Source organism: Xenopus laevis, chromosome 2S (assembly GCF_017654675.1).
Source record: "Xenopus laevis strain J_2021 chromosome 2S, Xenopus_laevis_v10.1, whole genome shotgun sequence".
Classification (NCBI taxonomy): domain Eukaryota; kingdom Metazoa; phylum Chordata; class Amphibia; order Anura; family Pipidae; genus Xenopus; species Xenopus laevis.
The window spans coordinates 97,493,149-97,565,237 of record NC_054374.1 but is presented as its reverse complement, the minus strand read 5'-3'; the positions used below and the strand labels follow the sequence as shown (position 1 = coordinate 97,565,237).

Genomic DNA, 72,089 nt, shown 5'->3' with positions numbered 1-72,089 from the left:
TACAAGGAAAATTTGTGGCCCTTGTAATCCAGGGTCGGAGCTGCGCGGGAAGCAGACATTATGGCCTCCTTCGTTTTATAATAGTGAAGTCGAGCGATGACGTCCTTGGGCGGACCGCCTTGTTGTTTGGGCCCAAGCGCTCGGTGCACCCTGTCAAGTAGTAGTTGGTCTTGGGGTAAGTCGGGAACCAGCGTCGCCAGGAGAGCAGGGATCTCCGTATGAAGGTCGGAAACGGAGTCAGGTAGGCCTCTAATCCGTATATTATTACGGCGCGATCTATTTTCTCCATCTTCAACACGGTCATGCAGGTCTGAGAGTTGGGCTTGCAGCTTTGTGATGGTCGACTCCTGTTTATTGAGCTTGCAGACTATCTCGTCCACTTTATCCTCAACAGCCGCAGTGCGATTACCCAACTCTTTAAGCTCCTGCGTCACATGTTCTGTAATTTTGTCCGCAACCAAAGCCAATTCCGCCTGTAAAAGCTGCTTGAATCGACCGATAAGGGCGGCATCCCCGGAGTATACTTGCGGGGCTCCTTGATCAGAGTCGGGTTGATCGGACTCCCACGCGGAGAGAGGAGAAGTATGTGGAGAAGAGGCCGCCGTGTCCGCCATTTTGCGCAAGGCCCGTTGCGGTGGAGAAGGCGAGACTGGTAGAGGTTTCCGCTTTGTAGTCGATTTTTTAGCCTTGAGATTCTTTGGCATGATATAGGAGAACACCCACCAGGAGATCCTCGTGAATTGCTCTTATGGGTGCTAAAGTTGTAGCTAGAGGAGTCCTACAGGAGCGGAGCGATGTAAAACACGTCTGTCTAGGTCCGCATCTCGGCCACGCCCCAATCATTGCTTCTTTTACTGGCTGGCACATTATTTCACTTCTAAATATATCTATCAGCACCATTACTTGGAAAAATGGATGATATACTTTAAAATAAACCATTTAATCTTAGAAGTTAATAAAAATATATTAGAAGTAAAAAAGTGTGCTATTTGTAGCACAGGAAGAGGGAGTCAGGTTATACGTAGCCAATCTACACAAATTCCACTCACTTCAGGACACCTGGAAAGTCCCTTCATCTAATTTTCTAACCAATAATTTATTGTGAATGATATGATGATATGATGATGAATTTGTATATATATATATATATATATATATATATATATATATATATATATATATATATATATAGATATATATAGATATATATATCTAGATAGATGTATATAGATAGATAGATAGATAGATAGATAGATAGATAGATAGATGATAGATAGATATATATATAGATAGATATACAATGTATATAGATAGATAGATAGATAGATAGATAGATAGATAGATATTGCAAAGAATAAACCCCAAGGGGGGGTAACAAAAAAGCAGACCAACCAGCTAGGGCAGGTAAGGGATCCGTTATCCGGAAACCCTTATCCAGAAAGCTCCCATAGACTCCATTTTATCCAAATAATCCAATTTTTAATAATATGATTTCCCCTTTCTCTGTAATATTAAAACAGTATCTTGTTCTTGATACGAACCTATTTGGTTTATTTAAAGTTTTCATGATTTTCTAGTAGACTGTGTGAAGATCCAAATAATGGTAAGATCCATTATCCGGCAAACCATAGGTCCCAAGTATTCTGGATTACAGGTCCCATAGTCACCAGTGTGACTCTCGCAGGCCTTTCTTAGATTCATTTGCCCACAGGGTTTTTCCCCTAAGAAAAGTCACAATGAGAAAACGTTGTGATGGTTTTTTTTTTCTCTTTCTAGGAGCTGTGGTGTAAATCACTTTGATTTCAGAAATATCTGTGTGCAGTGGATTAGAAACTAATACCAGAATTCATATTTAGACAAATGGAGGGTAAGAGTTGAAGTCAAAACAGGCCCTTACTGTACTGTGAGGTCTAACAATGTGGCTTCCATTTGCAAGACAATATGTTTTTTGGCTGTACAAGTCCAAATACATCTTTACAAAGGAGCACACTTGCTAGTAATGTACTCAGTGATGAGAGATCTCTTCACCGTTTGTTATCAACCACATTGTATGTTCTATAATTACACTTTTGGATCTATGTTTCGGTCTGGCACACATTCAAAATGCTTTTGTGAGCTCACTTCTAAAAGTCTCCTCATAGGTTTGCCCACAACTGCCAATCAGTTTTTACATTCAACTCATGCCTGACCAATTTTCAAAATGAATACATATATATATATATATATATATATATATATATATATATATATATATAGACTCACCCACCATACACCCACCACCAAACCACGCCCCTGTTGCAGGTGTGTGTGTTAATCATTAAGTGAACCTTCATTCAAATGACATGTGATTTTCAAAAAGCTTTTTGGTCTGTAAAAGAATACAAAACACACAATATTATATAAATAGTATAAAGTGCAACCTATAAAACCATTAAAATGTTAAAAAACATATAAAATATGTCATATAAATGTTAAGAACAATCGCGGTGGCAATAAATATCTGAAAATAGGCTAGAACGTAAAACCTAACTTACATAATAACTTCTATGTCTATTGTTACTATCTGTTATCAAGAAAAGGAGAAAAAGAGCAATATTCATTTAATCCCCGTGGGGCCACAGTATCCAATGTTTTCATCCAATAAACTTCTTTTTGTAGTAACATACGATCCCAATCACCACCCCTCCTCGGTTCAGGTACTAAATCAATGCCCATAAATCTCAAAGTGGGCAATCTATGACCTTTCAACAAAAAATGTTTAGATAGGGGAAGATCTGAATAACCCAACTCAAATGCTCTTTTAATAGAGGACCTATGATTACCCATTCTCTCTCTCAGAGTATTTTGAGTTTTACCCACATATGTTAAACCACAGGGGCAAGTTATAATATAAATGACATGTGTGGTTGTACAAGTGATACAATGTTTTATGTGAAATTATTTTCACTTGTCTGCTGATGTATCTTGATAAAGGTCCAAGGTGAGGACCGAAACGTCGATCAAATAAAGGATTAACTTTTCACAATAAATCCTGGTGTGCAGCAGCATTTTTCGTGAGTGAATATTGTAATCTCTGTATTGCACCCAGGTATGTAATTTCTTATGTGTGTGCCCTAACCTTCCATTGCATATATATATATATATATATATATATATATATATATATATATATATATATATATATATATATATAAAAGGGTTACATTTCTGACTCCATCAAAGAACAAACTGATTTTAAAGTAAATTACAAATGAAGTTGTTAAGCTAACATAAGACATCCTATTTTCAGTTGTTTTACTCCATAGGAATGTCATCTGAAAATATTACAGACACCATTTTATGATGGTATTATTTTTCTCAGTGGATAACAGCTGTTCTATAGCGTCTATCAACCAGCTGCTCTGAGTTTCAAGACAAAAAAGGCATTGGTGTTCTCTTCTAGTTTCAAGGTTGTAAGGTGAACTTCTCATAATAATTGTTTTTGCTGTAACATAAGAACAGACAAACACAAGGACACAATAACAAAAACCAAAAAAAGATCTAACTAGTAATTTGTAAAATTAAACATTTACTTTAGTAAAATGTGTTGTATGTGTTTTGTAAGAATTTCCAAAATGCCCAAACTCTATGGGGGGAATTGACAAAAGTGGAGATAAAATATAAGTGGAGATAAAATTGTTAGATTTCCCACCATATTCACAGACCTCTACATCTGAGAATTTGTATTTTAAACAGAACAGTTTCCAGATTTTGTCTTTCACACAACATTTTAAATGTCATTTTTCTGAATTTGTCTTCCAAAACCTGTCAGTCTAACTCTCTGCTGTACATTTTCCTCATACTAATAATTGTGCCCTTCAGAGAAGAGATTATCTGCCACTTTAAAAGCCAATATGGCACCTAGGCACATGTGTAATAGTGCAAGTTACCGGATTGGCTTCCAGTGAGAATGCGCATGCTCACTGATCAGCAAGATGGATGCTAGAAAGTGACACATCTTAATATTTGGCCAACACTGCTGGGCAGTTCTGTATTCTATGGATGATTGGGTGGGGGTGGGTGGGCTGTGTACTACCAGGATGGCAAATAAAGATCTATAATATATATATTTACTAAAAATGCTAACATACTGTAGGTGCCTATAATTAAGGGAATGCTTTCCCGAAACGCGTAAGGCAAGATTGTTACCCTAATGTTGCAATAAACCTCCTCAAATCCATCTGGAGTTATTGGTTAATTGGACTTAATAAATCAGCCCCCTAACTGTTCAGTCTAAATAGCATACTATCCACCCACCATTATACAATATATGAGATCTTGACATATAAATGCTGACATTTATGACAAAATACAGCCAAAGTTGCAGATGTGCAAAGATAGCCAGTCATTGCAAAGCTCTAAAGTGCCCCCCATTCAGTCTTTTCAAATGAACTGTGTGGAGGGACGGTAGGTCCAGGGTTTCCACAGCAACCTGTGTCAAGAGACACAGCATAATTGCACCTAAATTTTATATATTATTATTGAAACACCCATTATTTCCAATTCAGCGTTTCTATATAAACTGCACAGTTTATTTAATTTTTGGCACGGGGAATCCAACCCAAACGTGGAATCTTTAAATACCCTTGTCGCTGCTCACCGTTCAAGGCTAGTGGCCCAGGTGCTTTATGCCCCGGACCCTGCACTGGAATTCCATAATTAATCACGTCCATGTCTCTGAGGAAGTGCCTAGCCACGAAACTCGTCAGACCTCAGACGCTAGATGGTTACTCAGATGTTAAAATAAAAATATACCTTTTCTCCATATCCTGAGAGTGTGTGATTCTTCAAAGATACCGGTGTGCGCTGCTGCAAATCTTGGTGTAATTGCACCTAAAGAATCATCCACAGATGTCATTTTGATGCAGTGTTGGAAATAATGACATCCTGACACCAAGATCTGCTTATCGCAGATGTATATTGCACCAACACCGCTCCCTCTGGATGATGGCTTAATTAACAGGGCAACTCTCATCCAAAACTATTTAAAATCTTCTGTTGGTCCATACGAATTTACACAAGCAATTTGCGAAAACAACATATAAGACTCTTCCAGTAATGTTGACATTCCCATGTTAAGCTCCCCATAGACACGACGATTCTTCTTACCGAGCGACCGATTTTAGCAAAGTCCAACCGATCCTTCGAAATTATCGTGCGGTTAGTGGGATTCGAACGATCGTACATCTTGCGATTTTTCCTGACATCTGTCAGGAAATTGATCGGCCAAGTTAAAAAATCTTTGTCGGTCCCAGTGCAATCTATCTATGTTTGCAGGGCCAAGCAGGCAGCTCCCCTTTGTTTTCCTGGCAAATTGGTCTTTTTTAGTTGATGGTCAATTCGTATGATCGTACGATCGTTCCGAGAAAATCATGGTCTCACGATGAAGATCGGATCTTTTAAAAATCTCAACATCTATGGCCATCTTAAGTCTTTAGATCTATAATTGGATTAACGAAAGGAAAGCTGATGATGAACATGATTTCACACTGTAGTAAACATTTTTCTGTTTTTCTAAATAGCTCATTTACTCATAAAAAGAGATAACAGACAATGCTTACACCAGGGGATTAAGCAAGACAGTCTACGTTCAGTTTATTTAATGTTAACTAGGCAGTATGTGTATGAGCAGATAGAAAACAGTGCCATGTAGTTATGATTTTCCTTCACTGCATAAATACATTTATATATAGAAGGTGAGCTTCCAGATAAGCTATTATCTAGTAGAATTAAGTCAAAGGCAACTGGACATGGGTGGGCACATTTACTATGGGTCGAATATCGAGGGTTAATTAGCCCTCGATATTCGACCATCAAAGTAAAATCCTTCGACTTCAAATATCGAAGTCGAAGGATTTTAATCCATCAATCGAACGATTTTCCTTCGATCAGAAATTACTTAGAAAGCCTATGGGTACGGTCCCCATAGGCTAACATTGGTGCTCGGTAGGTTTTAGGTGGTGAAGTAGGCAGTCAAAGTTTTTTTAAAGAGACAGTACTTCGACTATCGAATGGTCGAATAGTCGAATGATTTTTAGTTCGAATAGTTCGATTCGAAGTTGAAGTAGCCAATTCGATGGTCGAAGTAGCCAAAAAAACTTCAAAATTCGAAGTTTTTTTTCATTCTAATCCTTCACTCGAGCTAAGTAAATGTGCCCCTAAGAGTTTTCTTGAAAATGCTTCACCACACATCCAAGTGACTTCTTCAGTTCAACTGAAGTGGTAGGGAATTCCCCAGCATTTAAACCCCTGAGGATAGTAAAGTTACAGATATCCAATCACAACGGCTCCACTGAACTTCAGTAAGATGTCGGCTGAAACTCACCTCACAAATGTGGAAGTGAGATCCAGTCACAATGGTACCATGATTTTCATTGAGGCAGGTGTTAATCTTTCAATGTAAGTGACTGGAAATGTGAATTGTTTTGAAGCTGCCGGGGTAAGAATGTCAAAGCAGCATGGATGTTTCTACACTGCTCAGATAGATTTTCCTTCAACAGCTACCATCTGAGAGTTACACCAGTGGACCAATAGAGCTGCTGAGAGATTATACTGTCACCTCATACGATCGACCACATCAAAGAACAGATGCGGTCCTCAATGCAACGGGATTTTTAAACCTGCGCGATTAACTTTTGCTCAGATATCGATCAGGGAAGACTGAGAAAGGGTCCCATGCACTGCCCAATAAACTGCCAACTTAATCTGGCTGCAACTTCTCATTTATGGGGACCTTTAGTTGTGCACAGCAGGGTTATGCTGGGGGCTATTATTATTGAGAAGTTAATATCATGACACTATTAGGTAGAGGTGCTAAGCATTAATTTTCATGTTATTAACCTAACCAATCCTTTCTTACAGCTTTGTTGTTGAATACAGTCAGGTTGTGCCTGTTGCAATGTCATTCTTGTGTGCCTGATTACTGGATCTTAGGGGTGTCACCAGGGTGCAATGCAGGAGTACTGTATATCCAATAGCACAATTCTAAGGGTTGACACATATAATTTTGGAAAGTACACATTCTGGCAAAGCCAAAAGGATCTTTATGAAGAGCTTTGGCCTAAAAATTACATTTTAAGCTTGGGAGGATGCAATTACAAAGGCTTTTATTCTACAGCAATACCAGATATTCTGGTCAACATGAATGCTTACTTAGGTTTCCATAAATAGCAATATCATAATTCCAATCATAGCAAAGCAGAGCAAAAGTAGTTGAACACAGCTACTGTATATGTAAAATAGGAATGGTTTGTGCTTTAGGTTTATGAAACCTATTAATCTCTTGTACATTTACAAGCAATTCCATAAATATTTTGGAACTTGATGTATTACAGTATAATCTGTTAACTAAAAAAAAGTTGAAGAAGAAAAACCATTACAAGTGTCTGTGACACTCATATGCTCAGTGGGCTCTGAGCAGCTGTTGAGAAGATAAATTTAGAGATTGTTTCAAATTATCAGCAGGAATTGAGGTTTGTCTGCAATATAAGATGATGCTACAAGGGTGATTATTAAATTCTGATTGTAGTTGCACTTGTTTCTGTGCTGCTATGTAGTAATTATCTGTATTAATTTCTAACCAGCCTTATAATGTAACATTTATATTCTATGGGGCAGATTTATCAAAGGTTGAAGTGAAAATTCGAATTAAAAAAATAATTTGCGCTAATCTTTGTGTACTTTGACTAGGGAATAGTCCAAATTCGATGTGAATTCGAAAAAACACCGAAAATTCTAATGTCTCTTTAAAAAATTCGACTTCGACCATTCACCATTTAAAACCTGCCAAATTGCTGTTGGGGGGACTTCCTAGAACCCATGTGGAGTCAATTGATGGAGTTTGAAAAATTGAACTTTTTTTTTTTTGGAAAAACTTTGAATCGAATGCGCTATTACTTCGATTCGTCGACTCGGTCAAAAGCGGACCTATTTGATCGAAAACTGACCTATTCGGCCAAAAAAAAACTTTGATTTGGTTTCGGTTGGTCTTCTTGAATTCGAATTTCGAAGTTTTTCAGATTCTCTTGATAAATCTGCCCATATGTGTACTGTATACTTTGAGTCAGTCCCTAAGCTCAGTAAGTGACAGCAGCACAGTGCATGTGCAGTGAATCAGCAGAAAAGAAGAGCTACTGGGGCATCTTTGGAGGAACAGATCTTAATTGCTAAATGGTTGTGGTTGCCTCGTGCTGGTATAAAAGCCCAAAACATAATATACAACATTTTTGCCTTACTTCTTTAGGTAAGCTTTAGTTGTCCTTTAAAATCAGTATACAAACATTTTAGCTTCAGGATATTGCTTATATAATGAGAAACTGTAGGAGAGTTTGTTTCAAAAAGTTTATATTACAGTATGCAAGGGTGTGGGTCATATAGACATATTTCCTTGACTAAAGTTGAATAAAGGTAGCAGATCAACTTTAACTGCCAAAAAAAACATGGCGGCTTTGCTAGACTGGACCTCCCTACCCCAGATTCCACCATCTTGAAACATTATCCAGGTGACCCAGCAGTGCGAGAGCCTATGCAGAAGAGTGCATGCTTTGGGTTAAATTTGTATTAAGTGCTAATTTGGTGGCCTGGGTAACTCTGGAAATATAGTGGAGTGACACACACATTTTTATACCACTATCTGTATTATGATCAAAACTAGTCAAGCCTAGGGGACAGTAATGAATAAAATTAGGGCTTCAAAAAAGGGCCCGCGCCTCAACAATTATTCTTTAAAAAATACAAGTGTATTCAGAATTTTTTGTAAGGCAAAATACCTGTATTTTTTAAGTATATAATATAAGCCTTGTGGCAACTGGACACTGTTGTCTGCATTTTTACAATGCTACTTATACTTGTAGCTAAAATTGCATACTAAAAGACATTTTATTTGCTGCATTGCTTTACTCTTTATTATTATTATCTGACTGGCGTGGGACAGTGCATGATAGTTGTGGCTTATAAAAAGAGATTGGCCTAAAATTTTGAGTGCCTGGTGGCCTGCACATTTGTACAGGGGCCCTGGCCACTAAATGGGCAGTATACCCTCTTGTTCAATGAATAGAGCTTGTGTTGAATATACTTTTCCTTATTGTTTTATAACATCTAAAAAAACATTGTTTTAATCATATATATATATATATATATATATATATATATATATATATATATATATATATATATATATATATATATATACATATATCTATAATTATTAGGGATGCACCGAATCCATTATTTTGGATTAGGCCGAACCCCCGAATCCTTCGTGAAAGATTCGGCCGAATACCTTAAAAACCTATGGTTTTTATTATTACTTGAACTAAATAAGGAAACTGAAGCTATTCCGTGTTGGGCCCTTCAGATAATTAAAATTATTAGTGCACTATATAATGGACTACTGCTTGTCTGTGCCATGGGCCATGCAAAGTGTTATATATATTGCTTATTTTATGCCTATGCTATGAGAATATAAAATGTTCCACTGCTTTTGTATGCAGATTAAGTAAATTATGAAAGTGTTTTTTTCCTGTGTTTGTGTTGGTACTTCAGTAAAAAAAAAATCTATGCTACTTTAAGTAACTCTGGTATATTTTCAGAATGCTATGGTGAAAATAAAATGGGCCACTTAAAGTTTCCTCATGTCAATCATTTTGATTTGGGTTACTATAATTCATCTTTGATTGCCTTTGAAGGGTCGTATTTTATTTCTTGTTTTCTGAATAACGTTTGGAATCTTCATAATGCATCAGGCATCCTCTTTCAGAAACGACGCATCTAAAAATATTCTCAGTATTCTCTGTAAACTGTAATCAATTGATTTTTCTTTGAATAAATATTGTTCCCTTTACTTCCATATACAGATCTGGCTCAAACAACACATTGTTCATCCAAATCCTCATTCCAATCTAAAGTGAATCAATGCCTTCTATATTTTATATATACTCTAAAAAAAGATCTTGCGGAGACAAATACTTTCCCCAATTCTACTTGTATTTTTCGCAAGTTGATTTGTAAACTGTAGCACAAGCTTGGAACACAATTTAAATTCTCATTCATGGCAGCTGCTGTTTTAATGAATACTGTATAAATCAAAAAATGCCCAGGTTCTCCAGTAATATTGCATTATGTGACCAGTATTACAATACATTAGTAGCATCCTTAAAGTGGGTTACTTGAGCATAGTTAGCAACTTTTCTCTTGAGATAATGTGACCAGGGTTTTAATACAAAAGAATCCTGAGCACCAGGAAAATATTCAGCCGATGTTACTGTTGTCAACAAGCAAATCATCGCTGAAAGAAATGTTAATTCTTGGGGTTTACATCCTTTTCTAGACTGCTACCATTCATCCTACCATCAAACAGTCCTGAAGGATATAAGGAGTTTAACAGTGTTTCCTTTGGGTCTGCCTACACAGGACCTTTGAAAATGTCTGATATCTCTTCAGCCTCTGTCATTGACAAATGTTCACATTACAGAACTTCAAACGATTTCAAATCCACATTTAGGCAACCAAAAAGAGCACTCTGTCAACACACTGGCTATGCAGTATGTCCCCTATCTTGCTCAGCACTGATTTATGTTGTGGATTGTGGTAATCTTGTTCTTCAACTGCCACCACAAAAAGCAAGAACTTAACTTTGGGGTTTTTAGAAGGATCATAAAAGGACATTTTTCTATTATACAGATGGTACTCCTTTAAAAAAGCAATTCTCTTTACTCACAAGGCTTTTTTATTCATTTTTAAGGGCCCTCTATTGAACCTCACTTCAAAACTTTGTACCCATCAGGAACACATCATATAGTACAGTAAAGGTGGCCATAGATGTTAAGATTTGTAAAAGTTATTTTCGTTATTGTAAGACCAAGCATTTCTTGAAACAATTGTTTAAATGTAGGATTTGTCCATTAACTGAAAAGACCATTTCAAGCTCATCATCTAGTTGAAGCAAGGAAAATTGTGGGTAGCTGCCTGCTTGGCCCTGCAAAAAGTTGGACAACGGATACATTTCACTGTGACCAATGAAAATTTCTAACCTGCCCGATCAATTTTCTGACCAATATCGGACAGAAAATCTTTAGATGCACGATTGTTTGGTGCCCACTAACCTCACTATAATTTCATGGATTTGTCAGTTCGCCCTATAATCGGTCATTAAGGAGAGAAAAATCTTAACGTCTCTGATGAGCGTAAGTACATAAGCTAATTTTGCCCTCAAAACACTACACTGTATGGGAAAAAAATACATGGAGGACTGCACTATTTTTTACACTTTGTCCACAATAGTAAATTGAGCCCCTGGTGTCATAAGCAAAGAGACATTTCTGTATTAGTTGTATTTTCCATATCTTCATGCATGGTGACAAGCAATGCTGGGTTGAAGGATTAATAAAATGACACCCTTCCACCCCAAACTTCTTTAATCTGAACTTGATTTAATAAAAATATTGGTAAGCCATTTCTGAGAAGAGCATAAAAACTTTAGATATCAACTAATTATTCTGTTACTTAACCTGTGTTATCAAGTAAAATGAAAACTATACCCCCAAAATGAACACTTAAAGGAGAAGGAAAGCTCAAAGACAGTTTATTGCCAATAGATTAGCCACAAATGTGCAAGATAACTCTATATTTATTCTGCAGAATGCTTTACCATACTTAAGAGTAAACCTAAGAGTAAACAGCTCTAGACACTGTCTCTGTTTGTTTAGGATAGAAGATGCCATATAAGCTTGGTGTGACACAGGGTCGGACTGGACATGGGGGGGCCCACCGGGTAACTATACTCCGGGCCCCCCTGTGCGAACGTCTGGCCGAACGCCAGCACATGTGTGAACATCTGGGTGCACGCCGGCGTGTGTGCAACGATTAATTTTTATTTGGGGCCCCGGACATCGGGGAAGGGGGCCAGGACATCAGGGGAGGGGGGCTTGGCCGGTGGGGGCCCACAAGAGTTTTTTCCCGGCTTCCCACTGGCCCAGTCCGACGCTGGTGTGACATCACTTCCTCCCTGAGTCTCTCCCTGTTCACTTACAGCTCTGACCTCAGATTACAGCAGGGATGGGAGGAGGGAGGAGCAAACTGAGCATGCTCAAGCCCTGCCCTGGAGGTTATGCTGAAAACAGGAATTCTGATACAGAAGCCCATGTGTACACAATAGAAGGAAAGAAATGCTGTGTTTCTTTTGACAGAGGACTCAGAGCAGCATTACTTTGAGGGTTTACTGGTTTATTTATATAGACCTTTCTGATAAAGCTTACTTAATTTTAGCCTTTCCTTCTCCTTTCAGCAACAGATAGTTTACATCATATTAAGTGGCATATTAAAGAATCTTACCAAACTGGTCTATATATTTAAGTAAATATTGGTCTTTTAAATCTCTTGCCTTGACCCACCATTTTTTTGATGATCTCTGTGCTGCCTCAGAGATCACCTGACCAGAAACACTACAACTAAGCGGGCAGCCAGGACTTGTATTATGCTGCAGTAATTGAAGTTTGTATGCTTATCAAATACATTTCTACTTTTAATTTTTACACTGGTCTTCTCAGTGCTCCACTATTTGCTTTTTCTTGGAATGAATTGACCGCATGGGATGGCGGTAAGATGTGAAGAACGCTGAGCTCAGTGTCCGGTAAGTGCTCCCACTGAATCATTTTTGCTGAAGCAAAAGACAACTCTGTCTGTTAATTGGTTCATGTGACAAAACAAGTATGGTTTGTTCGTATGTTTGTGTGCACAGTGAATCGTATGATCCCAGGGGGCGGCCCTTATTTTTTAAAATGGCAATTTTCTATTTATGATTACCCAATGGCACGTACTAATAGAAAAGTATATTATTATGAAAATGGTTTATTTACATGAAGCAGGGTTTTACATATGAGCTGTTTTATGCAATATCCTTTTATAGAGACTTACATTGTTCTGGGGGTATAGTTCTCCTTTAAGGAAAATGTACTACATCTCCCCCCTCTAATGCAGTGTTGTAGTTGTTCTTGGGTTGTTTCAGTTTAGTTGGTTTCAGACAGTTCAACAGAAATAAAGACTTTTTTCAATTACTTTCTATTTGTGACCATTTGTGAGGTTTTCTTTACAAGTAAACTGAGCTGATTCTGGGGGAATACAGAGACAGGCAAGGTAATGGCTATTATAGAATCAAAACTGTAAAGAATAAATAATGCATTGCAATTACAAATACCCTTATAATCATTCCCCAAAGCCTAGGAAAACCGAACCCTAATTTGCATATGCAAATTAGGGGCAGGAAAGGAAATCACGTGACTTTTGTCAGAAAACAAGGAAGTACAAATTTTTCCCCTTCCCACCCCTAATTTGCATATGCAAATTAGGATTCGGTTCGGTATTCAGCCGAATCTTTTACAAAGGATTCGGGGGTTCGGCCGAATCCAAAATAGTGGATTCGGTGCATTCCTTTTGACAACCCTATCATCCATGGAAATCTATGGAAGTTACAGAAACAGGGAAGTAACCCATGATTTAGAAGGACTGATCAAAAACATAGGCTGTCCTTAGACCTTAGGAGCACTCCGATCAGGACCAATGGCCCATTGTGTAAACACAATGCTTAATTTCTATGTTTTATGAATAGAAAGGGAGAGGGGGGAGGAGCAAACTAAGCATGCTCACGCCCGGGGCAAGGAGGTTTAAGCTGAAGGCAGGAAGTCTGATACAGAAGCCCATGTGTACACAATAGAAGGAAAGAAATACTGTGTTTCTTTTGACAGAGGACTCAGAGCAGCATTACTTCGAGGGGCAGATGTATTAAGGGTCAAATATTGAGGGTTAATTAACCCTCGATATTCAACTGGCGAATTAAAATCCTTCGACTTTGAAGGAATAATCGTTCGATCGATTATCCTTCGATCAGAAAAAACTTGGAAAGCCTATGGGAACCTTCCCCATAGGCTAACATGGACTTCGGTAGCTTTTAGGTGGCGAACTAGGGGGTCGAAGTTATATCTTAAAGAGACAGTACTTCGACTATCGAATGGTTGAATAGTCGAACGATTTTTAGTTCGAATCGTTCGATTCGAAGTCGAAGTAGCCCATTCGATGGTCGAAGTAGCCAAAAAAACACTTCGAAATTCGAAGTTTTTTTTCTTCTATTCCTTCACTCGAACTTAGTGAATGGGCCCCTGAGGGTTTACTGTTATATTTAGGTGGACCTTTCTGATAATGCTTACTTAGTTTTAACCGTCGATTCTCCTTTAAATGGGTGGTTTACCTTTAAGTTAACTTTTAGTATGTAATAAAATGTCTAAGCAATTTTTTAACTGCTCTTCATTATTTATTTTTTAGTAGTTCTTTAATTATTTGCCTTCTAGATATTTGCAGCTAGTGGGTCACTGACCCCATCTAAAAAAACTAATTCTCTGTAAGGCCACAAATCTGTTGTTTTTGCTTCTTTTGATTAATCATCTTTCTAATCAGGTCCTCTCCTATTCATATTCCAGTCTCTTAGTCACATCAATGCATGGTTGCTAGGGTAATTAGGTCTCTAGCAACCAGAACCAGAAGAGATGTCGAATTTGGGAACTGGAGAGTTGAATAAAAAGCTAAATAACTGAGAAACCAGAAATAATAAAAACCAATTGCAAACTGTCTGAGAATATCACTCTCTAGTCTCTACATGATAAAAGTAAATGAACCACCCCTTTAAGTTAGTCCTGCAGTAAATCAGCTTCAAGAGTCAAGAGTGAGTTAATTGTCATTTCATTCATATACGTTTGTACAGTACACAGTAACATTAAACAACGTTCCTCTAGGACCATGGTGCTAAACACAACATAGATGTACCGGACAACAGACAAAAAGTGCAAAAATATGCAACTCCTGCAAGACAGGACAGCATAGTGCAGGGACATGACAATACAGTGCACACTCAGCTTGCTCCTCAGCTTGTGCAGGAAGTAGAGGTGCTGTCGGGCTTTCTTGGCTAAGTAGCTGGTGTTGTGGGACCAGGTGAGGTTCTCTGCCAGGTGGACACCAAGGAATTTGGTGCTTTTGACGATCTCCACATTAGAGCCGTCGATGTACAGTGCAGGTGGTCACTCCTGGTCTTCCTAAAGTCAACAACCATCTCCTTTGTTTTGTCTACATAGAGACAGGTTGTTGGCTCTGCAGCAGTCTTTGCGTTGTATAGGTGACAGTCAATTTTAATTCTACATTCACATTCTGTAATACTCATGCATTTCTGGTGCAAAGACGCTGCTCTGTGTCATCCAATCACAAAACATTCAGTGATGTACTAGTTAAGCAAACCTTTTATTCGTAAACTTTGCACCGACAGCTTGTATTGTATATAGCCTGCCAATTAGCACTTTTTAGGCAGAGCTTCCCTATACCTGTCCCACCGTTACTCGCTTTTCTCGCCACCCCCTTTAATACTACAAGGTACTAGCTCAGTGTTGGCTGGCCCATAGCTCAGTGTTGGCTGGCCCACCGGGATACCAGGTGTCAGTGGGCCCTCATACTGCTAAACATTTGGCCTATTTTCATTCCCTATTTCTATGAGAAAAAGAGGCTTAAATAGATGGAATAATGGATTATAGTATGTAATGAAAAGAGACTAGGAGAATAGAGGTTGTGTGAGGAAAGGCTGAATAATAGTACTGAGAGTGGGCCCCTGGTGTTCCAGTCAGACACTGTACTAGCTTTTTTCAATTATGAATGCGTCACTTTGTGGGACATTAGGAAGCAATGTTGCTAAGCCCTTTTTTCTGCCGCCACATATCAAACCAGTTTCCAGGCGACGTGCAAGCCAATACTTTCTATTTGTAGAGGTCACGTGTAACTCTACGCGCAGTACCGACGCTACGCCTTTGACTTGGGACTAGAGCGCAGGGACTCACCCACCTTTTAAGGGCGGAGACTGTGAGCCGAGGGCTGTCTGAGGAAACAGGACACTGGTGCGGCATCACTTCCTTTTCCCCCCCTCCTGCCGCTGCTTCCACCGCAGCCACATGACACCGAGATACAGAGAAACTAAAGGAAAGAAACAAGAGCCGTAACGTAACGATTTCCCCCGGTCACAAGCACAACAGCAGCCCGTGCTTTGCGGCTCACACCCGCCATTCTACCAGCTTTCTCTCTGTCGCTTCTCCAGCCAATCGCCATGCCTAATATCGTGCTCTTCAGCGGCAGCTCGCACCAGGATCTGTCCCAGAAAGTGGCGGAAAGGCTGGGACTGGAGCTGGGGAAAGTGGTGACAAAGAAGTTCAGTAACCAGGAGACGAGGTGAGTTGAGGGGGAGGGTCTGACTGTCAGTGAGTGGCAGGACTGTGTAACACGCCGTGTTCTTCCTAGGAGGTCACGCCAATACATTGCACACGTGCACCTTATAATGTTACTAAATGTGGCCCGTGCTCAGTGCTGTGGGGCTTTGCCATTTCCCTCCTGACCATGACACACACAGACCAGTCACGCTGTCCCAGCTGCCTCCTCCATTCATAAAAACACCGTCTCCTGCGTAGGAAGCAAAATCAAAACATTACTTGGGTTGAACTGCAATTTGTATGTTCTGTGGGAGGTGTAGTGCAAACACAGCTTGGACTCTAGAGGAAAAATACATTTAGCTGCTGCTTTATTCTTTTTTTCTCTTTTACCATGCTGTTTAATGCCCATACAGTGTTAATCATTTCTAAACTTAGAATTTCTACTAAAATGTTTATACATCTTAAGGAGGAGAGATTTTGAAGTGGATACAGTTGCTCTTGATACCCTTCATTGCATAAGAACTTAAAGGGCACATGTTGGCCAAAAATATTATCCCCAACCAAAGGTGCCGGCTAATATAGAGTCTGCACTCCTGTTGGGGGTAACTGTGGTTTTTTTGGTTTTTTTTATTTTTAAAAATTGTCTCCCACCACAGCTAGGACACTTTAAGGAACAGTGACACCAACAAATAAGTGTTTTAAAGAAATGAAAATATAATGTACTGTTGCCCTGCACTGGTAAACCTGGTGTGATTGCTTCAGAAACACTACTATAGTTCTTATAGACAAGCTGCTGAGTATCAATGGCAGAAATTGAAAAAAAGGCTATATGGCACAGGATAAATAGTGGAGAACAGATAACATTATATTCTATTGAGCTTATCTGCTTATTTATAAAAAGTGTTTCTAAAGCAAACAAACCAGTTTTACTAGTACCGAGCCACACTGCATTATATTTTTATTACTTTAAAACACTTTAATTTTTTGATGTTACTGGTCCTTTAACGTAATAAACATATAATGCAGTGTTTCCTTGCACTAATAAAACTGCTGTTTTTGCTTCAGAAACACTACTATTGTTTATATAAATAAGCTGCTGTGTAGCCATGGGGGTAGCCATGTAGAACATAATGTTATCTGTTCTCCACTATTTAACCCGTGCCATATAGCCTTTTTTTCAATTTCCGCCACTGCTACTCAGCAGTTTGTTTATATGAACTATAGTAGTGTTTCTGAAGCAAACACATCAGTTTTACCAGTGTAGGGTAACACTACATGATATTTTCATTTTAAAACATTCATTTTTTTGGTGTTACTGTTCCTTTAACGCCAGGAGCTCCCACCCGGTGTGAGTGGCCATGTTGTGCATAGTGCATGCGCATAATAAGCTTCTGTCATACGCATAATGAGCAAGTTGCAGCATTTGCTTATTATGCGCATGTGTGTACCTCAACATGGCCACTTGTACCGGGAGTTCCCTATCGCTGGTGGGTGGGGGCGGAGGCATTTAAAAAAAAAAAAGTATTGTTACCCCCTACTGGACTGTGGGCTCTATTAGCCTACACTTTTGGTTGGGGATATTTTTGGCCAACGGGTACCCTGTAAGGTGGCCATAAATGTTACAATTGAGATTTATTCTGTCACCATTGGTCAGACTGCTGTTCTGCTTGTGACTTGGAGAAATTGTCTGTTTTTAATACAGACATTTTATAGTAAAATTGTCAGATATAGGTAGAATTCTATTGTTTCTACCTGTACATCTGACGATTCAGCACTAACAGTGGGCGATGTTTGGATCAAAACTTTCCGGCCTGTCCAGTCAACGAGCTGACCGATATCCAAGTTATATTGGTCGGCTCGCCTCCTGACATACACGCACCGAATATTGTACAAAACTTGGCCACCTTTTTAGACCATTTACTTATCCATTATAATCATTCACATCAGTTCCTGCCCCAGGGGAGTTTATACTCTTAATGTCCCTATCCCATTCATACACACAGTAGGGTCCCCATTATTAGGAGCCAGTTGACATTCTTGTATGGTTGGAGTGTGGGGGGGGAATAGATATTGAAAAGAAACACACACACAAGAGTTTGATTTAATATACATGATTTTTTTTTACTTTTTTTCTATTATAAATAAGAGGTCAAACCTGAAAACTGATGGGGGGGGGGGGTTGTTGGGAGTTGTATAGTACAGGTGGAGGTCCATATGTTAGGTTGCGTTTCTGTCTTTCTCTTCTGTACAAATTATTTTACATTGTCTGCTATATTGTAAGGCAGTGGTCCCCAACCTTTTTTTTACCCGTCAACCACATTCAAATGAAAAAAGAGTTGGGGAGCAACACCAACACAAATAAAGTCCCTTGGGGTGCCAAAATAAGGGTTTTGATTGGCTATTTGGTAGCCCCTATGTGGACTGGCAGCCTACGGGAGGCTCTGCTTGGCACTATACTTTAATTTTTATGCACTTAAAACTTGCTTCCAAGCCTGAAATTCAAAAATTGGCACCTGGTTTGCGGACACTGAGAGCAACATCCAAGGGGTTGAAGAGCAACATGTTGCTCACGAGCTACTGGTTGGGGGATCACTGTTGTAAGGCATATAAATGTCTCTGATGTAGCTATTGGTACATGGCTGTTGGACCTGTTTCCTGGATTGAGCTGGCTGACACTGGAATTTGTCTACTCTTTTGCCCCAGGGGGTTTGCTGCACAGCTTCCAGTTGCTAATGCTCTCCTCCTGAGAGCTATGTATATGCAGTGGTGGTAAACAATGGTAATAATGCTTTAGGAATCTCTGCAAAAGTTTATATTTTTGCTTTCTGACAGTCATGGTTCATTATCTCTGGTTCCTATCTTTTATGTACACGTCTTAACAAAAGTTAAGTTGGGTACATGATCAAAATCAACTGGTTAATCATGTATATTAGGATCATAAGTGTTAAAAAAAGCATTTATTGCTGATTACAGCCCATAAATATTATCTTTGGCGGTATAGATTAAGTGCTGCCGGAAGACTTGTCTATAATGGCCAATCCAGCTACTGCCCTGTAGACCAGTTTTTCATTGATTTGTATGTTTACCAATAGCCTGATAGCTAACCTGTTGCCTTGCCATACAGCACGAGCTACAGATCTGATACAGATATGTAGTTTAAAGGACCGGTAACATAAATAAAATGTAAAAAAAATTTGGTAGTATACATAGAAAAAAAACACCAAGACAAATTAAACTTTAAAATCAAAAAAGCCTTTATTAAGAAATAACTTACTGGAACTCTGCTTCTGCTGCTCTTCAGAAAAGGCAACACATCGACAATCCATCGTGTGGTTATCGATTTCTCCTCCCTGGCTATCTCCTATAAGGAAGGCAGGGAGGAGAAATCGAGCACCACGCGATGGATTGTCCGATCGCTTTCTGAAGAGGAGAGCAAGCGGAGTTCCGGTAAGTTATTTCTTAATAAAGACTTTGCGATATTAAAGTTTAATTTGTCTTGGTGGGGTTTTTTCAATGTATAATGACAAATTGGTTTAAAATTCTTTTTGCTGTTACTGGTCCTTTAATGTATTCCACCATTAGGGTTATATGACTACCTGGGGCTTTTGATGCGTCCATCATAAGACATTCCCCATTCTCGTCATGTAATAAGCCCCACTGCATTTCATTAAAACTTAATTGTATTACCTCTACCGAACTAGAGGAAATAGATTAATCAAGAATTGAGGCAGCTACTTATACAACTCATACTATCTGTGTTACTGTCCCCTTAACAAAGAAGAGCAAACACTGATTGCATTAGCTTAAAGTAGAAAGAAAGTTATTTTTAAATTTCAGCAAGTCTGCATTCTTGTTGAAAAGATGCACTGGCCAAGGGTACTAAACTAGTCATGCCACCATCTTTTAACCAGGGATCCCTTGTGGCTGGTGTTGGCTGTTTGCATACACAGCAAAATAGAATTGGAACTAAATCTTAACTTGCTCTACCGCTCCTATGCACTGGCCTGAGCAGCAGATAAAACAACAAGAAACAACATGGTATGAGAGAATGAATACCCTGAGCTGCTGCTCCTCTTCGCTATTACTACTATTCAGTAGTGCTGGAAGCCATCTTGTTCCTGTCTCTGAGATAGATACTTATTGCCACCCTAGGCTGTGCACAGATTGGTCATTATAATCACTGTGAGGTGCCTAACAATTTTGTATTTTTTTTTTTTGAGTACCACATAATGTCTAAACCTTGTAAGCACAGATGGAGTTTTGGGCACCGCTGCTCTCAGTCTGCGTTTTTTGTTGTTGTTTTTTTACAGCCTGAGACAATGAGATCCGCTCTGTTGATCTTCACTTAAAGGAGAGGAAAATGTGAAAGCAGACATTTTCAGGACAATGCCCACTGCATAAGCAAGCAGAAGCAGTACTTTTCAGCTCATATCAGTGGAGCTAGCAATGGCGCACAGCCTCAAAGAAAAATGCAAGGTCAGAGCAGCGGATCTAACACATTGTGCCCTGGCCCAGGGCAACGCTCCGCTAAGTACTTTGACCTAAGAAAGGGGATTGGAGGGTGGCTTGTGAGGGGTAGATTTTTAAAGCAATCTTTCTTTTTTTGTTTAATCTCTTAATATTGGAAGTGCCTTGTGCAAACATTCTTTATTTATTTATTTATTTATTTATTTATTTTTTGATCTTTCCATGGTTGCTTTAAAAAATACATTGCGCTATGCAACCATTCATTTACTGAAGTGTCAAAGGTGATGAATCTCTCAGCCAGTAAGTGTAGGGTTTGAAGTTTAGCCAGATAACAAGTGAGGCAATGTTATGTATTGGTTCCTTTGTAAAGACAGAATTTGTGACAAGTTTAGGCTAGTGGCACACAGGACTTTTTCCGTAGGCAGAGTTGAAGCCTATGCAAGCTATTCTTTTCATTTTGCACTAATAGGCTTGGCATCAGCTCACGTATAGAGAACATTGCATCATTTTGCATTTTAGAGCAGTTGAATTTTTTTTTTTGTTTTTTTTTTTGCCCATGTAGAAATTAAAGTGGAGAATTGGCCCTATGGGCCTTTAAGGTGGTCATACATGGGCAGATTTAAGCTACCGATTCGGATCCTTTAGACTGATTTGGCAGCTTACATGTCCATGGATGGGGCCAAATATCGATTGGACAGCTTTGATTTTTCCCTGCAATCAAGGACAGCATTGGCTAGTTGATGCGGTCATCATCCCATCGGTGCCTTGCCAAACAAGTGCATCTTTTAGTGTATGGCCACCTTTAGGGTAATGGTAGACATGGCAATCGAGGGTGTATTTTGCCACGCAAGCCATTTTTAGCTTGGAAAATTGGTGACAGTGCTTAGTAACCCCCCCCCCCTATAATTTTTATTGTAGGAATTTGGACCCACAAGTCAAATGATTGTCACTCAAAAATGCAGCAGTCAGGGTTCTAATCTAGTCTTTCAGTCAACCCATTATTATTAACATGTATTTTTAGAGAGCCAACATATTTCGCAGTGCTGTCCCATACCAACTTATCAGATGTTTACCTTTAAACAGCTGACCAGCAAACGTTACCTGCTGATTGCTAAATATTACTTTGTGCCTGTTTGTTAAATTAACCCCATAGACTCTTGGAACAAACTGATTGATTGAATAACTATGTTTGCACTATGTTTTGAAAAATAAAAAGCATATTTCTATAGCTTATTTCAGTGTTTATCACAATCTCTGTAGAAGTGAGTCACATGAGCAGCTTATGGTTAATGTTGCACCACAAGTGCTAACGGAGAATTTAGTTTCTTGTTTAAAGGCAGGTAAAAAGGTACATGTGTACATACAGCTGAATTCAAACTCTTGGCCACCCCTCCATTTTTTTTTTTATTTTTTTTTTTTTTTTTTTTAATTGCTGAAGGAATCCGTGTGTTAAAACATATTTGCAAATGTCAATGTACAAACTTTATAACATAGGGACAAATAAATTGTAAGTTGTGGCCTTTGCCAATTTTTGAACACGCTTTCACTTGTCTTGTGATAAACAATGTTTTTGCAAGGGCCTTCAAACCTTATCTCATTAGGCCTTAATAGCTATTATGCATTGTTCCTGTCAGCAATCCCAGGCTTAGGGCTCTTACTGACGAGCGGTTGAAGCTGCGCTCCCCTGCGTTCCGTTTTTCTGCGTATAGACGCATTTAGCTTATTTCAATGGGGCTGTACTCGCACAGGCGCGTGTAGGTGCTGAACGCAGGAAAAATGCAGCATGTTGCGTCTCAACCTGCGTTCAGTGCCTGTGTGAGTACAGCCCCATTGAAAAAAGCTAATTGCGTCTATTCCTGCGCTCACCTGCGGCTGAACGCAGAAAAACGGGACGCAGGGGAGCGCAGCTTCAACCGCTCATCAGTAAGAGCTCTTAATAAAATCCCCAAACTCTGACCTGACATTAAGGGGCCGATTCACTAACTTCGAGTGAAGGATTAGAAGTAAAAAAAACTTCGAATTTCTAAGTGTTTTTTGGGCTACTTTGACCATCGAATGGGCTACTTCAACCATCGAATGGCTACTTCGACTTCGAATCGAAGGATTCGAACTAAAAATCATTCGACCATTTGATAGTCGAAGTACTGTCTCTTTAAGAAAAAACTTCTAAAAGCTACCGAACTCAATGTTAGCCTAAGGGGAAGGTCCCCATAGGCTTTCCTAAATGTGATCGAAGGATATTCCTTCGATCGTTGGATTTAAATCCTTCGAATCGAAGGATTTAATCGATTTTAATTCCCCTTGGTGAATCGGCCCCTAAATAACCATGGGTTACTTTAAACAAGATGTAGTAAGAATATTTTTAACCATGGAAATGTATGCCAAGTAAATATTCATAAATACATTTTGTAATGTTTGACAGATACCGTGACGAAATTTGGCAGAGCTACATATTCGATAAATTGCTGCAGCTCATTAATCCTTTAGCTTCATGCTTATAAATTCGGGATTAATTTATTCAGGCTTTGTAATGATTTCAGAATTTTTTTTGCATAAGCATTTCCTTTTCAGAAGAGCATTAGATCAGGAGGTTTGCACTAAATGAGTCGATGGAATGCTGGCCCCCATTCATGCATGAGCAACGCTTGCTTGGTTTGTTCTTGTTCCAGCAGCCAAACCATGGCCTGTTTGACTCGCCAAGCAAATCGTCACTAGAAAATAATGTTAGGTTTAAATGGAAGTATTTCAGACCAGCAGAATTCAGGGATTCTTTTGTGTGAATGGTTGAACTTGTTGCTCTAGGTAGTAAAGCCATTATTATGTAGTATTATTTGGCTCCCGGTTAAGAAACACAGATTATAGAAACACAGCTTGATTTTGTGAAGTTTAATGTCTGTCTTTTAACACACAACATGCCAATTGAGTTGTCATGACATTTTTTAAGTTTTTTTTTTTTTGAGGATCTGACCGAACAGTTGTCAAACAGCACAGAGGCCATTCTTTACTGCTAAGACGGTGCAGCAGGTGTGGGGGCTGGGAGAGAAGATTTTGTATTCTGTGTACTGTGTACCTGACAGGTGCAGTTAGGAGCTTGGTTGCCAAGATACTTTTAGCTAAATGCATTTCCTGTCATTACAGTTGGTAGGGTGGATGGAAAATGTCAGCTGCTGTAACAAAATGGCCCAATTGCATTATTTCAAGCATTTTTTCTTTTATAAATTGGTGCATAATTTTTTTCTTCACATGCCCTCTTATTAGGAAGAACTATATTTATTATTCTCTTCTGTATTATTATTATTATTCAGACTGCAATACAATTGCTTTTGTTCCTTAATGCCATTTATAAATAAAAAAAGATACACAAATTAATGGTCAACAGTCTTTTAATCAGGGCTCATGAATTTTGATGGATGGTGTACTCCAAGTCACATTGGAAAATGCAGCACAGGTTATTTCAATTCACCTTCCAAACATTTGGGTATGGATTTTTCACATTTCAAAAGATTTTTTCTAATATGAATATGTATAACTTCATTATATATATTGCTTTCCTATAAATCGCTGTACACTGTGTGTCATAGAAAAAAAGGAGATGGGTTAAGTTCTACAAATTTAGGCAGCATAGGGCTGCTCTCAATATAATTCCCTTGTTGCCCTTCAGGAATATGGGACATGGGCATATTCTACACAGTTGTTTTTTAGCTGGTTGTGGCAGCTGAGTCTGTGATTTACTGCAGTGGTATCCATTCGTTATTAGGCAGATTCTACTGCTGTAAATGGCAGTCTGAATCAGACTCTTTTCGACTGGCTGAAAAAAGGTGACAGAGAATAAGCCCAGTGTGCCATAGTCCTAAAAGAAGATAGTTTAATGTGCTCTAGTCTGTGCTGGTAAAGCTGATTGTTTGCTAAAGAAACAAATAACTTTTACTTTAGTCTGTTCATCTGCAAGCTAGTTTTCCTTTATGTTGAATTTCTAAAAGGCCTCTCTCTATAATTTAACTTTTTTTTTTTGCTTAAAGGAAAACTATACCTCCAAAATGAACACTTAAGCAACAGATCGTTCATATCATATTAAGTGGCATATTAAAGAATCTTACCTAACTGGTATATATATTTAAGTAAATATTGCCCTTTTACATCTCTTGCCTTGAGCCACCATTTCGTGATGGTCTGTGTGCTGCCTCAGAGATCACCTGACCAGAAATACTACAACTCTAACTGCAACAGGAAGAAGTGTGGAAGCAAAAGACACAACTCTGTCTGTTAATTGGCTCATGTGACCTAACATGTATGGTTTGTTGGTATGTTTGTGAGTACAGTGAATCCTACGATCCCAGGGGGCGGCCCTTATTTTTTAAAATGGCAATTTTCTATTTATGATTACCCAATGGCACATGCTACTAGAAAATTATATTATAATGAAAATGGTTTATTTACATGAATCAGGATTTTACATATGAGCTGTTTTATGCAATATATTTTTATAGAGACCTACATTGTTTGGGGGGTATAGTTTTCCTTTAAAATATTTATTAAAAGTTATATGCATGTAATGTACAACTCCATAATAGCTCATTTTGCAGTGTAAGACTTGCCTAAGCAGCCACTGTCTTGTGACAGAAACTTGTGTACATATTTGTTTTTTGATCCATCAAATAATTACATTTTTATTTTGAATTTTGTACTGTATGAATCCATACATAATATTCCCAATCTGAAAATTTGGGGCATTTTTGACCATAAACCCAGCTCATGCATTGTTTCTTTCCTGCCTTGTTTAATAAGCTTTGACTTTTTTTGAGTCTCTATTCGGTATGCTATGGCAATCAATCAGAACTACTGGGAGGTTTTTTTTTTCCATAAGTTCCATACCCTGTACATTTGGTCCTCTCCAAGTGTTCTAACCAAGAAATAAATTATCTCAGTGCAGTTGCAAGAAAATCAAATGACTCAATCACTTTCTTCAAATTTCACATTAATCGGAATGTCTCCCGATAAAAGATGGCAGTAATGCTGTGTGAAAATAATGTGGTCACATGGTCTCTTTGATGTCCTCAGATCATTGGGTCTTTTGCTGGCCTGGCACTTGTACCCGACAGAACATACTATAAACAGTTGAAATCCCACATCATCATTAAATTCTGTACTGTAAACTTGACTTTAGTGTGATAGGAATTTAATCAGTAAAAATCATTTAAAACGGTTATTCAGCAATCGGCTGGACACGGTTTTTCCTAAACCTTTGGGATTGTGTACTTTATGCTGTTCTTCAGTTCTACTGTGCTCAACTGGAAAATGTACCCCAGCTCTCAGAGTAGGCTAGTTCTACCGAAACAACATTTGTTTATTTTGGTTTAGTCTGTTTCTTCATACAGGAAAAACGACTTTATGCGAAAACCTCCAAATTCCTGCAAAAAAAATGCTGCTATTTTAACGTGTTAGTAACCTTGAAGAAATGTCATAAGCAGTGTAACTAATGTATTTATGAGGTGTGTTAGTGTTTACTAATCCCAGTCAAAATAACATATAATGTTGATAAATTCTGTTTTATAATTCAATTAGATAATGAATTGAATTGGTTACTCTGCTAAACCTAGGGTATCCAGATGATCTTTAAAGGAAACCCACTCTTAATGATTTTTGCCAGAAGGCAGGCAAACACCCTGTTACCCAGACCACAGCTAATACAAAAGTGCTTACTTTTCCATATTGGAAAAGTACGCTTGCATTTGTTTGCGACCATGGCTAGGATGCCTCTGTATCCTCATGCGCATGCATTTCTCCAGGAACAGGTACCACAACTGCTTGTGTGGTCTAAACTAAAATGGTTGCAACATAAAACTGGATGTGTGTATGTGCAGAAGCATTTAACATATTTTAATATGTGCTCCACAAACAGAGGAATGTTAACACCACAAGGTATTGATGTACTTTCAAAATGCCTTTTTGATTGCAAATGCTGATATGGACACTTTACTTTGCTTTATGCAATTACAATACTTTGTGCACTGTTACTAACCTTGTATATTTAATGTTGTGTATTAGATACTGTATAGTGATTTGAGTTTCTTAGGATTAAGTTTTTTTTTTTATTCTGCATATTGGCAGAGATCTGTATATCCATGTCTGAAATGGGACTAAAGCTGGCCATGGATTAAGGGGGTTATTTATCAAAATCTGAAATTTTCTGAAAACCACTCCAACTATATCCGCACAGACTTTTCCTCCCTATTTATCAATGCATTAGCACAAAAAAATTCTTGTACTGGTAAAGACTTGATTAAATCATGAAAAAATCGGAATCATAAGAATTTTTCGGATTTCTCCCAAAAACTGCTTTTTCGGATTTGACGCTGAAAACTGCGACTTTTTCGCATTATTGCCTGAAAACCGCAAAATCTTTGTATTATTGAAATAAACCCAGTGCAGTTATTTCTCAGACATAACTTTCATACAATTGCTGACTCTGTTAATGACCAGAACATCATCTGATTTGTTCTTTTTACTACTTTAATTAGTCTGAATGGTTAGTTGTAAGTCAGGAGATTGAAGTGCATGATCGTTTGTCTGACAGGATAGAATCTGTAGGTCTATGACCAGACTTAGACTGTAAAAACAAGTATTTGCAATTCCATTATTCACATCTAAAAATAGAATTGGGGCTGAGCTATAACTGGATACTCACACCAGATTGTGCTTCTGAATAGTCGCCATTTATTAAAGAATAAAACCACAAAATTTGGCAGAAAAAACTTGGCAAGCAAAAGCTTGCGAGGTTCAATAGGAGTCATTGGGAATTGTCTAGAACAGCTTTAATTATATATCTATTTTCCCCGCATTGGATTGGATTGGAACAGTGTGATTCTCATTGATGTGACTTTTTTATGAGAGAAACTGCACACGGGAACATACTGTCGTAAAAACAAGTTGTTCACCTTCCAAACACTTACAGTTCAATCGTTTCAGATTATTCCCCAGAAATAAAGATGTTTTTCAATTACTTTCCATTGATTATTTTTTTTACCGTTTTTTTTTTTTCTTCAAAACCTAACTTCAAAGTTAGCTAGTGTTTGAGTCTGACAGCTCAGTAATTCAGGTGCAGATTTTGCAACATTTAGTTGATACATTTTTCAGCCGCATCTCTGGAGTATTAGCAACTACAGTAGAACCCCCATTTTACGTTTTTCAGGGGACCAGAAAAAATTAGGGATGCACCGAATCCGGGATTCGGCCAGGATTCGGCCTGTTTCAGCAGGAATCGAATTCGGCCGAATCCTTCTGCCTTGCCGAACCGAATCCGAAACCTAATTTGCATATGCAAATTAGGGGCAGGGAGGGAAATCGTGACTTTTCGTCACAAAATGAGGAAATAAAAATGTTTTCCCCTTCCCACCCCTACTTTGCATATGCAAATTAGGGTTCGGTTCGGTATTCGGCCGAATCTTTCACAAAGGATTCGGGGGTTCGGCCAAATCCAAAATAGTGGATTCGGTGCATCCCTAGATAAAAAATGTTATAAAATCCAGGAAAATGTAAAATCAGGGAAATGTATTATGCATAATATATAAGTGGGACCACAAACAACAAAGTAAAATGAGGGAAAACTTAAAATCAGGGGATGTAAACTTGAGGTTCCACTGTATTGTATCAATTCTAACAGCTGCCTTTAATGAAATTCTGGGATTCTGCTCAGCAGGGACAAAGATAACAAATGTATCAACTAAATGTATCCATTTAGAGAAGTTTACGGGGTCGGCGACCCCTCTCCCAGAGCTGCTTTTGTAAAATGAAACTTACTGTCACACATAGAAAATACAAAGTGATTGGAAAAAGTCTTTATTTCTGGTGAACTATCTGCAACCAACTAGGTGTTTAAAGGCGAACAACCCCTTTAAGCTAGCATTCGAGGAAAAAAAGAGTTTTGTCGCAGGTTTTTCTTCCTGCTTGCATCTTATTTTCTTGACCTCGAAAATTAGTAAAAAGGCCTCTAAAAATATAACCAGCACATTTTTTTGTGCACTGTAAAATTTTAGTCTAGGCCAGTACTGCAATAGCATAATCATAATAAAAGCTGAGCCCTTGGTGTCATCCTTTTAACGTTACTATTCCACACAGTTCAAGCTAAAGTTTAAAAATGGAAAATCTCATGTTTGCTCTCTGTTAATTAACCGGTAAATGTTTAAAAAAGCAGGTTAGCTAAGTAACCCAATTGAGCTACTTTCAACCATATTGGTTGATGTCTGCCAATGTATGTCTATAACCCATTCTGTGGACATCTTGGTAAAGCAGTGATTGATCACTTTTTTTTTTTTTTGTCCAAATGATGACAACCTGTCTCATCTAGTTATTTAGCCCTCTGCGGTAGAGGATTTTATTAGGGACTTTGGCTCAGATGTGTGTATTTATATTTGCCAGTGATTTCCATGTAAGCCTGAATGTGCACATCTGCCCGTGTGTATGTACTCGGTGTAATATACAATGTTTAATGGATGTTCTAAAACTCACAGACTGTTGTAGTAGTCCTTCATTTGTAGTGGAACTGAGAAATATTTACTTTATTTTGTTATTTTCTTCCCCAGATAAATCTCAAAACAAATGTTTATCTTGCTAAGGAAACGGTCAAACGTGAAGGTTACTGTTTAGCTTTGACTTCTCCTGCAGCTATCACTGTGGGAAATTCAAAATACTTGCTTGTTTGAAATTGCTTTTGGATTCCGCCATGGCCATAACTATATGGTAGTTATTGTCGTAAGTTCCCAGTGATAATTTTATAGTGCTTACATTCAGGTGTTCTCTTGTTGACAGTTCAACTAACATCCAGTTAGGGCTTTTTGTGCATGGGCATAAACCAGCAGTGCACCTACCAAAGGCCATCAGCGCTGTGTCTTTTCATTTTCACACTTCTGAGCACAGTAGATGTCTGAATTACATTTGGTCCTTTGATGAGGCCTAGACATAGGACACACCTAGCCTCATCACCTAATTATTCACCACCATTCTAATGCTTTTGGTCATGTGAATTGAAGCAATTTGTTAGCTGGCAACAAATATCTTAACTTGTTTTTTCTTCTATTATAGTGTGGAGATTGGCGAGAGTGTAAGGGGAGAAGATGTTTATATTATACAGAGTGGTTGTGGTGAAATAAATGACAACCTGATGGAGCTCCTGATCATGATTAACGCATGCAAAATTGCTTCTTCATCTCGTGTCACAGCCGTTATTCCATGTTTCCCTTATGCCCGTCAAGACAAAAAAGATAAGGTATGTAAGTGCATTAGATCAACTTTTTTCTCACTTTTATCCTGTGACAGCTTTACTAACTACTTTGCATTTACTTGGGTTATATATCACCAGACTTGTCATTTGCCTTGCAAATTTGTCACTGCACGGGCCACTAGGTTTTTTTATATTTAATAAACTGAGCAAAAAAGACATTAAGTGTTCAGCAATAATATGATCCAGTGGGCACAAGGTTCAAATAAAGTCATTGGACTGCTGGACAGGAACAATCGTCCTCCATATTACAAATTTTATAACTGTTCTCACTTGGAGCAAATCTATACCGAGAATATAGATCTAGATTTATGCAATCAGCTAAGCCAATAGGTAATATGGGATTCACGTGCTCTTTTTCAGCCCCATCAATAGCACATCTTTCATAGAAGTTGTGGAAGACACTACAACTGGGCATAATTTTATATATAGAAACCTTTAGTAATATAAAGTATTCATAAAAAAACAGAATTAAAGGCAACAAAAGCTTAAAAAATTCTATAATGCGATATATAGTGTGTGTGTATATGTGTGTATATATATATATATATATATATATATATATATATATAATTTGTTATAGTTTATATACAGGAGCAGTGACCAGCTCCATGTTGTAGTTCCCAACTATAGTCAGGTGATCCCACTGGTGTCTAATAAAAGGGCAGTCACGTTTGGGAGGTTTACTTTGAAAGCAGCAAGTAAGTTGCAGGTAAAACTTAGTCCCTTTGTAAAATGTATAATGAAGCAATAGAATTCTTAATGAATCAGATAAAATTGAGCATAGGACTGGCCAGATATGGGATGACTTTGACGTAGTTGGCCAGCTTAAATATATTGCAATATATGGACAAACAATCCCTGTTTTGTTTAAAGGGTAAGGCATTTTTTAGTAGCAGTATGCACAAAATGTCGCTGTCTTAAATATATTGATAATGGGTTGAGTGCAGAGGACTCTTGTATTTGTCTATATGTATTTTGTGGTCACAGCCACATTGCACCCCCGCCTAATGGTTTATAAAATAGTGGTGAGCACAACTTTCCCTTGTTTGTTTGTGTATATATATATATATATATATATATATATATATATATATATATATATATATATATATATATATATATATATATATATATATATATATATATATATATATATATATATATATATATATATATATATATATATATATATATATATATATATATATATATATATATATATATATATATACAGAAAGTAGCCAGCACAACACGTAACAAAGTGAACGGTGCCTGGGTGCTAACAGCAGAATACGTGGTGAATAGTCCAAAATTAGGCGATTTTCAAAAAAGTTGTGCTTTTATTATGAAAAAATCCTAACGTTTCGGCTAGCAATCTAGCCTTTCTCAAAATCTAGCCTTTGAGAAAGGCTAGATTGCTAGCCGAAACGTTAGGATTTTTTCATAATAAAAGCACAACTTTTTTGAATCTTAAGACCTGTGTGTGCTCGCCTAATTTTGGACTATATATATATATATATATATATATATATATATATATATATATATATATATATATATATATATATATATATATATATATATATATATATATATATATATATATATATACTCTTGTCTGCAATTTAGTCACTCAGTCATGGATATAAGTCATATGAAAAAGTTTGGGAACCCCTCTGAGCCTGCATAATAATTGACTCCACTTTCAACAAAAAAATAACAGTGGTATGTCTTTCATTTCCCAAAAACATCTGCGTACTAAATTTGGAAACCTATGTTTTAGAATCTGCAGATTGGAATGGAGGGAGACAGACTAAAGATTTTTAGTGAAGCAGTATTGATTTGTATGTAATAAAATCAAATGTAAACATGTGGGTACCCTTGCAATTTTGCTAATTTGAATGCATGTAACTGCTCAATACTGATTACTTGCAACACCAGATTGGTTGGATTAGCTTGTTAAGCCTTAAACTTCATAGGCAGGTGTGTCCAATCATGAGAAAAGGTATTTAAGGTTGTGCTTGACTCTCCACTGATGAGTGACCACATGGGATCCTAAAAGCAACTCTCAAAAGATCTGAAAACAAAGATTGTTCAGTATCATGGTTTAGGAGAAGGCTCCAAAAAAAGCTATCTCAGAAGTTTAAACTGTCAGTTTCAACTGTAAGGAATGGAATCAGGAAATGGAAGGCCACAAGCAGTTGCTGTAAAACCCAGATCTGGCAGGCCAAGAAAAATACAGGAGCAGCATATGCGGAGGATTGTGAGTGTTAGACAACCCAAAGATCACCTCCGAAGATCTTGCTGCAGATGGTGTATCTGTACATCGTTCTACAATTCAGCACAATTTGCATAAAGAACATCTGTATGGCAGGGTGATGAGCGCAGAAAGCCCTTTCTGCGCTCACGCCACAAACAGTCGCTTGCTTTATGCAAAAGCTCATTTAGAAAAGCCAAAATAATTGAAAATAAAAAGGTGAGCCCAACGCGTTTCGACCTTAAGGGTCTTCCTCTGGGGCACAAAATAAAATGGTTTATTATTTTTTGTATATTATTTTTGCTTATTTTTTTTTTTTTTTTTTTGTAATAAATTTATTTGCTTTTCAAATCGGGTGTGCTATCGTTTACTTTTAATATTTGCATCAAAGTTAGTTCCATTCATTATAATATAAAGCACATAAGGCAATCCATTGTGTTAGTTTACACACACAGTCAATTCTATTCTAATAGTTTACTTATACAATACTGATTTCCCACCCATATTCACTTTTTGATTTTAGTTCTCCTTTGAGTCATTGACAAGATTTCTTTTGATTACTGAAGTGCAAATGAAAAGATAGCTGATTGCAAATTGGAATGAAGTCAGAAGGAAAAGAATTGTGTTAAACATGGCACAAGAAACATAATCAAAATGACCAATGGATGTCAACCAGAAATGTCTTACATTCTCTTAAAATATTGTCCACCATATCTAATGAAAATCATTAAGTTCACCCAGGTGCAGATGTTTGGTTTTAAACAGGTGACCCTAAATTCTGCTCATTGCTATGGTTTTCTGCACCTACTGTATTACATAACCCCATTAGGTTCTTCAAAAGTTTGAAAAGTTCAGGTACCTAAGTAGATAAATTTGGAAACCTATATTTTAGAATCTGTACAATGATGGATCTACAAATTGACAGCAGAGTCACCTTTTAGGAAAAACACATTTAATATGTTGCTATTTGTGCAACCCAAAAAAAAGGTAGGTGTCTGGGGTAGCACTGCCCTGTTTCTAATTTTGTTATCATTCTAAATCATTGATTGATTCTTTTCTGTTGAGAATATCTGGGAGTAACATATTTGCAGCAAAGAGTGCCATTAAATCAAATTTGACCTGTATGCTGTTACAGACTTGAAAATGGTCGTAGGTGTAATTCTGTTTTTGTTTATAAATTCACTCTTTATTCTCTATCTCCCACTCAGAGCCGTGCACCCATATCTGCCAAGCTGGTTGCAAACATGCTCTCTGTTGCTGGGGCTGACCATATAATCACCATGGATCTCCATGCTTCCCAAATACAGGTATTTATGTATAGTAGTTAGGTTGTAGTAGTTAAGGTATATTATTTATGCTGAAAATGCTATTTTAGGACTAGTCCTAGACTTTTCATTATATTAGTAGTAAGTAATGCAATAGTTTCTGTTAACGTTTTATTTCTGTGCTCTCCCATGTTTGCCATGACAACTGAATTGGCAGCCAATTTAGCCGGGTTTTGACTAGGTTTTATATTATGACAGCAGTTTGTTTGATTGCCCTCAGTTGTTATGTTGACTAGTATTGTTTTTAGCTGCTATGTGAGAATGTCATTTTCTTTTCAGGGTTTCTTTGACATTCCTGTAGATAACCTGTATGCTGAACCAGCTGTGCTTCAGTGGATCCGAGAAAATATCCCAGAATGGAAGAACTCCATCATTGTGTCTCCCGATGCTGGTGGTGCTAAAAGGTAGTTAGGAAAGTTGGAGGGTAAAGCAAAAGAGAGTAAAGCAAAGAGGCAAAACAGTATTTTAAAACCTGGCTTCTCTTTTACAAAGTGCTTCATTGCAGAATAATTGTTATACCACTTTTAAGAGCAGATTTATTTAAATTTTTTTTTTTACCACTGTGCAACTATGTAAATACTATGTAGTTTAATATGTAATTTGTAATGTGTGTATGTATATATGTGTGTGTGTGTGTATATATGTATATGTTATATGTGTATGTATGTATGTATGTATATATATATATAATAAAACCATTAGGCGGGGGTGCAATGAGGGTGTGACCACAAAATACATATAGTCAAATACAAGAGTCCTCTGCACTCAACCCATTATCAATATATTTAAGACAGAGACATTTTGTGCATACTGCTACTGAAAAATGCCTTACCCTTTAAACAAAACAGGGATTGTTTGTCCATATATTGCAATATATTTAAGCTGGCCAACTACGTCAAAGTCATCCCATATCTGGCCAGTCCTACGCTTAATTTTCATCTGATTCACTAAGAATTCAACTGCTTAATTATACATTTTACAAAGGGACTAAGTTTTACCCGCAACTCACTAGCCGCTCCCAAAGCAAAACTCCCAAACTTGGCTGCCCTTTTATTAGACACCAGTGGGATCACCTGACTATAGCTGGGAGGGGTGGGAGCTACAACATGGAGCTGGTCACTGCTCCTGTATAACTATAACAAACAAGGGAAAGTTGTGCTCACCACTATTTTTTAAAACCATTAGCCGGGGGTGCAATATATATATATGTATGTATGTATGTGTGCAATTTTGATGTTAGGTTTTCTTTTGTCATGCTCTTTTAGAAGTTTACTAATATGATCAATGAAGGTACATACTGTCAGCAAGGGAGTACTTAAAGCAAAGTCTTATAACTAATAGTATCTTTAATAGTAATTCATATAAACATAACACAGACATACATTCTAAAGTTTAGCTTACCACATAAGAAGGTCATCCCTTGTCAGCCACTTCCTCCTGCTGCATTTTGTGCCATTAGGTGCTTCATCAGAGGGCATCATTAAGCAGAATATTATTTTGTGCTAGTGTCTGGCTCTCCCTATGCATTGCAAACATAGATTTTGGTTATAAACCTCCTTTTAGTTAAATTTTAAATTTTCCAGTATTAAACCATATTGGTTGTCTGATTGTTGCCAAAATTAGTGTTAAAGTTCTTGACACTGGCATGTCAGCTGAAGTTCTTGTTTTGTAATTTCTGAAGATCTTTTAAGCCTTCTTTCACTCATCTACTAGCTTGGCCTACATAGGCTTGCCCACAAGGACATTTTAACATGTAGATAACATTTTATTGTCTTGTGTTGAAGTATTTTAGGCATGTTTTTTACCTTTAGCAGAGTGGCCCGCTGTTTCTCCCTTATAGACAAACCGACAAACCTACAAACCTATACTATTTATTTGCCATTTCTGTGTTTAAGCATATCGGATCCATTGTTTAAACAAAGCCCTGCTATGTTCAATGTCATTTTAGACAACTAATGCTGAACTGCTTCCAAGAGTTCTTACAGAGGGACTATAAGGGGGGGGGGGCTACCTGGAGGGCACGGATGTGGTACAAAGTGACATAATGCACATGCATATTATGTAACTTCCTACCACGCACAATCACTAAATCACTTCCTGACTATAAGCATTGCTGTATTTTGTTGCGACTTTTTGTGGCACCGATTTTTTTTTTCGAGAAGTATTATTGCTAAATTAAGCAGATATGGGTTTGGGAGTTTGGTATAAAATAAAGTTAGGAAAAAGTTGCGTTTTAGTAAATAACCTTTTTATAAAAGCATACAGTTTGTGGAAAGGTTGTTTAGTTACCAGAAATAAAATGTTGTTTTTTTTTTTTTTTTTCTCCCAACTTTATAGGGTGACGTCTATTGCTGACAGGCTAAATGTGGAATTTGCCCTCATCCACAAAGAAAGAAAGAAAGCTAATGAGGTGGACAGAATGGTGCTTGTTGGAGATGTAAAAGATCGTGTTGCTATCCTAGTGGATGATATGGCTGATACATGTGGCACCATATGTCATGCTGTTGATAAGTAAGTCCTGTTGACAAGATACCTTTTCCAGTATTAAATGAAAAGTAAACTCAATTTGTATTTAAAGGACAATTTAAGTTTAAAAAGTGAAAAGCTAGAAATGTTTTCGACTTAAATCCCAAGGTTATGACAAACCATTAGAATTAAAACCTCTGAAAATGGGTTAGCATCATGTTTTCTTTGCTGCTGATTCATGCCCTGGCTTTCTATCAATTATATAGCTTAGAGACTGAAATACAAAATATATATAATATAGCATTTATAATACAAGGATGATTAATGCATTAAAGCTTATACAAATATTAAATGTTTTTCATCTGTATACAGTTGTGTTCAGAAAAATATCAGTCTAGCATCACTAACATGATAGACAATGATAGGCTGCTCAGCTAAAATGATCTCAAATGCTTTAAAATGGCAACCAGAATCTGAAAGACATGGCAGAAAATAGAAAACAACCAAGGATAGAAAAATAGCCAAATGGCAAAGACTCAGTCAATGATAAGCTCCAGGAAGATTAAAGAAGGTTTTAAGTTTATCTTTGAGTACTGTTACAATTAGAAGACGCCTATGTGAAGCCAAAGTATCGGCAAGAAGCCCCTGCAAAGTCCCATTGTTTAAAGAAAGATGTGCTGAAGAGGTTACAATTTTCATTGACTGGCCTAAAGAGAAATGGCGCAACATTTTGTAGACTGATGAAAGCAAGGTTGTTCTTTCTGGGTCTAGGGGGCGCAGACAGTTTTGTCAACAACCTTCAAAAACACTACATTCAAGCCACAGTACACTCTGATGACACTAAAGCATGGTGGCACAGTCATCATATGTGGATGTTTCACACATTATGGTGTTGGGCCTATTTACCACATACCAGGGACAAGGGATCAGTTTTAATACATCAAAATACTTGGAGGTTGTGTTGCCTTATGCCGAAGAGGAAATGCTCTTGAAATGGGAGTTTCAACAAGACAACAACACCAAACACACCAGTAAACAAGCAACATCTTGGTTCCAGGCCAACAAGATTGACGTTATGGAGTGGCCAGCCCAATCCCTGGACCTTAAGCCAATAGAAAACTTGTTGGGTGGCACTAAAAATGCTGTTTCTGAGGCAAAACCAAGAAATGCAGGAGAATTGTGGAATGTAACAGGTGCCAGAAGTTGGTCGCCTCCATGTAACACAGATGTGCAGAAGTTCACAGAAACACTGATTATACAACTAAATATTAGTTCAGTGATTCAAAGGAAAGCAAAATCTTGAAACGTTTTTCAGTTTTTACAATGAATGCTTTAGTTTGATTAGACGCTTATTTTTGGGAGCAGCCTAATCTTCAATTTTCTTAATTTCTGCAAAGGAATAACACAAAAGTAGTAAATTTTTACTCCTGTTTTGATTTGAATAGAATGTACAGTGTTCCTAATGCATTTGCATGTGTTTTTAAAAGCTATTATAAGGATTTTGAGCTTTATTCACTTTTTTTTAAACACGCTGCTATCTTTCTGAACACAACTGAATCATTTTATTGTCTATGTTGAGAGAGAGAGAGAGAACCAAATGTGATTATTCATGCGTTATGTCTGTTTTATTACTTCTGCAGATTACTTTCTGCTGGAGCAACAAAGGTTTATGCAATATTAACACATGGAATTTTCTCTGGTCCCGCAATCTCTCGAATTAATAACGCTGCATTTGAGGCTGTAGTGGTAACCAATACAATTCCACAAGACGATAAAATGAAGCATTGCCCCAAGATTCAGGTATTATGTCTATTCTTGTATTGTTTCTAAGTGTTGTATGTGCAGGGATTTCCTGTAACTTAATTAACACATGGAAATTAATTCCAATTATGTTTTTTTGCTGCAATGTGTTTGTGCAAGGATGAAATGCACATTTATGTATCAATTTAATGAATATAGACAGCAAAAATGTTGAGAGCCAAATTGCAAATGCAAACAATGAGAACAAGATGAAGTAAAGAGTAGCTGGCCGATATTGTGCTTTAGGACCACCCAGGCAGACGAGGAAGATTTTGGTAGTGAAATTGAACAGTTTGCATTTTGTGCCAAAATCTGCCTTTAGAGGACATGGGGAGCAGCAGGGCAATGGAATCTGCAATAGTCAGCATTGTCTGACCCTAGCCTTAAGGCCTTTGCCTGCAGCTGTGGCTTTTGGCAGGTGTCTTTAGGTTGAAAAAAGACATACGTCCATCAAGTTCAATGTTTTAAGTCTATATAAAACTTGCCTACATGCTATTTGATCCAGAGGAAGGCATAAAAGCCTCTCCAATTTGCCTCAGAGGGGAACAAATCCTTACTCAAGGTGACAGACCTGTCCCTGGGTTAAATTGTATAGTGAGCTATCCTCCATAACCCTGTATTCCCTCACTTGCTAAAAAGCCATACAACCCTTTTTTAAAGCTATCTAATGTATCAGCCTGTACAACTGATCAGGAAGAGATCAGCCAATATTTAGCCAGAACCTCCTTTCTTCTAATTGGAATAAGTGCTCACTTGTCAGGTGGAAGGACCTTTTGGTAAATAAAGTGTTAGAGAGATTATTCTATGACCCCCCCTATTCCCATATTTATACATAGTTCTCATATCACCCCTCAAGCACCTCTTCTCCAGTGAACACCACCAACCTGGCCAGTCTTCCTCATAGCTGTGATTATCCATACTATTTATCATCTTAGTTGCCCTTCTCTGGACCCTCTCTAATTCAATAATATCCTGTTTGAGCACTGGAGACCAAATCCCAAATCTGTACAGCATATTCTAGATGGGGCCTTACCAGAGCTTTGCTAAGTGGACAAATAACCCCCTCCTCCAACACATCTATGCCCCTTTTAATACAGCTCACGACCATGTTTGCCTTTGAAGCTGCTGACTGGCATTGCTTGCTACATCTAAGTGTATTATTGACAAGGACTCCAATGTCCTTTCCCATTATGGATTTGCCTAATGCCATCACATCCCAGGTGCATGACCTTAAATTAATCACATCTGCCACTTAGCCACCTAGATTGCCAGTTTGTCAAGATCCTGTTGCAAGGACGCCACATCCTAGATGGAATTTATTGGACTGTATAGTTTTCTCATCTTCAAACACTGATACATTACTTTCAATACCCTCCCCCAAGTAATTTATGAACAAATTAAATAAAAGTGGACCCAATACAGAACCCTGAGGGACCCCACAAAACCTTACTCCAAGTAGAGCATTTACCATTAACAACAACCCTCTGCACCCGGTCATGTAACCAGTTTCCTAATCATGTGCAAATTACTTCATTAAGTCCAGCCATTATTTTAGAAAGCAGTTGTTAGTGGGGCACTGTATCAAACGCTTTAGAAAATTCCAAATAGATCTGCTCCCCCATTGTCCAGCATCTTACAAACCTCACCATACAATGCATTCAAATTTGTCTGACAACCTATCCTTCATAAAGCCATGCTGATTGCTTCTCATAGTGCCATTAATCAGGACATCATTTAGAATGTGATCCTTTAAAAAGCCTTCAAATAATTTGCAGGAATGACATGAGCTTTCCTCCAGTCTATAGGTACCAGACCAGATAAAAGCGAGTCTGAGAAAATCAGAAATAGAAGCCAATCTAAAACCAAACTAAGCTCTCTTAGTACCCATGGGTCTTTTCCCCCCTGGTGCATTGTTTACATTAATTTTTATGAAAGTTTTTTGAACCATATCCTGAGTCAGCCACTGACTAGTTTGAGCTGAGCCATCAGTGCAGCTATGAGGTGGGTCTGGGAACTCTGACTCCTCTATTGTATACACTGAAGAAAAGAACCAATTTCGCACATTTGCAAAGTTTAAATACAGAATAGTTTAGGTCTCTACTGAATGATTAAATCTACACGTGTGTTGGTAATCATGTTTTATATAAAAGAATGGTTCCGTATTTTATATATTTAATGGCTTATCCAATTTTACTTCAGAGAATACATTTTTTTTTTTTTCAAACTCAGGTTTTAAAATCTAAAAGGACAAGAAAAGTTAAACTAAAGAAGTAGGCTAGAAATACTGTACATTATGTTTTGGACTTCTGGCAATCAAAGCCCTTTAGCAGGAAAGATGCCCCAGTAGCTCCCCATCTTCATTTCTGCTGATTCACTGCACATGCTCTGTGCTGCTGTCACTTACTGAGCTTAGGGACGAACTCAAAATATACAGTACACATAGAATATAAATGTCACAATATAAGGCTAATTAGTAATGAATACAGTTAATTACTACACAACAGCACAGAAACCAGTGCAGCTAGCATCAGAATGTATTAATCTGCCTTGTAGCATCAGTATATATGACAGGCCAACCTGTCATATACAAAAGTATTTGTTTTCCCTTGGTAAACACTCAAAATAACACACCCAATGTGGCCTTTAGTTCAGGCCAGGCCTGTCCAACTGGAAGCTCTGTAAGACCCTTCAAGAGAGCAGTGTATCCACTTAAACTGCTCCACTGAGCTCTTTGAGAGATTTTCTGACCCAAACAGTCGATCATTCCTGCCTCTTTAAAAGGAATTTTCTATTTTTATTTTTTTTTTTTTTTTTAAATAGCAGTTTTGTTTAGTTTTAGTGACTGCTAATAGCCGTTATTCAGGTCAACAGCTCCCACTGAGAGTCAGCTATGCTACTGTACTGTACTTTCTATGCATGCATGTATTTAGTTGAAGGAGAATTCAACCCTGTGGGGAAAAAACCCCGTACCCCCCACCCCAGGTAGACCTCCCTCCTCCCAGGTTAATTGCCCCCGCGGGGAAATGCCCCATACTTTATACTTACCCCTCTGCGCAGATTGTGCCAGCAGAGTTCCACGCATCCATCTTCCGGCTCCTCTGTAAGCTGACTGGGAGATTGGTATTTCAGCGCATGCACAGTTAGAGCAATTTGCTGGTTTTCGACAACCGTGCATGCCCTGAAATTGCCGTTCTCCCAGTCGGCTTACCGTGGACCCGGAAGATGGATGCGTGGAACTCTGCTGGCACAATCTGTGCCGAGGGGTAAGTATAAAGTATGGGGCATTTCCCCAGGGGGGGGGAGTTAGCCTGGGGCAGGAGGGAGGTGGGTCTACTTGGGGTGGGGGGTACAGATTTTTTCCCCCCACAGGGTTGAATTCTCCTTTTACCCTTGGCTTGCTGATTCCCAAAGAATGGTTGAAAAATTTAGCAGTCCAAACTATTAGCAGTATTAATGTAAATTGCAAAAATGCACAGAGACGCAATGAATAAGTCTTCATTGAATAATTCTTTGGATTTATATCCCATTTAAGAGGACAGATCTATTGTTGCTCATGTGATCACTCCAAGTACCATTTGTATAGATTTCCTTACAGCTAATAATATTTGAGGAATTGATAATGTTGTGGTATTTACATTGGGCACCTTATGAACTTTTAGCAATGACACGGACTGATTTTTCTATTTATATTTTCAAAAGACATTTTTTATTTTACACTTAATGCTAAAAAAAATGTAACGTATTGTGTTTGACCAATTCTTTCCTGTGTTTGTTTCAAAAGGTTATCGACATTTCTATGATCTTGGCAGAGGCAATTCGAAGGACTCATAATGGGGAATCTGTGTCGTACCTTTTCAGCCATGTACCTTTATAAACCCTTACTGTGTTGCTAGTCCCCTTTTCTGTGCATTTTTTTTAAAGCTATGTTAGCCAAAAGCCAGATAAATGACTGTTTAACTGCAGTTCAGCATAGTATTTTTCTCCTCCACGGGGAAAGTGCTGTCTAGCTGTAGCAAAAGTAACAAAAAAGATAAGTAGTTTCCCAAATGCTTTCTGACAGTGCTGAATATAGCCCTGGTTTCCACTTGGTTACACTGTTGCAAAAAAAAAAAAACCCTCTGTGGACTTCTGAGTAGAACTTATTGCTGTGTACTTGCACAAAACGTATCACTGAATAAATCTTGTGGGAGAGATAAGACAGTTTGAATGTTATTATATCTAGTGAAAGAGTGATAGGTTAGTTTGGGAATGAAGAGATGAAAGCCTATTTTGTATGCAGTATAAAACGTACTCTCTCGAGTGTTCTCAGACAGCGGTTTAATATTATATCTCTTGTTTAATTCTTTTATGACTTTGATTAGAAACAATTCTGCCATACAAGTGTAAATCGTATTTGTTACGCTGGGTTTTTCTGTGTTTAAATGTTTTTTCCCTTCTCTGTTTTTTAGTGAAATGGAAATATTTTCCATGCTGCTTCTTGTTGCCTGGCTTTTACACACGCTGCTGCCTTGCCTATAAAAAATGTTCTACTTCCCCTGAAGCAAAATGTTTTACTGTTATGCAGTGGCACTAGTGCAAATACCACCTTCTAATACAATGCTGCTCTCCACAAAGAACACTTACTAAACCGGAGACAATGGTCTTTCACTTATTATTTAGTCAGCAGCTACTCCAGTCTAGCAATTTATATTGGCAGCTTAAACAGACATAACTGCAGTTTCATTGTTAATATATTCTTTAAATGCACCTGTATTGACTGACCTGAAACAATTTACGAGCATATGAGAAAGCTAACGGGAAGTACTATGGTTACTGCAGGTCCCTTAAGTTTGTCCATCTAAAAAGAAACCACTTTAAACCAGTACAGGTATTGGGACACTTATCTGGAATGCTTAGGACCTAGTGTTACTGGCTAAAAGTCCTTCCTTAATATGGAGTACCATGCTTGAAGGCTACTATGAAAACCTTACTAGAGGTACTCATAGACAAAAAGCATATGATTCAAAAATTATTCATAACTTGTTTAAATAGGACGTTAAAGGAAAAGCTATTGTCACATTGCAGGGCATTTTAGATAAAAGGTTTCCAGTTTCCAGATCCCACGCCTGTACAACAGTTTGTAACCCAATTGGGTATTACAAAAATATACATATATTTAATAGTTCTGTTATTTACCTTTTGAAATGCTTCAAAACGACTTCATTGTAGAACTGGATTTCAAACATGTGGAAGACTATGACAAAAGTCTTTACTAGGTAACTTTTCCCCCTCAAAAATAGGTCTTGGTTGCAATATTTTTTTGTTTTTTAATTACCGTTTGCTTCAATATCAACAATAAATTGTGAGAGTTCTGTGTGGACCAATTGAATTGTGTTGACGTTTATTGAAATTTTCCGTGATTCTCAATTTATAAATCCTTTCAGAGCCAGCCATACTTCATTTCTGGTATCCGCTAATTTTTTAAACATTTTAGGGAACTTAATGTTATATTTATATAATTTTACTAAGCGTTCACTGTGTGTGTCATATAAATCAAAAACACCGAAATACACTACATCATTTTTAATGCATAGCACCAGAAATATGCATATTTTAGACTGCAAGTCCAAAAAGGTCACTACCAGTAAGATGACCCCAGAAAACATTAGATATTTGGGGGGAAAACAGTCAAATTCAAAAATAAACCCTAACACCAAAAAATGAAAGCGTTTTAAAGGAATGACAATATAATGTACTGTTGCCCTGCACTGGTAAAACTTGTGTGTTTGCTTCAGAAACACTACTATAGTTTATATAAACAAGCTGCTGTGTAGCCATGGGGGCAGCCATTCAAGCACAGAATACACAGTGGATAACGGATAAGCTCTGAAGAATCCCATTGTATACTAGAGAGCTTATCTGTTATCTGCTGTGTATCCTCTGCCTTTTTTCAGCTTTGAATGGCTGCCCTCATACACAGCAGCTTGTTTATAAAAACTATTGTAGTTTTTCTGAAGCAAACACACCAGCTGTACCAGTGCAGCACAACAATACAATACATCTCTTCCTTTAAGAGAGAAAATGCCACAAATCTTATGAACAATTGATTTCCAGTATGCATAGGATCAAAGTATGTGACTTGTATGTACCGTATATACTCGAGTATAAGCCGAGTTTTTCAGCGCCCAAAATATGCTGAAAAAATCTACCTCGGCTTATACTCGAGTCAGACCTGCTTGCCCAAAAATTATCCTTTGTACCTCGCTGATCTGGGATGGAGATCCATGCGGCCCGGCACGAAACGATCCGTTGCCTTGGTTAACGTCGCGAGTAAGGTCACGGTGCCGCAGGACAGTGAACAGTGGGCGCTGCGTGTGCTGTCAATGCAGGCGCTCTACGCACTGGCCCCATTGGTGCTGCTGGGAGACGAGGTTACCGGTAATTCAGGAGAAGGAGTGTACTATGAAGGACAGCGGAGACAGAGCTGAGGGACACACACATAACAACAGGAGAGCGATCCCTTGCTGTTGCTGCTCAGATGGTGAACAAGGCAAGCTGATGCAGGCCAGGGGGGTGGGGATTCCAGGACTCCCCATCCATGATGGATCCAAACTCTCACTCCTCATCCTATGCCTGATCCCCCAACAGACAATGGGGAGCCCAGGAAGCTGGATGTCAGCGACATATTGCAACAAATCATGACAATCACTGACAAGAGCCTTGACAAAGCCCAGGCAAAGTGAGTACAAGAGGGAGGGGGTAACTTTAGTTGCTGGAGAAGAGGCTTGTGTGTGTATGAGTGACTGCTCCGTGTGTATGAGAGCCTGCATTATGGCCTTTATCCTCTGCCCACTCAAATCCTTCTTTCCACCAAAAAAGGTCCACAGCTCCCCTCACAGCACAGCTTCCTAATCCCAACTTTCACTTCCAAACTTAGTGCCCCCTATGATTTGATAATTGAATGGTCGCTGGAGGATGCTGGGAGCTGTAATCCAGTTAAAGAAAAAAATTAGGTACCTCGGCTTATACTCGAGTATATACGGTATGTGTATTTTATTTGTATAGCACTACTTATGCACACAGCACTGTGTAAAATAGCAGAATATAGAGACCCCCCCCCCCCAACAAAATGGTAGTACTTTCATATTTTTATGGCTAACACATCTGGTACAAAACACACTACACTTTGTAAAGACTTGTTTACAACTATTCATTATAATAATATTTTATACTTTGTGCTGACAAAGTGATCTCCATTAAAGTATGAAATGTAGCTGTTGTTGATTGCAGAACAAGTTGCCGGTCTGTCTGCATTCACTAAGCCAGTGAAATACTGCACAGTAAGTACAACATCTTCAGTAGTAGAACTTGATACTCTCCCAATAAATGTCTCCCATGCTTTGGCAAGGACCATTTATAATATAGTGTTTGAACAGTTAGTACCACTTCTTACCACATAAACTTGCAGACAGAATCAGAAGGAAAAGTATTTGTTTGTCATAAATAAAAACAAAGCTAGTCTGGTGCATTCCACACCTGATATTCTAGCCACAATGATATCATTATATACATTGCTATTGCTTCTTCTAGCTACTGCTTTCATGGAAATTTCCCCAAAAACCTTGGTAGAAGCAGTTCCAGCTGGTTGCTTTCTAAGAGTGTGTGTGGGAGATCTGTTGGTACGCAGCACTTTGCACTCAACGATGCCAGCCAATCAGCAGTTAGACAGATCTGAATTGCAACTTCTCATTCCATGTATAAAGGCAAAACTGGTTACCCATCTGTGCTTTTGCACACATAGTTTCAGTAGCTTGTATCAAACACAGATTGAATAGTTTTGAACAATACTTTGTAACCACATATGTACCATGTCAATTTGCCAATTTGAATGCCTGTAACTGCTCAATACTGAATACTGGCAAGACCAAATTGGTTGGATTAGCTCATTAAGCCTTGAACTTCATAGGCAGGTGTGTCCAATCATGAGAAAAGGTATTTAAGGTGGCCAATTGCAAGTTGTGCTTCTGTTTTACTCTCCTCTGAAGAGTGACAGCATGGGATCCTCAAAGCAACTCTCAAAAGATCTGAAAACAAAGATTGTTCAGCATCATGGTTTAGGGGAAGCTATCTCAGAGGTTTAAACTGTCAGTTTCAACTGTAAGGAATGTAATCAGGAAACGGAAGGCCACAGACACAGTTTCTGTAAAACCCAGGTCTGACAGGCCAAGAAAAATACAGGAGCGGCATATGCAGAGGATTGGGAGAATGGTTACAGACAACCCAAAGATCACCTCCAAAGACCTGCAGATGGTGTATCACCTGTACATCGTTCTACAGTTTGCACAAAGAACATCTGTATGGCAGGGTGATGAGAAAGAAGCCCTTTCTGCACTCACGTCACAAAGAGTGTCACTTGTTTTATGCAAAATCTGATTTAGACAAGCCACAGTCATTTTGGAACTGATGAGACAAAAATTAGTTATTTGGTCATAACAAAAAGCGATTTGCTTGGCGGAAGAAGAACACCGCATTCCATGACAAACACCTGCTACCTACTGTCAAATTTGGTGGAGGTTCCATCATGCTGTGGGGCTGTGTGGCTGTGTGGCTAGTTCAGGGACTGGGGCCCTTGTTAAAGTCGAGGGTCGGATTAATTCAACCCAATATCAACAGCATCAGTCACAAAGTTGAAGTTACATTTAACATGGTTAAATATTCCAGCAAGACAATGACCCTAAACACACTTCGAAATCTACAAAGGCATTTATGCAGAGGGAGAAGTAGAATATTCTGGAATGGCCATCACAATCCCCCGACTTAAATAACATCGAAAATCTATGGGATGATTTGAAGCAGGCTGTCCATGCTCAGCAGCCATCAAATTTAACTGAACTGGAGAGATTTTGTATGGACGAATGGTCAAAAATATCTCCATCCAGAATCCAGACACTCATCAAAGGCTATAGGAGGCTCAACTAAGTATTGATGTAATATGTCTGTTGGGGTGCCCAAATTTATGCACCTGTCTAATTTTGTTATGATGCATATTGCATATTTTCTGTTAATCCAATAAACCTTATGTCACTGCTGAAATACTGTTTCCATAAGGCATTTTAGATTTTAAAAGGAAGTTGGTACTTTGAAAGCTCAGTCAATGATAAACAAAATTCCAAATAAATTCAAGGCTATTGGACACAAGTTTTTGCTTTTATCTCAAAAATCATGGTGCTTCAAGTCAAACCTACCCCAATAGCTGCACTACTGGGGTTAATTACTGGGCATGAATTTTCCAAGGAAGGCAGAATGTTCCTTCAAACTCCTTTGTACTACGCCAAAAAAAATGATAGTTCTCAAATGGAACAGACCACTGGCACCTACTGGCTTGGAAAGCGCTGGTGAATTCGGCTTTGCCATTTTACAAGGAAACATACATAGCTCTGGGATGTCAAGACAAATTTATTGACATTTGGTTACTCTGGATATTAAACCCGGATACAAATAGTCCTGAGGTATTATGGGAGATTTGCTTGTTTAGTAATATGTTGATACATGTGTAATGACTTTCCCTGCGGTTCTAATATTACACCCTGTGGATGGGATATTCAGGAGAATAGAGAGAGAGAGATGTATATGGAGGGCTAGGGCACACACATAAGGAGTTACACACCTGGGTGCAATAAAGGAATACAATATCCACTCGAGAAGAATGCTGCTGCACACCAGGATTTATTGTGAAAAAAGTTAGTACTTTATTTGATCGATCAAATAAAGTACTAACTTTTTTCACGATAAATCCTGGTGTGCAGCAGCATTCTTCTCGAGTGTGTGTTTATTTATTTATATATATATATATATATATATATATATATATATATATTATACAGGTATGCAATTCATTATCTGGAAACCCGTTATCCAGAAAGCTCAGAATTGAGGAAAGTCCATCTCCAATAGACTCCATTCTATCCAATTCAAATTTTTAAAAATGATTTCCATTTTCTCTGTAATCCTAAAACAGTAACACAGAAAGAAATTGCCAGTGCTCGGTCGAACCCACGCTGTGGCTAGAAGCAGCTTTTTTGGCAAGTGGTCTATTTTGTGAAATGATGGCTTTCTTTAGTGGTTATATAATTATATATTTTTTAGAATTACTTGTGCTAAATTTTTAGTGCCCACTAGATGGTAGTGTTGTCTTAGTTCAGGAAGCAAAACAATAGAGCTGACAATATTTTATCATATCAGGCACTTTTTTTTAACATTGACATTTTCCTACTAGAGTGTTATCAGTACTCACACACAAGAACTAAAGAATAAAACAAAGAAATCTAGAGGGAACAGGTTTACTAGACATAATCATTTATGAAGTAGATCATGAAATGTCATTATTGCCTAATTTCTTTAATGGTACTATTCAGGGCCTACTTTAGGGAAAAACGAATATACTGGCTTTGCAAACTGTTTGGGAGGGACCAATTCTGTTCGACAGTTGGGCAATTCTTTCAGGCAGATTTCATCCATGGCTTTTAGGTTAGATAGATAAATTTTTAAACATTGTCACAGATTCACAGGACATTCACCTTTTGTTCTTGAGTCAGTGCTGTGTTACTCTCACCTTGTGTTTGAGAGAATAGTCCTGCTAAATGTTCTCCAAGAGTCTGTTAATAGGTTAATTTGCAGCGTTTTAACCTGTATTTTACACCATCCTTTTTTCTTGAATTTTAATATGATCTCCAGATCCTGCTGATGAAAAGATGCCCACAGCACTATGCTACTAGCACCATACTTCTCTGAAAGGGGCTCCAAAGACTGGATGCTGAGATTTGATGGTGCAGCATTGAACATACCCCAGCGCCATAGTGCTTCTAAGATACGCATCCCTGTACAGTTTACAATCAAGAAAACTAAACACAGCAAGGACATCAGAATAAATAAATTAATAATTATAAATATACAGAGTTTAAGTGCCATGTGCTAAGAGATAGAAAATATCCCGTAAGGCTAACAATCTACGTATGTATCCTGATTTCATGACATGCTGCAGTGAAAAGATGTGGCATGTGCAAGGGGAGCACATACACAATTATGGACTGACAGACCGTGAGGTAGGAGAGCGTCAGTCTCCCAATTTGCCTTTTATGCCAAAGCACTTATAGAGTTTCCCACAAAGAAGCTCAGATCATTCCACACCAATTTATTTTCAGGAATGTTTTGCTAAATATATGTTTTTTTATACCTGACCAGGCGCTGTTATACCCTTACCCATGCCCCCAGCTTTCCCCAACACTGTCTCTGTCTACGGTGCTTTCAGGATGGGTTCTAGGCCCGTTTCAGCCTGCAAAAAAATGAATCTTTGCACACATAAGACTACAGAACACAGGAGTGGCTCAAGGACATAAAGCCACAGTTCCTGCAATGGCCTCAGTCAAAGCCCTGAACTCTGTTTAGTTGCACAATATGGAGCTTTTGGAAAAATTAAGGTGCACAGCCGTTATCCAACAAGCATGGAGAAAATCTGCATAGAACAGGTCAAAATCACTCTGAACAGTGTGCAAAACTGGTACGTATTTACCCCAAAAGACGCACAGCTGCATTTGCAGCCAAAATCCATTCTACCAGATATTACTATGAGGGGTAAATATTTGTGTCACCAACAAGACATCTCACCCTAACCAGGTTTGGTTTTCTATTTCACTACTCTCCAAGTCCTACCCCCTCAGAAGCCATGTTTCAATATCTTGCACTGATAAGATCTAACAAGATTAAAACAGGCTGTCTGCAAGTTTGGCTATATGGCTCTGAACCATTAGTCTCTATCTGTGCTATAAACTAGTGGTTCTGGATGCATAGTTGGCCAAAGGGACATAAAGGAGGGATTTTCATGATGCCTTATGGGAGAATTAAAAAACAAATTTTTGGTATTTAGGCAGTGCTGTGTGAACAGCAAGTAAATACCGTCTGATTTCAGAAGGTTTCACTTTGCAACAAGATAAACAGCAGTATTTGTTGCAAGTGAAGAGGGAGTCATTTGAATGTCCTTTTATAAAATTCATTGGGGCAGATTTACTAAACGTTTGAAGTGGCTAACACTAGCAACTTTTTGCCAGCATTGCCACCCGCAGAGACATCGGCAATTCACTAACAGGCCGTCGCTAGCATTCATTCACACTCTAGTGCCTGCCGACTTTTCAATCTGACTTCGCCACCTCAGACCAGGCGAAGTGCTAAAAATAAGCAAGATATTCCTCAGTCTTCTGTCACTTGTATCATATCCTGTGTGCCGAAAATGCATTAAAGTTCCAAAAACGCTGGCGACTTTTCCTTTTTTTAAGTGGGATTCCCTGCAAAGACCCTAACTTACTTTTTTGGGTAACCGGTTTTCTCCACACATTTTATAATATATGGAACATTAATTTTACAGTGGGCTCATGTGTAGGGCATTATATTAACTCACTTGTCTTTCTTAAGGTTCCCTGGACATGTGTAATAAAAACCGGTAACTTAAACCATTTGCAGAAACATTTATAATAAAGACGTCCATACAACTTTAAATTTCCCGCCCTTTGCAAATTGACCTAAGCACAAGATTATTAGCATATTTGTAGCACATTTGCGCCTGGCGAAGTGGTGCGATGGGTGCGAAGCTGACGCTGGCGTAAATTTGCCGTTAGTGAATCTGCCCCATGGAATCCTGTATTTTTCAACAGTGAGTATATATATATATAATATTACAATTCACAAGATTATACACATTATAAAACATATACAAATGAGACATGAAAAGGAAGTGAAAGGAGGAAAAAAACGATGAAATTAGGTTTAGGATAAACAGTCTTTTATAGAAATAGCTGGTGGCAGAATCATTTCTTCTTCTCTTTATTATAAATATTTATATGCTGGTTGACATACTGCATTTTACAGAGCTCTGTGTCGATCTCTCTGATTATCGCAAATCGCAACTATCATATGAATACAACTTTCACTGGTAAATAACCTTCAAACCCCAATAAAAAGAAACTTTTTTTTCACTCAAAACATTTTTATTTTGCTTCTGGTTCAGATAACAATCAGTAACATTTTTACAATTATAAAATTTGTGATCACACATTGTATATATTACAATTCAAAATGTAGCATTGCTTTGTGCACCAGACAATAAAAACCAGACAATAAAAAAAAAATAAAAAGTAAGAAAGAAAAGGAAAGAAAATTTAAATTAGTGCCCACAGTTATTTGTAATATTACTGCAAATTCAACCGGCTCTCAGCCACATAATTCTTCCATGGTGCCCAGATTTCGATAAACTTGTCCACGTTGTCTTGTACTCGTGCTGAAAGTTCTTCCATTACACATATTTCATTTATTTTATGTAGGGTTTGCTTCCAGGGTAGATCTGGGGACAGCCAATTAATGGCTGAACTCCATTTAGCTGCTGAAAGAATATGTTTAACAAGATGTCTAGCTTGTTTATTAAGCTGTACTGGTGGGAGATTATGTAGTAGTTCCCAGGGATTTAGTGCTCTCAGATACTTCTTTTAGTGGCCATCCAGATTTTATTCCATCCAACTCCAGGAAGCGCTATCGGCAAGTCCTGTTCCCATATTGCACAATATACAGGAGTGGCCTGAAAAGTATTTGAAAGCATCTGAGTATAAAGCATTGATATCATGCCTTTAGTAAGCGGGAGATTTTTGCATACAGTCTCAAACATTATACTCCTTAGATGGCATATTTTGAATTAAACCCTGCACAAAATGTCGCACTTGAGCATAAGCATACATTCCAGAATCAGCAAAGTCATAAGCAAACTGCAAAAGTTGAAAGGACTTCATATGATAATGGCCGAAGAGAGATTGTATAGTGTTCAGACCATTTTGTGTCCATTTTTCAAAAAATTGTGCTTGTAAACCTGGTATAAATGATGGGTTACCTACAATAGTTTGCATTAAAGATTTGGGTTTACATAATGAATAACGATATTTACAGGAATCCCATGTCCGTAAAGAATGCTGTATTACTAAATTATGAATCTTAAATGTATTTCTATACTTATGATCTGCCCACAGTAAGTTATTAGTTGTTAAGGGAAAACAGTCCCTTGCCTCCATCTCTACCCAGACCGTCGCAGTTAGAGAAAGCTGCCATTTAACCAGCTGGCCAATCTGTGCAGCCTTGTAATATAGCATTAAATTTGGGGACCCTAAACCTCCCGATAATGGTTTTCAATACAATATTTGACTTGAAACTCTAGGTTTCTTATAATGCCAAATGTATGCCAACATCTGTTTCTGCAGATACACAATATCCTTTAAGGAAACAGCCAAGGGTAATACCCGAAAATAATAGAGCAATTTTGGCAACCAGGTCATTTTGATTGCACATATACGCCCCAGCCATGAAAATGAATAACATTTCTAACATTCCAATCATTTCTGCAAATGTTTGATTAAAGGCTGATAGTTGGCTTTATAGAATTGTGAATACCTTGATGCAATCTGTATCCCCAAATATTTAATGCTATTAGGGCACAAAATCAAATGAAAATTCAAACGTATTCGTTTAAGCGTAGAGTCAGACATGTTTATCCCCATCATTTCTGATTTATGTGGATTCACCTTCAAGCCTGAATAACTATAATATTGGGACAAGAGTATAAACAAAGTGGGAAGGGCCGTTAGCGGTTTAAATAAAAAGAAACTTGTGGTCACTGTTATTAAGAAAAGCCTTGTATCATCTCAGAATCTTGTTTGTGCACCATCCCCATGCCCTGACCACGCAGTTATATGGTAAAGAGAACGGGGGAATGTGGGGAGAGCAGTGACATGTAGGAAGTGCTGAATTGAAAGTGAAAGTAATTCTCTGCCCCGCCTCTATGCCTAAATCATAGAGCTGACAGCTGAGATTTTTAAATGATCTTACAACAGCTATGAATGCTTAAATAAAAAATAGAAATTGGATTTCATGTTTAATTTGAAAGGGACTTTTATTATACAGATTTTTGTGTCTGGGTGACAGGTCCACTTTAATGTGGTATATATCATACTCAGCTCATCAATAAACTGGTACTCCACCTGCAATACAGTAAGGAGTTATGTAGGACTTAAGTCTTACTTGCATATTATTTTTGATACATATTGTGATTATTACACAATTTTTTTGCACTTAATAGCCTTTTATTTTAAAATAGTGAAATGGTCTTTCACTGCACCAGGCATCTCTGCGTAGCCAAGTTGGTAGGGTGTGCGAGGGACTAAACCATTTGTAGCCGAAATGGTTTACATTCCACTTTTACAGTATAGTTCTCACTTAGAAGATGCATTTTGCATCTTTTCATTATTTTCTGTTCCTTTCCTAGATGTTGAATGCTGGGAATCAGGCACTCTTACCATTTGAATGTGAGATGGTCACTTTGGTGTCATTCGAGGAGGGCTATATTGTAACATTCTAATTTTATTGGTGAAACCACAATAAAGAATGCCATGAAATGTATTTATTGCTGTGAAATTTATTAAAAGATCTGAATTTAAAAAGCATAAATGAAAAAATATGCTGAACCCTCCAAAAATATTCTGAATACCTCTAAAACGTCTAAAGATTCATTAAATTTTTATTTGAAATTTAAAAGAAAATTTTATTCAAAATAGAAAAAAATGATTGATAAATAATTCCATTTGTGTGAGTTGTTTTATCTCTGTCTGGGTCCTAGCACAAATTTCTTACATCAATTTTATATGTCCATTGCTGTTTTTTTTTTCATGTTGAATTGGAGATCTGATAATCCTTTGAGAGGCCACCTTTACATTACAATGTTCTACACCAGTAATTGTAATTATGCAGATAGTTACTATAGTGAAGTTTCAGCAAAGGTTATCGCAGTATTAAGAAGTAGCTTGTTAGAACATATTTTCCCTCTCTATGGGGACTGAACTTGTTACATAAGGATGAGGGATGATATGAAGTACATCCAGAGAAAAGTGCCAATTTGTTTTATATTTACTGTGATTTTCATTTCCTGGATATACTTCATATCAGTACATTGCCATGTCTTCTACAGTCTTATCTGTCTTAAAGTGATACTGACACTAAAAAATCTGCATTAAAAGTTACCTATGGGTCATGTTGATCGTTTTCCGCTGATAGTTCTGATTTTGTAAGTAATTGCTACTTGATGTTCTTAAACCTGACTGTTTTGCCAACGGACAACTACTGCACAAATATGGCCCTCATAGAGGAACATGGGGGTAAGAAAGGTAAAAAGTAAAAGCATCACAAATAATCTTCTTTTCTATATTTTGCTTGTGAAGTATATTCTCTTACTAAGGTCTCTTTTCTTAACTTAAGTATTTTTTCAAAGCTATAAACGTTCTTCTGCTGCCTCTTATAACCGTTCCTAATAACCCAAAATACATACCCTTGGTTCAATGCTTTCTCTTTTTTCCCTTTGTTTTTTTGTTCACTCTGTGCTGAAAGTCTTTTGTACTGCTTCAACACTTCCAGCTGCTACATAACTATACTGTTTCTCATGTATAGCAAGATGTCCATTCCATTTAATCTTTTATCCTTTCTTCTTCTTTTTAGCTCTGTTCTTAATTCTACTGCTACTACTTCAATCAAGTTCACACTTTGGTGAACGCTGCAAGGTTAATGCTGATTTTTTTAATTCTATCTTTATGTAGTTTACATGTCCTTAATCATAGGCTACATACACATTGAGGGAGAACAGAATATACAAGTATAACAAAAAATAGAAACACCAGGGAAGGGGAGATGCCAGGGAAATTTTCTGACATCACTTGTAAAATAAGTTTTATGAGTGCTTTAAATACACCTTGTTATATTCTTTTTGAAATATATAAACTGCAGGGCTTTGATAAACTACTAATTTATTTTTTCTTTGAATACAAAAGGCACAATAGTAGGTCTCATCAGGGGTATCTTTCCTGTATCCTCACTTATAGTTCACAATTTTCTCAGATTAAATGTATAATACAAAAAAAGTGTCTATCTTAATGAAAGATCCTTTTAGACAAAATCTTGAATAATAGATGTAGGTTTGTTGCCTGCAGGTCTAGAACCTTAGGGAACATACTTTCACTTAGTTTGTTGCAAAAGAAGGGATAACAAACTTTGGCCCACTTGGTTATGCCACAATGGTATATTAAAACGTTGAGCAAGAAGATCACATGCTCCTATGTACAATGCTCCAACACATTTACCTCTTCTGCTACTGGAATAGCATATTCCAATATATTAATTGTAATACCAGATTTGTAATTTATTTGTTGACATGTACAAACTGTTGATGCTATTTGAAGATTCATTCAAACATGCAATATCTGGAAAGGGACAGAATTCTTCAGGATCAATGAAGAATATGCAATTTAAGCTGAGATCTAAAGCTTTACCATAAGACATGCACTTGTGATTTATATAGAAGTTCTTCGACTTGTCAAGTTGGATCTGAGCAACAATGATTTTCAGATAATGAATAAGTCAGTTTTCTTGTCTGGCTCTGAGAACTATTTGAAAGTGTTAGAAACCAAATGATTGTACATGTGAAATTACTGATTTCATAAGCTATGCAAATAATGTCACAATTCTGTGACTGCCCACTGATGTGCCACGCCTGAAAATAGGAAGGGAAGTGGCATCATCTATCCTGACTTACATACATGTGATTAAGATAACACTTCAATGATTTTATTGTTTTTGTCATTCTTTAAGTCATAAGCATAACTGTTTTACCAATTTTGAAAAATGTATTTTACTGGGATCTCTGGTCACAGTATTTACACCTCAGGAGAAAAATTAGCAAGAGCTCTATAATATAATGGCCCAAAAATGCAAATGGCTTATTTTTCAAAGGATGAAAAATGTTCTTCTGACAGAAAATTGCAAGAGATACAATAAATTTTCACTGATCCTATAGCAAATCAGAAGTCAGATCTACAATGCAACCGTCTTATTTATACCATGTGATTTATTTAATCTTCAAATACAGTAAACATCTCTAAATGGCTAAAAAATGCAGGGAAATTTAATGTACCTATATTATACATGTGTATATATATATATATATATATATATATATATATAATGATTCAGAAAGTACTTGCACCTGTACGCTGGTCAATGGCGGGGGCACTGTCAAAGTATAGTATCCACAGTTCAAAATGGACCAACGCTCCAACAGTTTAGTCATACAGTTTTATTCATACATCACTTGTGTTTTCCAACGTTTCAAGGATAAAGTGCAAGTGAAAGAAATGTGATTTATATAGACAATTTCCTTTCAAAAAAGGCGCCAAAATGACGTCATCAACAATTTAACAGTGTTATTGGTGCAAATAATTCAATTGATTGTGTTTGTAAGAACATATTGTGTTTTATCCACTAGATGTCGCTCTAAGACAATATATCAGTGTACAAGTAAAACCAGAAGTGTTAATCTCAATTTGGATACATAATCATATATGCTTAAGTGAAAAAATTAGATACAAAAATGTAGATAAAAAGTATACTTTGTTACAAAAAAATCCTTGATTACTCTGTTCCAAAGAGGCAGTAGATCCACCATGTAATACCCTAAAATGAAAAAAGGTCTCCATTTACCTTTCAAAAAACATTCTTTATATAGCCAATTAAATAAATTCACAACTATTTTTATTAGGGTAACGATTAGTTAATGCCTAAAGGAACTAAGGGAAAATCTCATTCAAGTCAGAAAGCAATTCAACGCCAATTGACCATTTAATCCCCTGGGCACTACACAGTCCAGCTCATGTATCCAGAAAGCCTCTCTCTTTAGTAACATGTAATCACCCCCTCTAGATCTTTTGGGGATTTGTTCGATTGGCATACACCGGAAAGAAGCTGGACTGTGTTTGGCCTCTGCCCAATGCTTTGCCACAGGCTGTTGGGAAATGTCTTGTTTTTTATTTTTACTCTTTTCTACTCTTTCCGGGTCCAAAGCTACTCTAATGCTAGACCTGTGCATTGCTATACGTTCTTTTAGCTGCCTGATGGTCTTCCCACAGTATACAAGGCCACACGGGCATTTTATAATGTATACTACCATGGAGGTCTCACATGTGTACATATATATATATATATATATATATATATATATATATATATATATAAATATTCACAAAGTACCTGCACACCTTCCTAATTGTCGAGAGTGGGTGCTTGGTCAATCAAAGTATACAAAGTTCAAAGTGGACCAGCACACCAAATCTTCAATCAAAAACGGTTTATTTCAACATCACTCAAGTGTCCAACGTTTCGGCCCACATTAGGGCCACTTTGAACTTTATTTATATATATATATATATATATATATATATATATATATATATATATATATATTTCAATACAATTGTCAAAACTGTATTTGACCAAAATAAGTTATTTTTTGTTTGAAAGAAATAGATTGGGAGTGTTCTGCCTCCGCATTTGCCTCACCCCATTGTATTACTTTAATTTTGCACTGTTTTGTGACTGTCCCTCTAGTGTAATTCAGCCAACAAATAATGTACAGTTAGGGGGCAGATTTATCAAATTGAATTTTTAAATTTGAATTACAAGTTTATTTTAGTGTAATTCGAGTTTGCAGGTTAATACTATTCAGCCGAATTTAAAAAATTCTAATTTTTTTTTAAGAATTTCCTGTCAGGAAAGCGTTAATGGATTGACATATTTAACAGTGTTTGACTGGTTCTGTTCTGTGGGTGCACCATCTAAATTCTGACTTCCCAATGTGCTTTGCAAGTAGGCAAAAATTATTTGGAGACTTATTTTCCAAGCCAAATCGATTACACCAGTGCAGAAAAATTGTATAAATCTTTTATGAATATGGTTAAAAAAATGCCATATTTTAAATACTGGACTTATTGCCCCAGCCTAAAGTTCAGCTTCTCAATAGCAACACTTCAAACCTGTCACATGGGGTCACCTTCTCACATGGTAAGTGGGCTCTAAGCAGTTGTTGAGAAGCTAAGCTTAGGGGTCGTTGCAAATTCACAAGAAGAAAATGAGGCTGACATGTAGTATAAACTAATGCTACAGGGCACATTATTAAATTCTGATGCTAATTGCACTGATTTCTGTGCTGCCATGTAGAAATTATCTGTATTAATTACTAATCAGCCTTATACTGTAACATTTCTATTCTATGTGTACTGTATATTGTGAGTGGATCCCTAAAGCTCAGTAAGTGACAGCAGCACAGAGCATGTGCAGTGAATCAGCAGAAAAGAAGATGGGGAGCTACTGGGGCATCTTTAGAGATACACAGATCTTTACTGCTAAAGGGCTGTGGTTGCCTTGGGCTGGTACAAAAGCCCAAAACATAATGTAAAACATTTCTAGCCTACTTCTTTAGTTATGCTTTAGTTACAGTTAATGGTAGTTAAAGCGATACTGACACTAAAAAAAAAAACTACTTTTTTAAAATGTACACATTAAAAGTTACCTATAGTACCTATGTCTAGAAGTGCTCTGTGGTGGCATACACCACCCAGCATTATCCAATGTCACCAAACAATATTTTATGCCAGGATAAGTTTTTTTTTTAAAAAAAAATGCATCTGTGAAAGTTATTTTAGAATATATTTTAGATAATTTCTGCAAAAGTACAGGCAGCAGCAGTACAGGCAGCAGCATGCAGACACGTGTGTCTGTTGCATCTATGGGTCTCCTGGACGATCGCACCCTATGGGCCCTTTCCCACCCACTCCGCTCGTTGCCTAGGGGCTTCTGAGCGAGCAGGGAAGGAGCGATCAGCATTTATAGCCGCTCCCCCGCACGCATATGCTGCAGAACGTAGAATCTACTTTCTGTGGCATTTCAAGATACTTTTCCACAGAACTTAGATTCTACGTTCTGTGGCACTGAGTTTGGAATGTTGGTGTTGGAAAAGGTTTTCTGAATTCCACTGCAGGTGTCACAGAGGCTGATGGGTAATCCACAGTTCAGATCCAGTGTACACATGCTGGCAACTCACTATAGGGCTGAAATGTATTACTACACAGCAATAGCTCATCTAAATGAATTGCTAATTAGCCATGCATGCTGTGTATTGCATATGTGTTCGGTTTTAAAAGGGTGATTGTCTGGTTTTGACAAATCTGTCAAAAACAGACAATACTAATCAAAACTGCCTGCCTGGTTTTCCAAATTAGTAAAACCAGGCAGGATTCCCTATGATTGTGCGAGTACACTTGTAAACTTGTTACCTGCCCACCAAGCTGGAAAATGCTCGAAATTATCCCATGTGCTATAACCCCAATTACTTTGTACAACAGTGGTAAAAACTTATCAGTGTGTGAGTAGAGATGTCGCGAACTGTTCGCCGGCGAACTTGTTCGCGCGAACATCGGGTGTTCGCGCTCGCCGGAAGTTCGCGAACGTCGCGCGACGTTCGCCATTTTGGGTTCGCCATTGTTGGCGCTTTTTTTTGCCCTCTCACCCCAGACCAGCAGGTACATGGCAGCCAATCAGGAAGCTCTCCCCTGGACCACTCCCCTTCCCTATAAAAACCGAAGCCCTGCAGCGTTTTTTCACTCTGCCTGTGTGTGCTGAAGAGATAGTGTAGGGAGAGAGCTGCTGCCTGTTAGTGATTTCAGGGACAGTTGAAAGTTTGCTGGCTAGTAATCGTTTTGATACTGCTCTGTTATTGGAGGGACAGAAGTCTGCAGGGGTTTGAGGGACATTTTAGCTTAGGTAGCTTTGCTGGCTAGTAATCTACCTTCTACTGCAGTGCTCTGTATGTAGCTGCAGTGGGCAGCTGTCCTGCTTCTGATCTCATCTGCTGACTGCTGCAATAACAGTAGTCCTTGTAAGGACTGCTTTTATTTATTTTTTTGTTGTTTTACTACTACTACTACTACTACTATAAGAGCCCAGTGCTATTAGTCTAGCAGTGTTGGGGAGTGGGACTGGTGTGCTAATCTGCTGCTCCTAGTAGTTCAGCAGCACCAACTTTAATTTTTTTTTTAATATTCATTTTTTTTTATTTTACTTTTTTTTATTTTACTACCGCTGTAGTAGTGTATAAGTTGACCTTTTAGGCATTATTTGCCCTGTAGGCATTATTTGCACAGTGTTTTCTTCAACCCGCCATCTAGCTGTGTGACCTTGTTCACATTCTGTCTAAATATCCATAATATTACCGTCTCCAGAAAAAACACCGGAGTGACTTTTTTCAAGCAGCCATAATATATTTTACGTAATCCGTATCCACCGCTGTAGTAGTGTATACGTTGACCTTGTAGGCATTATTTGCACAGTGTTTTCTTCAACCCGCCATCTAGCTGTGTGACCTTGTTCACATTCTGTCTAAATATCCATAATATTACCGTCTCCAGAAAAAACACCGGAGTGACTTTTTTCAAGCAGCCATAATATATTTTACGTAATCCGTATCCACCGCTGTAGTAGTGTATACGTTGACCTTGTAGGCATTATTTGCACAGTGTTTTCTTCAACCCGCCATCTAGCTGTGTGACCTTGTTCACATTCTGTCTAAATATCCATAATATTACCGTCTCCAGAAAAAACACCGGAGTGACTTTTTTCAAGCAGCCATAATATATTTTACGTAATCCGTATCCACCGCTGTAGTAGTGTATACGTTGACCTTGTAGGCATTATTTGCACAGTGTTTTCTTCAACCCGCCATCTAGCTGTGTGACCTTGTTCACATTCTGTCTAAATATCCATAATATTACCGTCTCCAGAAAAAACACCGGAGTGACTTTTTTCAAGCAGCCATAATATATTTTACGTAATCCGTATCCACCGCTGTAGTAGTGTATACGTTGACCTTGTAGGCATTATTTGCACAGTGTTTTCTTCAACCCGCCATCTAGCTGTGTGACCTTGTTCACATTCTGTCTAAATATCCATAATATTACCGTCTCCAGAAAAAACACCGGAGTGACTTTTTTCAAGCAGCCATAATATATTTTACGTAATCCGTATCCACCGCTGTAGTAGTGTATACGTTGACCTTGTAGGCATTATTTGCACAGTGTTTTCTTCAACCCGCCATCTAGCTGTGTGACCTTGTTCACATTCTGTCTAAATATCCATAATATTACCGTCTCCAGAAAAAACACCGGAGTGACTTTTTTCAAGCAGCCATAATATATTTTACGTAATCCGTATCCACCGCTGTAGTAGTGTATACGTTGACCTTGTAGGCATTATTTGCACACTGTTTTCTTCAACCCGCCATCTAGCTGTGTGACCTTGTTCACATTCTGTCTAAATATCCATAATATTACCGTCTCCAGAAAAAACACCGGAGTGACTTTTTTCAAGCAGCCATAATATATTTTACGTAATCCGTATCCACCGCTGTAGTAGTGTATACGTTGACCTTGTAGGCATTATTTGCACACTGTTTTCTTCAACCCGCCATCTAGCTGTGTGACCTTGTTCACATTCTGTCTAAATATCCATAATATTACCGTCTCCAGAAAAAACACCGGAGTGACTTTTTTCAAGCAGCCATAATATATTTTACGTAATCCGTATCCACCGCTGTAGTAGTGTATACGTTGACCTTGTAGGCATTATTTGCACACTGTTTTCTTCAACCCGCCATCTAGCTGTGTGTATTATCGTTTCCAGAAAAACCAACTGAGTTTTTGTTGTTGTTGTTGTTTTTTAAAAAATAATGCCAGGCAAAGGCAGGCCGCCACGCAGAGGCCGTGCTAGGGGCCGTGCTGCTATGCAATCCTGTGGCCCTAGCAAATTGCCCAGTTTTAAAAAGCCAATGACCCTGAACTCCAAAATGCTGAAGAGGTAGTTGACTGGCTTACACAGCACACCCCATCCTCTACCGTTTCTAACTTTACCACAACATCCTCCTCATCCTCCACTGCTATGGCCACCCCACGTAACACTTCCTCCACCACCGGTGCCCCTTCTTCACTGGGGTCAGAGGAGTTATTTTCCCATGAGTTTCTTGAACTGAGTAATGCGCAACCATTATTGCCAGAAGAAGATGAAGGAGATGAGGACCTTACACCAGATTTAATTCTGGCAGAGAACACGACAGAGATGGACATAATGAGTGATGAGGAGGAGGTCCCCGCTGCTGCTTCCTTCTGTGATGTGTCAGAAGAAATTGATGCATCTGAGGAGAATGATGATGAGGAGATTGATGTTTTGTGGGTGCCTAGTAGAAGAGAGCAAGAGGAGGGTAGTTCAGATGGAGAGACGGAGAGTCAGAGAGGCAGTAGGAGAATAAGACTTAGAAGAAGCAGGGAGGACAGCCCGCAGGGATCAGTAGGGCAACAACATGTATCGGCACCTGTGTTCAGCCGGCCAACGCACCCGCCATTGCCGCCAATGCCGCCAACTTCTACTGTTACCGCCAGATCGCACACTTCCAAAAAGTCAGCAGCTGGCTTGTCTGCACTCTTAGCCCGCCAGCTTTTACCATACCAGCTGGTGGACTCTGAGGCCTTCCGCAAATTTGTAGCAATTGGGACACCGCAGTGGAAGGTACCCAGCCGCAATTTTTTTTCTAAAAAGGGAATACCACACCTGTACCAACATGTGCAGAGCCAAGTTACCGCATCTCTGTCACTTAGTGTTGGGCCAAAGGTCCATATGACTACTGACGCATGGTCCTCCAAGCATGGTCAGGGCAGGTATGTCACCTACACTGCCCACTGGGTGAACTTGGTAATGGCTGGGAAGCAGGGAATGGGTAGCTCAACAACAACAGTGGAGTTGGTGTCACCGCCACGGATTGCACGCGGTTCTGCCACCACCTCTACTCCTCCATCGCTCTCTACCTCGTCTTCTTCTTCTTCTTACTCTGCTGCTGGGTCCTCCTTCTCCTCCTCCACACCTGTGCACCCCCAGCTCCCCCTAGGCTATTCGACGTGCCAGGTACGCCGTTGTCACGCTGTCTTGGGGATGACGTGCCTGGAAAGCAAAAACCATACCGGATCTGTACTCCTGTCATCTCTGCAGTCACAGGCCGATCGGTGGCTGACCCCACACCAACTGCAGATCGGAAAAGTGGTGTGTGACAATGGAAGCAATCTGTTGGCAGCGTTGAGACTAGGCAATTTAACACATGTGCCCTGCATGGCACATGTGTTAAATTTAATAGTCCAACGTTTTGTCTCCAAGTACCCAGGATTCCAGGACGTTCTCACCCAGTCCAGAAAGGTGTCGGCCCATTTCAGACGTTCCTACACAGCCATGGCACGCCTTGCTGACATTCAGCAGCGCTACAACATGCCAGTCAGGCGTTTGATTTCTGACAGCCAGACTCGCTGGAATTCAACGCTCCTTATGTTGGAACGTCTGCTGCAACAACAAAGGGCCGTCAACGAGTACCTTTTGAACTGGGTGGTAGGACTGGATCTGCACAGCTGGGGATTTTTTCCCCCGTTACTGGGGTGCTTATGCGCGATGCCTGCAGGCTCATGCGACCTTTTGAAGAGGTGACAAATATGGTCAGTCGCACCGAAGGCACCATCAGCGACCTAATACCCTTCGCTTTATTCCTGGAGCGTGCCGTGCGACGAGTGACAGATGAGGCTGTAGACCAGCGTGACGAGGAGCTGGAAGCGCACGATTTCTGGTCGGAATCACCAGAACGAACCCAGGCACCTGCTGCAACGCAGGGAGAGGTGCCAGAAGTGGAGTCAGAGGAGGAAGGTGGCTTTGTGGAGGAGGAGGAGGAGGACCAACAGGAGCAGGCTTCCCAGGGGGCTAGTGGTGACCTTTTGGGGACCCCTGGTCTTGTACGTGGCTGGGGGGAGGAGACCGTGGATGATGCAGTCCTTGATAATGAGGAAGCGGAGATGGATAGCTCTGCATCCAACCTTGTGAGAATGGGGTCTTTCATGCTGTCATGCCTGTTGAAGGACCCCCGTATCAAGAGGCTTAAGGAGAAGGACCTTACTGGGTCGCAACGCTACTAGACCCTCGGTACAAGCATAAAGTGTCAGAAATGTTACCAACATACCACAAGTCCGAAAAGATGCGGCATTTACAAACCAGCCTGCAAAACATGTTGTACAATGCTTTTAAGGGTGATGTCACTTCAGGAACTCATCAACATTCCAGGGGCAGAGGTGCCAGTAATCCTGCCACGAGCACACCTGCAAGGACAAAGCCCTTTGGCCAGTCTGTAACGTCAGACATGCAAATGTTTTTCTGTCCAAGGCAGCGCCACAACCCTTCTGGATCCACCCTCAAAGAACGCCTCGACCGGCAGGTAGCGGACTACCTGGCATTAACTGCAGATATCGACACTCTGAGGAGCGATGAACCCCTGGACTACTGGGTGCGCAGGCTTGATCTGTGGCCAGAGCTGTCACAATTTGCCATGAACCTCTTGTCTTGCCCAGCCTCAAGTGTGCTCTCAGAAAGGACCTTCAGTGCAGCAGGAGGGATTGTAACTGAGAAGAGAACTCGCCTAGGTCACAAAAGTGTCGATTACCTGACCTTTATTAAAATGAATGAGGGGTGGATCTCGGAGGGTTACTGCACGCCGGAAGACTTGTTCTGACTTCTATGCAGCTGTCCTTCTCTTCAAGCCTCATGACTCCACACACAGCTGTCCTTTAGCATCCTCCTCCTCCCTCCGCCACCGTTACAAACTAGGGTGCAAACCCTACTGGTTTAATTTTTTCTGGCCTCTGTGCTTCAGTGGCTGCAACCAAAAAACTGGGCAAACAATGTCTACAAGGTCAACGTATGGCAAAAAATGACTATTTTCAGCATTTATATGGCATATTTTTCTGGCAACTGTGCTTCAGTGGCTGCGTCCAAAAAATGCATATTTTCTGCATTTATATGGCATAATTTTTCTGGCCTCTGTGCTTCAGTGGCTGCAACCAAAAAATGCATATTTTCAGCATTTATATGGCATAATTTTTCTGGCCTCTGTGCTTCAGTGGCTGCAACCAAAAAAATTTATATTTTCAGCATTTATATGGCATAATTTTTCTGGCCTCTGTGCTTCAGTGGCTGCAACCAAAAAAATGCATATTTTCAGCATTTATATGGCATAATTTTTCTGGCCTCTGTGCTTCAGTGGCTGCAACCAAAAAATGCATATTTTCAGCATTTATATGGCATAATTTTTCTGGCAACTGTGCTTCAGTGGCTGCGACCAAAAAAATGACTATTTTCAGCATTTATATGGCATATTTTTTCTGGCCTCTGTGCTTCAGTGGCTGCGGCCAAAAAAACTGGGCAAACAATGCCTACAAGGTCAACGACGTTGACCTTGTAGGCATTGTTTGCCCAGTTTTTTTGGCCGCAGCACTGAAGCACAGAGGCCAGAAAAATATGCCATATAAATGCTGAAAATAGTCATTTTTTGCCATACGTTGACTCAACGTATATGGCAAAAAATGACTATTTTCAGCAATTTATATGGCATATTTTTCTGGCAACTGTTGCTTCAGTGGCTGCGACCAAAAAAAACTGGGCAAACAATGCCTACAAGGTCAACGTATGGCAAAAAATGACTATTTTCAGCATTTATATGGCATATTTTTTCTGGCAACTGTGCTTCAGTGGCTGCAACCAAAAAAACTGGGCAAACAATGTCTACAAGGTCAACGTTATGGCGAAAAATGACTATTTTCAGCATTTATATGGCATATTTTTCTGGGCAACTGTGCTTCAGTGGCTGCCGTCCAAAAAAACTGGGCAAACAATGCCTACAAGGTCAACGTATGGCAGTTGTTTAAAGAGAACAGTAGATTACTAGCCAGCAAAGCTACCTAAGCTAAAATGTCCCTCAAATCCCTGCAGACTTCTGTCCCTCCAATACAGAGCAGTATCAAGCAGATTACTAGCCAGCAAACTTACTATCATCTGTCCCTGAAATCACTAACAGCTCTCCCCCTACACTATCTCTTCCAAGCACACACAGGCAGATTTTTCAGATACATTTTTGCCCTTGATCCCCCTCTGGCATGCCACTGTCCAGGTCGTTGCACCCTTTAAACAACTTTAAAATCATTTTTCTGGCCAGAAATTTTTTTTTTAGATGTTAAAGTTCGCCTTCCCATTGAAGTCTATGGGGTTCGCGAACCGTTCGCGAACCGCTCGCGAACCGCTCGCGTTTTTGCGCAAGTTCGCGAATATGTTCGCGAACTTTTTTTCCGACGTTCGCTACATCCCTATGTGTGAGCTACCATTCATTTTACATTTCCAGCTTGCACTTTATAACTACTGTGTGCCGTGTGTTTAGTGAAAGAATTTTGCTGAGCTTTGATTGTTAGATTACTGCAAACTGACAGTACAGTAATACCTGCACACAGGGTCCATTAAAGTCCATGGAAGCTGAACACTTTAAAAATTAAATGGGGACATCCATACAGTAAGGAAATCCATGCCCACTATGTAATCATGGCTCCTAAGTTACCATCTATTTATTACCCATTTGTTACCCATCTATCAAAACACATTAATTATGGAGGGGTCAAAAATTCTACAACCTGCAACAACCCCAATCCAACCCAAGACTGAACCAACATGCTGTAATAATTTATATACCTGATTTGGCCATGTCTGACATCACCAGAGGTGAAGGTTGGGCAGCAGTTTCTGTGTCAGAAGTGGGTTCTTGCCTTATGTAAGCTTTTAGGGTCAGGGTACACACTCAGATTCAGGGAGATTAGTCACCCGGAAACAAATCTCCTCTTCTTCGGGGGGATTAATCTCCCTAAACTGCCTCCTGCTGGCTAGAATGTAAATCGCCAGCGGGATGCCTCATGAGGAAACTTCGGGAGATTTAGGAAAACAAAGCACTTCGAGTGCCACCCCCGGCGGTATTGCCACTGTTGGGACATTTGAAAGTGCTGAAAACTAACACTCACCCAGGAAAAGTCAGACAGGTGGAAGGTATTGCACATTGTAAGGATTGGATTTGCAGCAAAATTCCGCATTTTCCCATCCGCAATTTTTTTTATGAAACTGCGGCAAAAAAGAGACAAAAAAGTTGCCGCAATCATCCATAGTAAGAATATCAAAGAAATAATGCAACAGGTCAGATTAATTTCTTTACACCAAAATACATATTAAAAGTTAAAAAATATATAATATAATTCACCTAATGAACTGTTTTCTTTTGAAAATAATTTGTTTTATTCCTTATTGACGGGATGATTTCAATTTATCTGAAATATTCCTTGTTCCATACAGAACTGTTATGGTACTGTATTTATTGTTTTCTCTTGAACATCAAGAGCCTGTGAAGTCTGCTGCATTAGCTTGAATTAATATGTCACTATAGTGTGTTTATGTAGATTTATTTACATTATTCACATCAGTCTTTGCACCACTGGAGCTTACAATGTAAGGGCCCTATCACATTTAGATACAGTAGGGTCAGTTTTATTAGAAACCAATCAATATGCATGTAGGGTGCATCATGTGGTGCAGCAGGGGACTTGTGGTACAGCCTATTTCAGAAATCCTTCATGTAAAGCTTGTCAATTTATGGAATATCCAGAAGAAAAGCTGATTAATGATTTATGTAATTAGCATAAAAATATATTTGGGGGTTTTCTGGTTACTACAGCCACAATAAAAAATTGCTCCCACAAAGGCAGTTGACGGCTATGAGTTAAGGTGGCCATACACAGCAGATTTAAGATGCCGATTTGGGGGCCTTTAGACCAATTTGTCAGCTTATCAGCCTGTGTATGGGGCCCTCCAATGGACTTCCCCGACCGATATCTGGATAAACATCGGCCAGATGTCAGGAAGGTTTAATTTTCAAGTCCAATTGAGGACCAATCAGCTCATTGAGTATGGGGGTATATTTTGTGCGAATATTTGTTATTGTTGATGACTTGGTATTGAGGTGTTATTTTTTGAGTATAGATTGAATATTGTAGGAATAGGAGATTGATACTGAGTGTGTGACTTGATGTTCATCCAAAACAGTTTATTAATACATTGGCTCAATACTCCACTTTCCATGGGAAACACTAGGCAGTGTTGCTGGATAAATCATTGATTATCACCTTTTTTATTTGTCCTGTTATATTATAAATCCCTATGCTAGAATGCTATATTACTGAGAGCATGGCAAACTGGAAGGGTCCAGTAGTGGACTGCTGTATGTATACCATTAAAAGAAAAAAACTTTCCATTTTTATATAGCCTGTTCAGGAGAGAGAGAGGTAAAACTATGTGAGTATAGGGTCCCCTGGGAATACAGCCTAACAGGTGGAGTGACAGGGACATGACTAGAAAAAGAATAGGGCCTTAGTATGTTGGTGGGAGCTGACCTGGATATCTTGCCGCAGCATGGATGTGGTTGGCCTGCCCTAAGGGGCAGCCGAAAATAGGGGAGGAGACTGAAGTTATATGTAGGTCCATTGTGAGAAATAGGCCAGGGCTAGGTTTGAGTTTAAAGCCCCAGTATACAGGTATCTTGGAAGCGTTAGGTACTTCAGGCCTAGTTTAGGCTTGCAAATTCATGTTATGTGGTTATGTGCAGCCGGGAAATGCTTCTCTACAAATGTATCACATTCTAAATATCATTATGGTTGTTTGATAATATGTATGTTTGTTTGTTGGTTGTTATTTTATTTTGTAATAAATCAAGCACATATACCTCTTTTTTTCTGTCCTTACAATTTATTGTATTCTAATTTAGTTTCATTTTGCATAGTTCCACATTCATTGGGGTTGATGGTTGCAGCTTTTAAGCAATTTGGGTATGATTTTGTTATTGGAAGAAATTATGTATTTATAATTACAACTTCCTGTCATCCTACAAAGAAGTTGTTTCTAAACAATGTTGTTATCTTGTTCCGTACAAATCAGCTTTTATCTGCTCAATGTTTCCTTCTTATCAGTATAGGCTTTTTCCTGGCACTGACAGTCTTCACATTGACTTGACAACCTTGAAGTATATTATTGGCTACTTGCAAAGCCAACCCACCCAAGCTAGAAAATAATTCTCTATGAAAGGCTCTAAAATGTGTCTAGGAACTATGCATGCATAATGAGAACTAGCAAGGAAAGTAAAGGCTAGCCTTTTATATGTAATATGAAATACAAGTTAATAATTACATGTTATTTGAACACCTACATGTGCATTGTTCATTGTGTGTACTGATAAAAAGAAAGATTTAAACCATATTAAAAGACATTTAAAGAAAGCGACACCCTACAGCCCCCCCCCCAGATTCTGCTCAACTGCAACTTTCTGAATCATCAAAAGTGATTAAAGTGAAAATCTACCAGAGCTTATTTAGTTGAGTATTGCAGAAAATGTGCATAAATATTTTCTGAAATGTCATAATTAAGTATTAGGAGAGACATACCTGATTCCACAGATAGAAATGAAACCATTATAGTGTTTCTGTGCTTGCATTGAACTACCCAAAATAAAACTTATGTATAAATGCCCCAGAAGAGCAAGGAGTATAATACAAAAAATAAATTAGACTAACTGAAAAGTTGCTAAGAACAGCATATATCGTAGAAGTTAATGACAAGATGAACTGCCCCTTTAATAAACCTGCTAATTCTCACCATAATAAATGAATAATTACACATTTTAATAGTGACAGACAGAGTTTATTTAAGGACTTATGTGCCCCCCCACCTTTCTTAAATAGAGTGCTGCCTAATGCAGGCAGCTCGTATTTAAAGGTTAGCCTCGGTTCTCTGCACTCCAAAACAGCAGTCAAGAGTAGAATGCAAAAACATTACTGACTGCTTGATTTTTTGCACTTTGCACACTGTGTTCTGTATTGTAAATTACCTTGATCGTTTTTTGTAGCTCTCTATGATCAGCATTCAGGCATTTTAGTGACATGATTCGATTGATGTAGACTCATAAGAGGCACAACAGAATTCTCAAAAGCTACCTATCTAGGAACAGGAGCACTGAGGGCTTAAAGGGCATGTAAAGGCAAAAAAATAAAATCCAATTTTTACTTTTTTTAATGAAAAAAAAACCTACGGTATCTCCAATATACTTCAATTAAAAAATGTGTACCGTTTTTATAACAAACCTGACTGTGGAATTGTCAGACGATCCCTAACTGCTGGGCGGGGAAACAAATATGCTTATGAACAGCAGGGGGAGCCCCAGCCTTACTTCCCAGCCATACAGAACTCAAGCAGCTTTGTTTGTTTCCCTGTAGAGCAGTCGGCGACTGTGTAGAGATTTGTATTGGATTTTTTTTTTTGCCTTTACATCCCCTTTACTGTTTCCAACTCCAGCTGCAGGGACCAAGATCATGGAGCATGATTTAAACAGATAAACTGGGATTCTATTTGGAGGATTATTTTGCTGCAGCCACTGGTTCTGCAGAGTTGGAGAAAGTTTGTATTAAACAATACACAAACTATAAAATCCACATTAGATTACATGACAACACAGGACCCAGTGCAGTCTGCATATTCTGATTATTAATCAGTCTTGCTGTATCGGCTTCTGGCAGATATTATTTGACTTGTGCTGTTTTGACAATTTATGATGATCCCTAAGACCCCTTGTGGCCAACTTTGAAAGCATAAATCATTTGTTTGATTAGGTTTGTGGTGCAGTAAGTTCATGTTTATGTTTAGTATACAAAATACAGCATTTCTAGCCTTATTCTATTTTAGACTTTACTTCCCCTTTAACAGTATACGTGGTCTTTTATTACATGCCTCTGATAAGCATTATGCATTGAGCATTATGACAGGAATTATGGCAACTTGGAAAGCTAGTATAGGATTGGCAGGCAATTACACCATTAAATTGTTATACTGGGTTTTGTATTTAACTATGCAATTCTATGATATCTAAGGCAACTGCTCTAGTGTAGCTTTTGCATCTCCTCCAGTGATCATTTGTCACATATATTCGCATTATATTATATGTCACGTATTTTATGTCACATACATTGATGTTTAGTAAACTTAGGTGTGGCGAAAATTTTGGAGCAAAAATATTTGCGGTGATAAGTTGCAGAGAACTATAGACTGTTTTACCGCGGTTTTGTAAACAGATGACATTGTATTGAGTTTTTGCAAATATAGGCATGTGAACTGTTATTTACATATGATACACAATGCGGACATACATAATACGGAGTTCCATGGACATACATAATACGGAGTTCCATGACCTGTATAAAAACACTCGGCATTCGGCCTCATGTTTTTATATGGTCATGAAACTCCTTGGTAACTTATAATATACTTATATTTTACAAGAGGGGGTACTTTATTCACTATATATTTGCATAATATGTCAGTATGGGGGGAAACAAATAAGCACAGATGGGTTGCATTCTGCCCTACAGCAACCAAATCAACACATTCAGCAAATCTGACAAAACACCCAAACACCCAGCTAAACAAATGTTGTGGGGGAGAAAATGACTGCAGGGCAGATTCCTGTAATAAAAAGGATAATTATCTCTAGCTGAAACGCTGTGTGGAAACCTCTCCTGATGGAGAAAACAAGTTACAATATGTGGAAACCTCTCCTGGATAGAAAAAACAAGTTACAATGTGTGGAAACCTCTCCTGGATGGAGAAAACAAGTTACAGTGCTCTCAGGGCTTGAACATAGATCCTCAAGGACTGGGTTAAGAGATGTTACTGTGGTAACTAAAATTCATACCCATTGGCTAAACCATATGTAATAGCAGTTATATTTATAATACAGAGCATATATAAAAATGCCAACACCTAACAGGGGTTTAAGTGGGGAAACACTGTGATTTTCTGCTTCTGGGCAGGTAAGCAACACAAATGCATATGTCATGTCGACATCTGAATAAAATAGAGATCAATATAATGATTTCTATGTATTTTTATAAAGGCGACAATAGGAGGAATTCACAAAAGTGCAGTTAGCCAACTATTAAGAGTTAAAATGGAGTAAAATGTTTATTTACATAAGAAAATCATCTAACATATAATTCACTCCACTTTTTTTGCCCTGTGTCAAAACAAGTTGTTGTTTTTTTTAACTCCGGGGCTAAAAGATCAGTTCATCCTGATTTAGCCCAATGTGTTGGTGGCCAAATCAGGTAAAGATCTGCCTGATTTGTGCTTCTTATCTGATCCACTGCCTTAAAATTATAGTTATTACAGATTATTACAAATATGTAACAAGACTTCAAAGTCAATGGCCGATCCTTCACTATATACTTAACATAATCCAGGACACAGTTAACTGACTAACTTTAAGGCCCAAGGAAAAGACTGCTTTATTGTGTCTGCTTTATTTGAAA

The 72,089-nt window shown here is 38.4% G+C and overlaps 1 protein-coding gene across 1 annotated transcript; it reads left to right on the top strand.

The window, feature by feature from the left end:
* The first annotated feature begins 15,901 nt into the window (after positions 1-15,901).
* Positions 15,902-43,228, top strand: LOC108709681 (ribose-phosphate pyrophosphokinase 2). Its single transcript, XM_018249732.2, has 7 exons — positions 15,902-16,290; positions 29,814-29,997; positions 33,478-33,576; positions 33,874-33,998; positions 35,932-36,105; positions 37,701-37,860; positions 41,642-43,228. Exons 1-7 carry the CDS (start codon positions 16,169-16,171, stop codon positions 41,732-41,734), a joined length of 957 nt encoding a protein of 318 aa, XP_018105221.1. The 5' UTR covers positions 15,902-16,168; the 3' UTR covers positions 41,735-43,228.
* The last annotated feature ends 28,861 nt before the right edge of the window (positions 43,229-72,089 follow it).

Bases quoted from the DNA above. Each gene is read 5' to 3' on its own strand.
- LOC108709681 (XM_018249732.2), top strand. From the start codon at position 16,169: ATGCCTAATATCGTGCTCTTCAGCGGCAGCTCGCACCAGGATCTGTCC. The intron at 29,998-33,477 runs GTATGTAAGTGC...TCTCCCACTCAG, and splicing joins GTCAAGACAAAAAAGATAAG to AGCCGTGCACCCATATCTGC. The intron at 36,106-37,700 runs GTAAGTCCTGTT...TTACTTCTGCAG, and splicing joins ATATGTCATGCTGTTGATAA to ATTACTTTCTGCTGGAGCAA.